Raw genomic sequence first — 71,591 nt, 5'->3', positions numbered from 1 at the left:
ATTTCACCCAGGACCTCCATTACTGTTGGCAAATCTGGCTAGCTTCACAGGTCCAATATCACTTCTTCCATCGAAATTGATTAGTCCAGAGGTTAGGAAAGGCTGTATGACCAGGTCAAACTCTTCTCTGGTCTTGCCTTTCAGAATGATAAAAATTTAAATGATGTTTTCAGTAAAAATGACTGCTTTATTCTAAAAGATTGCATTAAAGATAACACTACAATGAAAGTTTCTTTTAACAGCATAAGAGGTTAGTCTCTAAGTGAATTTAGGAAGCTGCCTTCAGTGAGTTACTCTGTAGTCTTTAATTTGCATAGATTTGATTTTATAGTTTCATATGTTCTTTTCCCCATATATTTAGAATAATGAAGTGCCCAGAAGTGATTTACACACACCCATTCACACACATACACACACAATCAGGCAAATACATCTTAAAACATAGTATAGTCATCACCTACTGGACTTTTAAAAGCAAATTCGTATTTAAGAACAATTCTAATCATCTTAAAATTGACTTTACAACTACTACGATGAAGTGGAAGGGGGGAGATCAGGAAGAGGCTAAGGAGATGGGAGAAAAGGTGAACAATGTGTCTGGATGTTAACTGATTCCCTTGGCAGCCACATACCCTTTATTGGATATTGGACGACATAGTTTTTCCTGGTTTCCAGCTACTAGTCAATTTGTATTGATTTATCAAGGTATTTGCCAGATTTTTGTGAATCTCAAGATTTAGGCCACTCGTATGTCATGATTAGGACACAGCATACCCTCTCAAAAAGCAGCAAAAGTTAGGTTGTTTCAGAGGTTTGGTTGAGGATTTAAAATATTTATAGACCAGCCATTGCTGGCATAATGTGCCCTGTTTTTTAAGATTTTAAAAATATGACCACATTCCAAAGATATTCCATTCCTTTTCATAAACTGAAAATTGTGATTCATTCCCACTCCTTGTATGGAAAGTAAAGTTCTGGGCTCCGGTATTATTTATCATGGTTAGTGGTTGCCATCAGTCAAGAAAAGTTAACAAAGACCTATGGGGTTTATCTATAGGCAGCTAAACAAACATATCTTGCTCTTCTGTTATCTTCTTGTTAACAAAGCATTATCAGGATGTTCTAAATATCAGCGTTTACTACTCTGGGCCCTTTATCTAGGGTGATATAGAGACAGTCCATCAATTAGTGTAAAGGGTTTTTAGATACCTGCCATCTATTCATTCATAGGAATGTTCTTTGTTTTTCAAGTTACAAACCCGTTTCAATTTTATTTCTTAAGTAGCATCACTGTATATCTGGATTTAGTTCATTTCTACACCAGAATATACTAAAACATATTCTGGACAAACAAAGCTCTGACTTTGGGTAAAACTGTTCTTTATTTTGTTGGGTTGTTTTCTTTGGGGGGTAGGGGTGGGGGTGGGAAACAGGGTTTAGCATTTCCTACCAAACCATATAAAATTAAGATATCATACAGAAACATTAAAATTCAGGGCTTCTGTGGTTTCAAGGAATTTCAAAGTAGCTGCTCCAATGCCTAATTAAATGCCCAAACAGAACACTGGTGCAACACTGCCTTCCAATTAAGCGCTTGTAAGTCAACAGTATTATCTGCCCACTTTGTGGGTAGAAACTAAGGCAAACACATTGGTTGGAGTCATAAAGCCAAATAAGCTTTAGAATCCACAGTTTCCACCACTGCTTCCTTCATTTCTTTACTTCCTTCTAGGACATCTCAGTAGTAGATACTGTAATACAAAGTATTAGGCCCTATGCAGTTTCAAATTACTCAAATAACTTCTAGCAGGCTTTTCCCCTATGGGAAAACAACCTTCAGATTTGTTTCACAACCACCACCCCATTTAGGAACTCTATAAGCTGATTGATTTGGATGTAGAATCATATGCTTAGAACTGGAAGCAGAGATGTCCTAGAGCCAGCTTGTACCAAGTTGATTGTTAAATTTTCAAAGTGAGATTTTATACCTCTGAGGTCAGCAAAAACTACAAATCAGGTCTCAATTTATTCTTTTGTTGATTATCTCTAGACATAAGAGGTATAGAAAATGTTAATAATGCAGATTAAACTTAAAAGCGTGTCCTGTGTATATTTTCCCCACCTTGGAAATCTGGTTGTTAAATATTTACCAGCACAACCTTAACGGAAAGGAACATATGGTATACATCCTGTCGTCTCTGAATGTCTAATATTTCAGGGCTAAAAGTGGCCCAGACTAAAAAGTATCCAAGTCTACAGAGTATTACAGGGCCACCCAAATACTTCCAGAGATGGAATAGCCATTTAATAATAATAATGATGATGATAGCTATTATTTAGCACCTACTATGTGCCAGGCACTGTGCTTAGTACACTTTACAAATATAATCTCAGCACCAGCCCTGAAGTCAGGAGGACCTGAGTTCAAATCCAGCCTCAGACCAAACACTTGACACTTACTAGCTGTGTTACCCTGGGCAAGTCACTTAACCCTAATTGCCTAAAAAATAAAAAAAAATTAAATTTAAATTTAAAATTTAAAATAAAATAAAATACAAATATGATCTCATTTGATCTTCCCAACAACCTTGGGAGGTAGATACTATTATTATCCCCATTTTACAGATGAAGGAAACTGAGGTTAAGTGACTTGCCCGGGGTCACAAAGCTAATAAGCATCTGAGGCTTGTTTTCAACTCAGGTCTTTTTGACTCTCACCCCTGCATTGTATCCACTGTGCCACCTAACTTCCCCATTTAGCACACTAAGTGCCTAAAGGGGAGAGAGAAAAAAGCACTGGATATGTAATCAAGCAGGACCTGAACTGGCATTTCAAGAGCTCTGCTTTTCACTATCTGTTTGGGTATAGGTGAGTCACTTTATCTCTCTGGGCCTCAATTTACCCTTTTGTAAAGTCTTGGACTAGGTGATTTCTAAGGTTCCTTCCAGGTCTAAATTTTTGATCCTATGTCAGAATCTTTCCTCATTTCTTCCTTTACTGGATTCTTCTTCCTTTTCACCACAACCCATTCAGCTCCTTTCACCTCTCAGTTCTCCTTATTCCAAATGAGACGCTAATATCCTTCCAAGCAGAATATGCTTTTTAAATTCCCCAGATTCTGAAGGCGCAAAGGCTCCCCTCTCCCGCCTTCTAAAATGACCAACAATCATAACCAGAGACTTTTCCTTTTCCTAGATTCCCTAAACCCTCTATAGAGGATAAGGACCTTAATAGGAACTTGCCTCCTTCTCTTCTTACTTTTTGTAGAACTTGCCATCAAATATCCTTGCATCCGCTGAAGAAGAATCTCCCTGGGTGCTTTGGAAAAAGTATCAGTCAGGAAAGAGGCCTAGGGGTTAGACCTTGGGTGTAGAGAAGTAGTATAGTCTAGACTTGCTTCCTGTTCCTGACAGTCTGACCACCTACAATAATTACTTTGAAAAAATGAGAACACTGCAACTTATTCCTTCCCCTTCCCTGGACAATTCCAATGTGTGCCCCTAACTTAGGTAATATCAGTCTCCCTTTAAAAAAAAAAAACCAACATATTTGTAAGAATAACCACAAAACATTTGAAAGTGAATGCTGCAGAATTACAAAGAACAACTTGGCCCCAAAGAAAAGATTTGAGATGTTCCCCACCCTCATCCCGCCCCACATTCTCCTTTGCAAAGGTAGGAAGTCTATGAATATGGAACATTGCACGTATTTAAATTTTTTTTAATGTATCAATTGGTTTTGTTGATTTTTCTCTTCCTTTTCTTCTTTAACAAATATTCTTTGTTATATGGGGTGGCCTAGGGGGTAGATACTGGGAGAAATTTAGATAAGACAAAAAGATGTTAATAAAAGCTCATTAAATGTTTTTGTTAAATCCACATTTATCCATTCCTTCCACTGTATTTTGACACCTGCCAACTCCCATTGCCTCCCTCCATTTATTTTTCTCTCCATTGCCTGTGCTTTTTGAAAACCATGAGGGACACAACTTCTGGGGCCACAGTGCATGAATCTCTAGAACCGGGCTTCTGACAGGTTCACCCTAGCAGTACCACAAAGTGAGAAAAGCCTAGGAATTAGAGTCAGAAGATCCACACTCAAATCCCCACTCTTGACATCAGTAGTGTGACCATGGAAAACTCACCCCTTCTGAGACTGGTTTTACTTACCTGTAAAATATAGACAACAACATTTGCACCATCTACCTCAGAGTCGTTGTGGGAAAAATAAAGTTTTGTACAACAAAATGGCTGTGTTCTATGTAAATATTAATTGCTATTATTTTTTTTTACCCTTGGACACCTTCCATCTCCCTCCTTTTATCAAGGGAAAAACTGCCTGTAATTTAGTAGGTACCAAAATGATGAAAACAATATTTAATCATTCTTCTCCTCCTCCTCTCTCCTTCCTTCTTTTCCCCTCCTTCTTTTCCTATTACCCTAGTCTTATCCCAGGTTGCATAGAACCTAGGAAAAAGCTGGGTAGCTAAAAAGTTGTAAGCAAAGCACTAACTAATTTCTTCAAGAAGGATTTCTCTTTTCTCATCCTAAGAACATTATATTATGCTCCTGGGTTGTAGGGGTCTATATCCCCCTCGGGCTGTGCCCCACACTGGGATCACCCAACGGGATGCCTTAAATCACGAAGGCCAGTGCTGCTGCTGGTTTCCCTGAGTATGTGGTGCTCCAATTTAGACAGAAGCTGCTTACTCAGCAGTTGAACAAAGAGCCCTCCGACTGTCTCATTGGGACCAGGAATGGGGGAAATTGGAATCTGCAAGTGACAAACCGGTCCTTAGTGGCCTCCGGTGCTCCCTAAGGGCGCCGTCACTACCCAGTGCTGACAGATGATCCGGGGGCTTAGATTGCTCTTCTCCTGGAGCCGGGTGCCCATTATCAGGGAGGGAATGTTTTAGCCTGAGAGCTCTCTCTAGGCCATATTACACCTGCTGACCTGAAAACGTATTCTGTTAGTGCAGCCACCCCCTCCTCTATCCCTTTCCAGCTTCTCATTTTCTCTCCTCACCCCCCACCCCCAACCCCATCTGAAAAGACTTCTCCCTTAGGAAAAAAAAGTGGCAGCTTCCCAGACTGGACTGGCTTAGTAGGTGCCTTTGGGAGAAGATCTGAACAAGATTACCTTTACAAGTACCCTTCTTTAAAGACTTGGGAATTTATCATTAGGCAGTCTGACTAGCCTAACTCTAGGCAGGATGGTTTTCCAAGCAAGGTGCTCCAGTCAACAGCAAGGACCTGTGCGCAGCTTTGTGCCCATGCCTAACTGAACTTAGTATAGACGGGCTTGTAGGTAGGAAAGTGGGAGTCAAGTCTAGCTTCAGTGCGTTTCAGTGGTGAGACAAGCAAATCATATCACTTCTTTGGGCAAAATCAGGGTAATAACCCTTGCAATAATTCTTAGGTTAAGTATGGGAAAAGTGCTTTAAAAACCTAAAAGATAAATGTGAGTTATTAGAATTAACTGCCTCTTCTCACCACTTTATCAGTCTGAAATTCAAAGATCAGCATACCTGGAAGGGGAATGTTGTAGGATAATAGATTTAGAACTGAAAGTGACTTCAGAGACCACTTGATCAATCAATCAAAAAGCATTTATTAAGTATAGACTACATGCCAGGCTTTTTGCTTTTGTTTTTCAATCATTTCAGTGATCCGTTTTGGGGTTTTCTTGGCAAAGATACTGGAGTGATTTGCCATTTCTTTCTCCAGCTTATTTTACAGGTGAGGAAATTGAGTCAAACAGGGTTAAGTGACTTGCCCAGGGTCACACAGTGAGTAAGTGTCTGAGGACAGATTTGAAATCAGGCCTTTCTGCCTCCAGGCCTGGCATTCTATCCACTGTGCTGCCTGGCTTTCTGCTGGGTGCAGGGAATACAAGTACAAAGAATGAAACTCCCTCCTTGCCATAAGCCTGCATTCTAATGGGGAGACAAGTACATATAAAATATATATATATATACACATACAATATAAACATAAGATGATATAATATATCATGTTATATATAATATAAAGTATACAACTATATACCAGGCAGATTGAGAGGGAGAGAATGAATGGTTCAGGGGATCAGGAAAGGCTTGATAGAAGTAGAAGGTGGTGCCTGAGCTGAATACTATAGGAATAGAAGAACTTTATGAGGGGAGATAAAGAAGTGCAATCCAAAAAAAAAAAAGAAGTGCAATCCAAGCATGGGAGCTGACCATTACAAAAGATATAGAGACAGGGGCTAGAGTGCCCTGTGTGGGGAACAGAGAGACCAGTTTGTTTGCACTGCAGAATTCAAGAGGGAGAAGTAATGACCAATCAATCCGGACAGATAGGTTAGGGAAAGCTAAGCAGTGGACTTAATATTTTATCCTAGAGTTAAACTTAGTCCAGCCCTCTCATCTTACAGATAAAGAAACTGAGGCCTGGAGAAGTTGTGACTTGATCAAGGTCATATAAGTAGTAAGAAACAGACAAAGGAGACTTAACTGTACACTTTTTTTTTTTTTGGTGAGGCAATTGGGGTTAAGTGACTTGCCCAGAGTCACACAGTTGGTAAGTGTTATATGTCTGAGGTCAGATTTGAACTCAGGTCCTCCTTACTCCAGGGCCTGTACTCTATCCATTGTGACGCCTAGCTGCCCCCTGTACACTTTTTTCAGGCAAAGCAAAGGAATGGAGTTGTGAAGAGGCATCTAGACCTCTTGGGTTGCTCTTGTGGTCTTGACTGCTCCCTAGTCTCTTTTACTATCCAAGATTTAGTTCTTTTCATGATATTGCTCCCAACCAGGAGCAATCCAGAAGTTCCCAGGAAAGGCCTGGTCACTCAGCAACCAAAACAGATGGAGCATTTTCTCCATCATAAAAAAAAAACCCAAGTCAAGTAGGGTCAAGTCCATTCCATCAGCTTGACCTTTTCTTTTGATGGAGTTGGAGAAACAAGTCAAGTAGGGTCAAGTCCATTCCATCAACTTGACCTTTTCTTTTGATGGAGTTGGAGACTGGGATAATCAGTTTTCTCAAGGGATTTATAAATATGGGGAATAGTCTCTATACAAGGTTTGATACTGGACCTAGTTCACTTTGAAGCTATGATGATAATTGATGATTTATGGTGAATATAGACAATCACAGATTGTGTAAAAGTAGACTCTAGAGTGGTTCCTGGTTCAACTTGGGCGGGGGGAAAGGGGAAGGTTGGAGGAAGGAATTAAATTAACTTGCAAAAACTTTGCCTCTTTGATGACTTTTTATGGACCCCTGAGTCTGAAGGCACTGTGATTCTAAGCTCTTGCTGCCTGGATAACATGATGCAGTTGAGAAGAGAGGAGTAAGAAAGGGGGGAGCATTGCACTCTTTACATCTTGGACCTGTATGAGCCAGTAACCTGGTGGGAGCAGATCTTGGAGAGAGAGCTGGAGGCACAGGATGGGGGTAGAAGGGTAGGGCAGAAGGCTGAGAAAAGAAATAGGATACTGAAGAAGGAAGAAATCCAGGGATGTTGGGACAAAGGTGGAGAAAATTTTCTTTCTAAGGGCAAGATGAGTCTGTCAAAATGCCCCCATTAGCAGAGATGTGACTGGTGCTGAGTCCTCCACAATCCACATCAGTAGAACTCTCTCCCTTTGCTGCCATGGTCTCTCCTTTTCCAAAGCAATCAGTTGCACCTATGATCAAGTCATCAAAGAACCCAAAAGCCCAGTGGAAGATGGGGATGAATATACCACTTATCCCAAAGATGGGATAAAATGGGGAAACGGTCTCACTTGATGAGAAACTCTCAGGTGATGGGTGTACATGGACAATGCTCTGTAGTAGAGTTATTACTAAATCAGTACAGGACAATGATCCTCCTGCTACAAGTATGAACCAGATTTTGTGTTAAGGGGGAAAAAAAGACAAGAAAGAAAGAAAAGAAAAAGAAAAGAAAAGAAAGAAAAGATAAAAAAGAAAAGAAAGAAGAAAGAAAGAAAAAGAAGAATAAAAGTTTAATAAACGTGTGCTGTGTTGTGGATGACTTTGTGACGACCTTTGTTGCAAATGGCCTATGCATGCGGAATAATGGTCTCCTTGCAGAGAGGGAAATAGCTTAGTGCTATCATCGTTGCCTCGGTAACCATCAGAGTCCCCATCTAGCAAGAGAGAAATGAGTTATGAAAAGGCTTGAGTGAAGAAGGGATTAACACATGATCCTAGGGACAGTATGTCAATCAAAATCAACTGAGAAATTACACTGCTCTATTTGAGAATTTCTCCGGAAACCAAACGGTGGTGGGGTTTGGGTGGTCCCCCCCCCCTTTTTTTAATTTGAGAGGGAAAGAAAAAATAAAGTCACATCATGATTATTCTCTTCCACTATCATTGTGAAGAACATTGTGGGGTGGAAAGAATCACATTAGAGGCATTTATTTAAGAAAACACACACCCTGCACAGTCTCTCCTTTCCAGTTGCTTGGTCCCTTGGTCTTTGGGGGACCTCTTCCCCCTTCTCTCTTTCTTTCTGCCACTAGCATCTATACTGACCCCTAGACTCGGAAGGTACCAGACTCTAGAGCAGGGAGGAGGTGAGGGTTCATTTCAGCAGGAAGCACAGCTCACCTTGAGAATTAGAAACTCCATACTGGCTGCTCTTGGGATGGAGGCAAATGAGAAAATGGGTCCAAACAGTTAAAAGAAAGACATGAGATGGGCTGGGGAAAAAACAAAACAGGCTTTTTTTCCCCCCTGTTCTTCAGGACCATGCAATTTCCTGGCTTGATCCTGTCCTTAAACCGACTTGGAGAAAGTAAACCCAATAATGCATCCATATTTATTCACACACCCTCGATACATACTGGAAGTGATACCAAGTCACATACACAAGTCACTCAGGAAGACTCAAACAAGAAGGAACAAACCAGCTTGGGATGAGTTGTTATACATATGCCTACTCTTGAACTCAAACTTTTTTTTTAAATGTCCTAATGCATTCAGTTTCATTAATCGATTTCAACCTTTTCCCTATATTTAACTAACACTCCAGTTCTGAAAAGGCTACATCTCTTTGGGTAAGGGTTGCTTTTGCATTCCTTGGGAGTTTCTACTAGACAAAGCCGGGAAGATTGTCACTTTGCTTTAATAAATGAATTAATGAATGAATGGATGGATGAATAGATAGATGAATGAATGAAATGAAGGATAAGTGACCCTGAGGAGTGAGAGCTAAGGAGTTTGTGAGAAGTTTGGAAGCTGTGCTCTATGACTACCTAGAAGGAGATAATCTCACTTAAATAAGAAATTAGGGCATTTACCTCAGATTACCCTCTCCATCAAGTGGGTCGAAAGACTATTGGTTCATAAAATGTGAGATAAAGGATTTCTAGTTTCGAAGTTTTTGATGGTGAAGGAATCTTTTTGGATGTATTCCAAGAGTCTGCTGGGCCTTGGCACCTGGACTCGGGGAATACAGAGTGTGTAGGGGAAAGGGTCGTCAATGAATCATCCTTAAATCCCGTTCCCTACCCCCTAAAGTATACAGACGGCTCCCCAAGGCACATCTGCACATGGATCTAGGAAACTGGCTACACTTTAAGTTTTTCAGGAACTTTTTATTCTGGAGGATCTTGAACCTTAAAATTAACCCCACCCCCTGCTCCTGTGTAACCAGTGTGTGTGTGTTTGTGGAGGGGGGGCGGGTTGGAGTCTCTCCGGGTCTGGGGCTCTGGCTTTGGAGTGGTTTTCATCGTTCCCCAGCCGGACTTCATTCATCCTCTGCTTGCTCCTCCACCTCTTCATCCCCCTTCCCAGTCCCCCAGTCCCACACAGGTTTAAAATCCTAAGCGTCCCGAATGGTTTAACCAAATCGCCTTGACCTCAGTGCTATTTGATATTTGCCTCCTTGACACTCATTTAGGAGCTCACAGCAGTAAAGCAGACATTGGCCAAGTCCAGCCTGAAACCGAAGCCCTATGAAAGGGGGGAGATCAGGAGAACCTGATAGCTGGAAACTCGCTTTCTCCAAAGGCTTTCTGGACATTTTAGCCCGGCTCACGAGTCCTTGGAGCGCCAGGGCGCCGCCAGTTAGGGTGTAAACGTTAAATGTTAGCTATTTGTTCCAGTGATTGGCATGAAAATCGAGTCTTTCTCGTCTCTCTCTCTCCCTTCATTCTCCCAACCCCCTCCTTCCCTTTTCCCTCTTTCTTAGTTTTACAGATTCCCACAAATATTCCTTCAGATGGAACATTTTCTAACACTTTCTTTTCTATCTGAAATCATCAAACACCTGATTTAGAAAGAAATTATAATAATAACAGAGTCAATGAACCCAGGGACAAAAACTTTTCCTTGTTTTGCTCAGTCTCTAGCCAAAAGTGATCTACGTCTCTCTCTCTGTCTCCGTCCTCGTCCCTATCTCTCTCTCTGTCTCTGTCTCTCTGTCTTTCTGCCTGTGTCTTCCTCTCAATAATGACCGAAAAGAATGAGAAATGTCTGCGGCGTTTTCAAGTTTCAGGGAAGTGGTGTTACCTATTAACAAGAAACAAACAGATTCACAGATAGAGAAGTCAGCTGGTTTAAAAAGTTCCAGCTTCCGCTTAGGAGACCCTGATGGACAAATATGCGTCACTCAGAATAGTTGTAATTACCAGACATTCTCCACCGCTACCGGAGGAGGAGGAGGAGGGGGAAGAGAAGGAGGAGGAGGAGGACTAGGAGGAGGAGGATGAGAAGGACTAGTAGAAAAGAGGAGGAGAATGAGGAGGACGAGGAAGTGGAAGAGGAGGACGAGGAAGTGGAAGAGGAGGACGAGGAAGTGGAAGAGGAGGACGAGGATGAGGAGGACGAGGAGAGAGGAGGACGAGGAGGAGAAAAGAGGAGGAGAAGGAGAAGGAGGAGGAGGAGCAGAAGAAGGAGAAGGAGAAGGAGGAGGAGGAGAAAAGAGGAGGAGAAGGAAGAGGAGGAGGAGGAGGAGGAGGAGGAGGAGGAGAAGAAGAAGAAGAAGAAGAAGAAGAAGAAGAAGAAATTGTAATATTAGTGTCTACAACTGTTTCCCCAACTTACTTTTTCATGATCTCTCCCCCCCCACCCCTATTCCTACAATAAATGGAAATACTGTCTTTCATTGTGGTCCATAATAATAACCATCTTTCTCAAAATTTCTCATTTATCTTATTTGCTCTGTCACTACAGATGCCTGCTTCCAATGTAACCTTTTCAAACTCTGATTAGTGAAGCTTCACTCTTCGATATCCCTCCTTGCCTCTGCCTCTCCATCCCATCTCCCTCTCTCCCCCACCCGTCTTTTCTCCTCTTTCTTTTCCCTCCCTCCTCCATCCCTCTCTGTTTCTAACAGATTTTTGGAGCAGGACAGATAAGATATAAAATTCTCTGTCGGGAATCCTGTAATATTAAAGATCAAAAATGGCATCAATGGAAGACCAAATGCATGAAGAAACAAAAGGGGGAGTCTGGGAGATGCTCATCAGCTAATTACAGCTGCAAATATTATGCAAATTTATCTTGGCACCGAAATGGAGAAAGCGAGTTTAAGTATGGAGATAATGCCGGAAAATTGAATGTTCATCTGGGCATGGGAAACGGCCCAATAAGCTCCACTGGTCTGTTTCATCTAGGGAAGCACCGTTTTTATATTCCTATCAGATCATCTGTACTTCACTGGTTGGGGGGCTGGGAAATTAATATTACTTATAATTGATACTTGAAATTCCTAGAGCAGTGTGACATAAAGAGAGGGAAGCTGGTGGAAGGAAGAAAGGAGAGAGAGAGAGGGGGAGAGAGAGAGAGAGAGAGAGAGAGAGAGAGAGAGAGAGAGAGAGAGAGAGAGAGAGAGAGAGAGAGAGAAAGAGAGAGAGTGCAAGGAAAAGAAAGGTTGAGAAAAGAATGAAATCATGTGAATGAAACCACGACCCTTGAGACCATGAATTGAATGCCAAAAGTAAGATGAAATGGTCAGGAAATTTATCCAGATTATTTGTTCCACCCCCTCCCCTTCTCCAATCACCTGAAACATTCATAACCTTTTTATTGAGCACCTACTATGAGCTAAACCTAATATGGCATGTGTTCATAACTGAGGCAAAAGTCTTTAATTTTCTATTGTAATTATTTGCTTTATTGTTTGTACTTTCTGGATTGGCCTGAAATTGGGTTCTCAAGATGGAAAGGGATAGCTCCTGACCCACTCTCTGAAGATCACATGATGAGGAAAGAGATACAGATCTGGAGAGAGGAATGACAGTATAGCCTGAAATTTTGTTACCTGTGAGGTAGAAATGGCCCAGTAGCCTATCTTTCCCCCTCCAGCTGGGACCCTCTTTGTTCATATCACAACTACCACCACATCATCACTCCAGTGTCCTCCAAGAGATTGTTAAAAGGTGGGAAGTCTCCTCTAAAATAAGTCTCATACCCCTGAAGACCTGTTCAAATGTGTAGACTACAGTAGAGAGGCATTAGATAGGCACCCAGAGCAGAAAAGGGAGAAGAAAACATCAAATCCTTTTCAAAGTCCAAATTCTATTGCAATCTGAAAAAAGAAGGGGGGGGGAGAATTTCTGATGATTTTGATGAGACCCAGCCTATTAACAGGAAATTATGAACTGACGTCAGCATGAACAAGTGGGAGGGAGGGAGAGAGAGGAAGGGAAAGAGGAGGAAGGGGGGTAAGAGAAAGGGAGAAAGGGAGGAGGGAAGGGAAGAGAGAGAGAGAGAGAGAGAGAGAGAGAGAGAGAGAGAGGAGAGAGAGAGAGAGAGAGAGAGAGAGAGAGAGATTTACATTGATCATTTAGTACAAAGCACAATGTAACCGATCAACACAGACCAAAGATTTGCAGATTTCTGAATGATTTAGATTGGGAGCAGCTCTATGTGATGTCTACTGCTTTTAGAATGGCAAAATTTTCTCAGAAAATAAATAATTCAAGAAGATTTTGTGTGTGATAGTTCTGAACCTGTAACTTAATTGGTGTAGGTAACTCCAGGTGGGGAGATTCCCTCTACCAATGCTGTTCTGAGACTTATAGTTTTAGAGAATTGTCTACAGGCACTGAGAGGTTAAATGATGGGTTGGGGTAAGAGACAGAATTTGAACCCAGCTCTTCCTCCCTGTGATGAAGGCTTGCTATGGTGGCCTCTCACTACTGAAAACGGTTACGTGCAGCTCATCAAGCACCCAAGCCAGGTTCTCCCACTTTCCCCAACTGCCATACCTACCTCTCAGTCAAATACTGAAATCACTGCGCAGGGGACAAGGTGAAGTTCAAGAGGGAGATGGCCTGGGACTCTAGAAAGGGGGACCTATTCTTGGAGAAAAGGGACCATATTAAAACCATGCATGTTCAAACAAAGGCACCAATACAATTTCTCTAACATAGTAAATGATAAATGTCGCTTGGGACAGAGGAGGGGAGGGGAGGGAGGGATGAATGGGGGAGAGCGAGAGAGAGAGAGCGAGCGAGAGAGAGAGCGAGAGAGAGAGAGCGAGCGAGAGAGAGAGAGAGGAGAGAGACAGAGAGAGACAGAGAGACAGAGAGAGAAGAGAGAGAGAGAGAGAGCGAGAGCGAGAGAGAGAGAGAGAGAGAGAGAGAGAGAGAGAGAGAGAGAGAGAGAGAGACAGAGACAGAGAGAGAGAGAGAATAGCACCAAGAACATCGAATTGATTTCTTTCCAGTTTGTTTGGAGAGAGAGTGCGACTGGAGAGGAGGATCCATAGGAGGGGAAAGATGAGGAGAGACGGAGGAGGCTGAAGAGAAAATTAACATTATTGGTATCTTTTTATATAAAGATGCAAATGGCATTTTATCTTAACTTGGCTCTGTGCTTTATTCAGTGTTTATGATTAATTATCTCCTTTTTCATAAAAATAAATCATGTTAAAAATTAGGATCTCGGAGCTTTGGAGAAAATAAGCACCGGTTTCAGGTCGATCCTGTTAATTTCAGCCTGAAATTGACACACTAATTAAAGAGCAGCGTGGCAAAGCACGAGCAGGCAAGATTATACCCCCCTCTTTTTTTTTATTATCAGATCTACCTTATATTTTCCCAATTAAAAACTGCAAAAAGCAGTTTCATTGCCCCGGGATAAAAAATAAGGGCCCCCTTTTCACAACGTCGGCCATCACTTTCTACCATCAGATTCATTGTGATGTATTAGATGCAATAAATTATCCCATGTAACAAAACATTGGGAGCTGAAAGGCAGATAATCTGGAAAGCAGAGATAAGGATTCATTATTCCAAATCATTATGAATCCAACGTTGCCTCTGACTTCTTTCTTAATCAGCTCCTCTGATCCTGGATATGTGAGCAGCGCAGATAAGGAGGGAGTCGTTTATAATTCTCCACCTCGTCTAATATTTTAAAATAAAGTCAGAGGCAAGAAAACGCCATAAAACACTGGTGAGCAGGCAAGCGCCGAATGAAAAATCACTTCCATGTTATTATATCCACAGTAAGATTTAATTAAAATTCTCCCCGTTCACGTGCTTTATTTTCATATAAGTTTTTTTCCCATCATGTAATAATTGATAGGAATTTGCAAACGGGGCTATTTGTTTAGGTCGCCGGGGTGGAATAGGTCCGACTGTATTTTTCATTTCGAGTAGTTGATATTTGAAACCTTCATTCGAGATGCTCATCCGCTCACCACTACCCCTCTTCATCTTTGTAGCTTTGTCAGTGATACATAGTTGAAATCACTGACCTAAAAGTTGAATTTAATAGAAATGTTCTGCTTTTTTTAAAAGGGGGGGGGAAGGGTAGTGACGGAATAGTTTCCCCCAAATACGCACCTTCTCCTCGCTCAACAAAATAACGCTCACTGAATCTGACCTGAAGATTAGAACTCTTACAGGAGTACAATTAAATGTGCTCGCCTGCTCACTGGAGCCCTCTTTTCCCCCCCCCTGAAAAAAATACCTAGGGAAATTTCAGTCAGCTTTTGGGTGAAATAGAAACACAGAAGTTGTGAACAACCGTGAATAAATATACGCTCTTCCAACCCTGCTATAGTCATAGGTCGATTAGATTAAAATTCTGGAAGCGATCACTCCCAGCTATATGTTCTCTTTTTGCCTCTCGGCAACACATGAATTTTATATCCATGCAGAAATAAAAGAGACCAAGATACGATTTAACTATCATTCTTCTACAAACCTATCCCTCTCTTTTTTTTAAACCACAAACAGAGATGGGGTTCTTTTATTGAAACTCGGTCTATCTGATTTCGGAGGATTGTGGGTTCTGAAATTTTGCTGAATGTATTAAAGAATATAAGCAACCAACCATGAGGATGTTCAGAAAATACACTCCTATGCAGACACAACCCCAATAGGAAGGGCCCTCCAACGCCTCATCCCATTTAAGACCACATTAGTTACCACTTATTCAACAGCCCGATCCCCAGTCCTAACATCAGCTATCCCCGAGGTTAATAGACGAGACCACATCCATTCAATGATGTGGAAAAGCCAAAGTGTCCACCACAAGCAGTAATTATGAGAAGTGAGAGAATAATTCGTTTGAGAATGTGTGTAGTGTGTATATGTATGGTCAGCATCCTTTTTTGACGGTTGTTCCTAAAACCTTACAAGTGGCTGTCTTTACACAGGGAAGGCAAAGAGGGCTTTAGTCATCTGGATATAAGGTTCTTTCACGAAAGTTTGAAATGTATGTGAAGGTCGAACTCAAATAACGGAGCGTTGCGTATTCTTTCCTCCCACCCCAATTGCTTTCCCACTCTATTTTTGTTTCTGTCTCTTTCTGTCAACAAACGCCTGCCATACGCAGGCACGCAACTTGACCCAAACTTCGAATCAGAGTGTGACAGAAAGCTTTTAACATTGACAGAATGGCTTGTGGCTTCGTTAAAGTCACATTTAAGACGTTGGGTGCGTTCGACTGCGCGTGCACTGACGAGGAATAACCCTTCTATATTTCTACATTTCCCCTAGGAAAGTGACACTGACTGACTTCATTGTTTCTCCTTATCACTCATCTCATTTTGCTTATTCCTTACAAATTCTCCCCTTTCACTCCATCCCATCTTGGCTTCTCTGGACTGCCAAATAAATCTAGAGATCCGAATGATCTGGGACTATTTCTACTCTTTTATTTGCCTCAAAGTAGCAGTTTTCTAAGCCCTAAAGGCCAGTGTGGTTGCAAGGAATATAACTGACACATTGAGTTGCAGTAAAATCTTTGATCTGGCTTGCCCTTTTAAAAATTTAAATAACTAGGTTTTATTTATTTATGGGAGAGTTTTCTTTATAAAAAAAAAGTCCAGAGTCTCTATGGTAGGTTAGTTTCCTTCCTACCTTCATCGGCTTTGTTTGCTAAAGAAAAAATTGAGGTGACGGAAGGAAGGAGGAAGGAGGAAAGATCAGATTTCTCCATCGCTTTACCAAGAAGTCACACTAAACTCGAAGATAGCCAGACTCCCCAGAGTCAGCAGAAAAGGAAGGGAGAAAGTCAGTCAGAGAAAGTCTCGCCAGAATCCACTAGAGGGTCGCCAGCAAGAACTCTGCATAGGAAGTAGGGATGGCGGGTAGGAAGGGAGAGAGAAAAGTGAATAAAGAAATGGAAATGTTCCTTCTTTCAATGTGACACGTATGAAATAGCATTGCTTCCTGGAAGGAGAATGAGTTTAATGTTTGATATCGATAGGCAGAAGAAGAGAGAGAGAAAAGGTTGAGGGGGAGAAATAGAGAAGACAGAGGAGCAAATAACCTGGCATTTATGCATCGGGATAAGAGATTAGAGGAGGTGGGGTCTATGAGCCTCTCTAGTTAATCCAGTGGCCTATGTCTCCAGAGCCAAGGCGGCTGTCGAACTAGCAAGATCTAGGTTGCACTGACCCAGCTCCGAAGCCCTGGCCGCAAGGAAGGCGAACCTGCTCTCCTCTCAGGGGAGGCTTGGAGACCACTGTTATTTTCTTGGCCCTTGAGAGAGAAAGGTAGCTAAACTGCAGTGTCCAGTCCGAGGTAGCAGAGAAGCAATTACAGCAGTGTTAGGTCAGCAGGTTGAGGGTGAACTGAATGACCTTTAAACCCCCGTCCTTCCAAAAAACCTCTCTCAACTTAACTTCTTCAGAAACTAGGCTCTAACTCTAAATGAACTTCTCTTGGTAGAATCAACTCCAGAGTGAGGTCTAAGATGGGCTAGGTAAAGAGACCCACAGAAAGAAAGTGTGAGTTTCTGCGAGTGGTCGAGGGAATGGAGTGCGACCTCTAGGTCCCTTTCAAAGATGAGAACAATTGATCTGAACCTACATCCAAACTCCAAACGTAGAAAGGGATGATAGGCAAATGTTTGAGCCAGGGCTGAGTTCAGGATTTAATCTTTGAGGACTGAAAAAAGAATGGCTTAAAATGTTGGGAAAGGGGAGAGTGTAGGGTAGGTAGGACTGAGGAGGGAAAATCAAATCTACCTAGAAGGCTTTGACTTAGACAGTTTTAGATAGCTTTATATATCATATAGGAATAAAACTCGGGGTTACAGGCTTATGAAACCTTTAAGTTAATACCTGAATACACGGTCTGTTCCCTCTATGAGAGCCTTTGGACTTGTTCATAAACACACCAAGCAATTGCTCTCTCACTGTCCTACTTCCCCCTGCTCCCACTCATCAATACTCTTTCTTCTTCAAATCACAATGACCTTACCATAAACAACCCTGATCTTTCCAGTCTGAATGGACTGGATGGTGGAGCACTTTATCCTCATTTTACTCCGCAAGTTGTTAGAAATATTCTTGAAGGCATTTCACTTCCTGACAAGAAATGCATTTTCTTATCCCCGCCTCCAGATGATTGTGAAAGTAGCCCGTTACTATTTTTGTTGTATAAATATTGTGGGGGGGGGGAATCCCTACCTGCCAAAACAACGGGACTCTGGCCTTTTCACCCGAGTATTTGTAAAGTTCGATTTACTTTTGTAGAAATTAATTCATGAGATGCTTACTAGAATTATTTTTGAGCTTTTCTAGGTCTGGGGAAAGAAGGAAGAGGAAAACTTTAAAAGATGGGAAAGGGCGTAGGGAAACCTTTTCTTTTTTTTTCTTTTTTCCTCTATAGACATTTGTATCTTCAGAGTGCATCCTTTGAGAGCAACTTTTCCTTAGCTATCCTGTAGCGGTAGCGCTTGTCCACGGTTTCTGATACCAATGTTTTCCATATTCAAAGAAGCTTCTAATGTATGTGTCTCCAAAGATTTGATTCCAGCCTTGAAATGTGCCAGGAGCTTGACAACCAACACACAGAACTGAATATCATCAGCCTCTCACAACTTTTTCCTCCTCCAGCTTTAGCAGAATAAAAAATGAATCAAATATACTCATACTTTTGAATACTCAGCATAAATCACAAACAAAAGTATAATTAAAAAAAGAGGAAAAGCCCCATGGAGGGATATGTGTGTGTAAAAGAGAGAGAGAGAGAGAGAGAGAGAGAGAGAGAGAGAGAGAGAGAGAGAGAGAGAGAGAGAGAGAGAGAAATAGTTTGGCGGTCCTGGAATTGACACAGTGGGGAACAGCTGGATGACTTCAACTTGGTACTCACTTCTCTCTGACATGGGTGAAAATGCATTTATAATAATAACCTCGTTAACAAAAATGACACAATAAGTCTAGTTCTAATTCCAATCCTACTATAAAAATTACAAACTCTTTAGGCATGTGGTGTGGATTAGGTCACATTACAGTACTGTCTTTCGTTCCCCGGTCGCTGTCAGTTTCACACTCCTCTCACGTCCTGTGGTTTGCGTGAGGAGGGGTGTAATTAAATGACTCTCTCTCTCTCTCTCTCTCTCTCTCTCTCTCTCTCTCTCTCTCTCTCTCTCTCTCCTTTTTCAACCCGGAAGAACTCTGATCTCTTCAGTGAGGAGGAGGAGGAGGAGGAGGAGGAGAAAGAGGAGGAGAGTAGGTTGCTAGGAAGGATGCAGATCACCGAGGTTTTACTTTTCACTGGGAGCTCTTGTGAGATGCCGTGAGGTGCAGCGGCAGTAGAGGAGGAAGAGGCGGCAGCGGCGGCAGCAGCGGCAGCAGCAACAGCAGAGAAATCTGTCATTTCTACCTTCAGGTCTCCAGCAAATCAAGAAAAAAACAATAAGCAGCTGACCAGTCTGAGCAAGCTGTCCAGGTCAGTGAATACCGCAATCTCCCTTTCTCTAACATAGCGTTCTCTTCCCCTTCTCCACGTGGAGAGAATTAGAAAGGGATTCTGAATTCAAAGGGCAGCTGTCGTTGGAGGAAACTCTACCCTACTCCTAATTCTTATTGTTCTTTTTAAACACTCTGGATCTTTGACTTTCTACTGTGACTCTGTGTGTGTGTGTGTGTGTGTGTGTGTGTGTGTGTGTGTGTGTGTGTGTGTGTGTGTAGGTGGAAAGAAGACATGCTTAAACTCCTGAGCTAGATCCGGGGATTCATTGCTACTTTGGGACCCGAATTTTCCTCCTATGTACTTACCTTCGGAGTAGAAGGAAATAGCTGGGGAGAATAGGGAGGCGGGGGGAGAAGAGAAGGGAAATCATAACCTGCTCGTCTCGGAGTATCGCAGCTTTCTTACTACTAAGACGAGTTGAAAGAGCTCCTAAAATTTTGCTTGTTGTAAAACCACGAAACAGCTATCGGTGCATCTATTTTTCAGTGCTTGTATTTGCTTCGGTGCTCTGTGTTACTCGTGTATGGGGTAAGTTTAGGCGCATTTTCTTGGTATATAATTCAAGAAATAGATATGTAGCAAGAAGAAAAAGTTTGACCCGCAGATGTGTCGGCATCTGTGTTCTAACATGTCAAAGGGCATTAGGAAGGCTTTGAGGCACAAGCCACTAAATACAAACCCAAGGCAAAACAATCACAAGTGAGCAAAAGGCAGCTTTGGAAAGAGTGTGTAGAAAGGTTAGAGCATTAGGGGAAGAAGGGCTCAAGGGTTCTAGCTTCTTTCTCCTGAGACAGAAGGTGGCTTGAACTGACCCTGAGGAAAGTGAAGTGAGGCCAGGGCAGTTTCTCTAGAGGAGTGTAGGTGATTTTAAGAAATTTAATCTAATTCCAGTTTATGGGAGGGTGACATTATTTTCTACATACTCATACACAAAACTCCTACACCCAAAAGTAATTACTTTTGAAAACAGGATGACAGCTGAACTAGATAAAACTCTGCTACCAAAATATATGATTAGTTTTCCCTCAACTTGGCACAGAAATAGGATCCCTCCTAATCCACCCCTTTCCAAACACACACGCGCGCGCGCGCACATACACACACACACACACACACACACACACACACACACACACACACACACCAGGGAGCCTGGTTTGTTGGCTCCAGGTTATAAACATTTAACAGGACAATTACCTATCACCACCCCCTGGCTCTGTCAACTTACTGATGGACAGCAGTTAGCCTGAGGGTAGAAGTTTGGGTCACTTTATAGATGAAGTAGGTTGGGGGGTGGGGAGTGAAGAGGGGCATAACTAAACGTGGGTGTGACCTAGCACTGCTCCTGGGTTCAATTTCAAGGTATATTCATTGGCACCTTGTGTTATATATGTGTCTCTGATGAACTAGGGAGGGATTGAATGGTTGAGGACTCATATTGGGTGTGGTTCTTAGTGTCAGAAGTTGTGAATAGGACTGTGGAGGTGAGTATGTCTACGAAGTCCAGTTAGTGTAACTTGAATCAAGCCTGAGCAGAGACAAATGGAGGTAAATTGAATGAAGACTTAGGCATTAGATTTTATGTGTTAATGTCTGTGTGTAGGACTGTATTTTGTTGAGCCTAAAGGGTTCTGGGAGAGGTCTCATATTCACTGAGGGATTCTGGAAAGCCTGTGACAGATGCACTGGCCATCCTTCCTAGCTCTCCCTTCCACCTACAAGCCTTTTCTTCTTTTCCTAATCTTAGCGAAGCCAGTTATTAACTCTGACAACCAAGATGGATCCTTGTTAAGGCCATCCAAGCTATGTATCTTCCTGAAGCATGAGATATTGAGGATATAGGGAACAGTAAAGGGAAGCAAAGAAATAGGGGAGATTAGGTGAAAACTATTAAGCTCCTCAGGTGCTCTTTGATGGAAAAGCTGAAGAGAAAATAATACAAAACAAGAATCCAGCCCAGGTCAGGACTTTGACCTTTGAGATGTAGAGACCCATAGGCCAGTAGGTTTGATAAGTGGGAAGGGTACAGCCAAGACCCAGGAGATTGCAAAATGGCAGAGACCTAAGCTCTACTCCAGACAGAGTATTCTACCCCGCCATCAAATTTGCATACCTATCGGTTAATGCAATATTATTCTATGAATGACTATTTCACAAAGCACACATTATTGAAACAATTTTCTTTAACAAATAGTTTGAATACTCTTAAGGTCAACCGTTGCCTGAGAGCAAAGGTAATTTCAGTTCTTTTTCTTCCCTGTGGATGATTTCTGTGTTGCCCACATAGTCTGGCTTGCTCGCTCTGTCTGGTCTCCTGCCAGGAGCTTCTGTGATGAAGATGATGGACTAGACGTGGTCTGAGTTTGGTGGGATTTTTGGAGAGCCATGTGAAAAGAAGGAAATTGGGCTTCACTTGGGTGATGGGCTGAAGTCCTGGCTGGCGTTCCGGAGAGGAGCCAACGGTTTTTAAAAACAAATTGCTGAGATGGGGATATCCATTATTCTGAGGTGGTAGCGGAAGGCCACCTTCTCAGAACCTTCAGCCCTTGGCTGTGAGACCTGTCCACACAGCTCAATGGTGTCAGGCAGCAATAGGAGAAAGGGAAAAAAAAAAGAGACCTTTGGTGTTTGCATCCTCTTAGCTTAGCCACCCATACCACCTAGACAGATGGGTTTATACTCTGCTACATTGGGCACACGCGTGCATATACACACAAACCCACGCAGAGCATTCCGGGAAGGGGTATCTACTCATGGTGAAAGTTTTAAAAAAATGTTTTTAAAAAATCTCAAACTGAAATCTCCTTTGTATTGGAACGATATTTGACTCTTCATCGTCCTGATAACATTTTTCTCCTTAATTATCCCAAAGAAATAAGATTTCAGCTTCTCCGTCCCCCCTCCCCACCCTATCCCATCCCACCAGCTACCTTAGAGATGTGCAGGTCATATGGCAGCTTAATTCGGCTCACCTTATTCTAGAGCAGGACTGGAGGTGGGGGTAGAATGGAAGAGAGAGAAGACAGGTCGTCGTTGTGATGGGGAGCACGGTAGAAGAGTTCTCTGACTTTACAGCCAGGAGACTGCTGGGGGCTTGGGGGAGGGAGAATATAGGGAGATATGAAAGAAGCAGGGGTCACAGAGGAGTTGAGCCCACAATTCCTTCCATTTCCCTGATATCGCCAAATATGCAGGCCTGTTAATGCAGACAGGAAGGGAACAATGGAGAATGAGTTGAAACAGTGATGTAGGTGTTATTTTTTTTAACAGTAATTAATAAAGCCCCCAGATCAGTCCCTTCTCGGTCAACCGATTGTTCTGGAGGTCAGTTTTGGTACCGAAGCTCTCACTAGGAAGAGGACAATGAAGAAGCTGGGGTGATATACCTTCCCGGGCTTTCGCTTTTTCCACACCAATCTCTGGTGGCTGCAAGTGTTGCTGCTGCAGTTAACCAAAGGAGAATGACCCCCTACCCACTGATCTAGGGCTTGCTCTGGACGAAATCCAACTCTGCTTCTCACTACAGCCGCTTTCTCACCTCCTCTTACTTCTCCCTGGCTACCTCCACTAAGGCAGAAGGTTAGGGGGTTAATTTTTTCTAGATGGTTATGCGGGAATGTTCGGCTCTCTCCTGCTAACCTTCACAAGGGGAAATTCTCCCTCGGTCCAGTCCCAATGCCCTCTTCTGGTTCGTTTCTTTTCTCTCCCTTCAAATGTGCATTATTAAACCTCAACCAGAAACCCTTCCCCCTCCTCTTTCAATCCCTTTCTGCTTCACCCCGACTTCATATTTATCTCCTTAACATTATGGGCTTTCTTGATTGAGGAGGGAGGAGGGAAGGCTAGAGAGAATGATAGCCCTAGGAGCTAGCTGGGGCGCGAGGGAGGGAGGAGGTAGGTGCTGGTGGGTGGTGAGGAGGGTAATCTCGAAGCGCATCTTCTGAGTTTCCCCGCCTCTTGCCGCCCCTCCTTACGCTGGTGGGTTTCCTTCCGAGTTTCAAACGGTGATAGATGAATAAGCAAAAAAGAAGAGTAAATAAAACCACACACCACCCCAAACCAATAGCTAATTTCAGAGCGAGGAAGGGTACGGGAACAGTTTTGGGGAAGCAGAAACCAGTGTACTTGGTAAATTCTTTCCCCTCCTGGTCTCAGTTCCTGAAGATTCAATTTGGCTCACGCGCACACACACACAGACACACACTCAGACACACGAGATCATTTTCCAGCGAACTTTTAGTCATGTCCCCGACATCCTCGGGTAGAAATATAACAAAACCAACTAGCTCTATTTCACCTCTCCAAACCAGTGTTACCCACTCATATGCAGCGAGCTGTGTCCCCTTGATTTAAGTCCGCCAGTAGGGTGCCTGCTCCTTAATCGGGAAAGGGAAAAGGGGAAAAGACGTCTCAAAAATTTGGACTCTCTCCATTGTCCCCTCCGAGTTTAACTGGGCGGCCACTCCTCCTACAGGCTCGTATTGGTTTAGTATGCGCGCGCCCGACCCTACAGAAGCCCCCGCCGCCCGTGCCCTGGGCCGTGTCCCCTGTATAACCCTCCTGCTCGACAGGCTGGAGGCTGTTTATACAGCTTTACCTGTGCTATTCTCGTACCCTGTAAAAAATCCCAGCCGGGCAACCGTAACCTAATCCGCTCATTGAGGATGGGGGTAGGGAGTTAAGGCTTGGAACCGAGAGAGTAGGGGTGTGTGTGTGCCAGAAAGGGGTTTCTCTTCTCAACCCCTTGGGACTGAACGAAATTCAGACCAGGTGCGGGTGACCGTCCTAGTAACACTGACCTATCCAGGACGGCAGTATCATCTCTTCCCCCGTCACCTAGAGTAATTGTAAATCACTTCGGCTACAAGGTCACAAACCCCGTTTGCAAGCAGGATAGAATGGTTCCCTGAACTACAGTATCCCATCGCATTCCATACTGGGACCGATTTTTCCCTTCTTCCCTCAAGTTTGAATCTGTTTAATCTTCCTTTCCCCCCTTCCTCCAAATATCAGAGAATCCAAATCCCCCAAAATTGTTCCATCTCCTTACCTCCCGGACTCCCAGTGAAAAAAGATGAGGCAAAAGGGTCTGAAATCGGTGGAAAAGGCCTTCGGCTAACCCAGGAATTGTTGAAAGTCTATATAAGTCAAAGAATACGTTTTTCCAACGCCCCTATCCCTCTTTCCATCTGCTAACTCAGTTTGCTCAACCAACTCTCCCGCAACCCTGGTAGAAGCTGAGGCCATATAGCCTTCCTTAAAATCGAATTAAACGCTCTTTTCCAGTTATTGTCTCTAGCTAATTGCTCCAACAATGGCCTCTATTAAAACTCTAGATGCTCAATTAGAAGCCAAAGTGGCTAGACTTAAGCCTACGTCAGGAGCAGAAAAAGGGGCCAAAGGAATACAGGGCAGAGAATAAGAACCGAACCTGGCAAAATCGGGTCAGCCGACGGTACCAGAGACTGGCTAATTCCGTTTCCTTCCAAGACAAACGACCACAGCGTACAATTCACTCCATTTTTATTGATGGGTAAAAGCAAATGATGATTGATTTAAACCCAAAAAGGGACTTCCCCTATTTCCTCCGCTCCTCTCCTCAGACTCATTTTTGCCTTCTCCTTTATCGCCCCCCCAATTTCTAGCTTTTGATTTTACTCCACTCTTAAGCTCTCTTTGGGGATTGCTCCCAACCTTGTTTTATTTTCCTTTTAAAAGAACGCCCGCCAGGCGCTGATGGTGAGGTTGCCAGTGGAGAGATAGGAGTGACACAAAAACCAAATTGCACAGCTTAGTTTCTTTCGCTCACTTGCATTTTTGCTGTTTTGAAAAAAATCTAACTACTTCTCGTGCTTTCTCCCCTTCCAGAATTCTTAGGTAAACACCTTTAAATGATCGCCCTAGGCATTCTGAGGTTGCTTTAACTCCCCTTTCTCTAGATTAGTACTTTTTCGACTGGGAGACGATTCCCCGATTCCCCTTGCCCGACCCTTGCCTTAACCCTTTTCCCATATATTCTGCACCTAGTCAAAATTCAGTCAACATATTCGGCCCACTCGGGCTGGGCATCTCCGGCAGCCGTTATCTCCTCTTTCCCGGTCCAGCCTCCTGAATAAAAAGATGCTTCCCCTTCCCTCGCCCCCTCAGGTCGGTTTCTTTGCAAAGCCCTGACATCCCTCCGGCTCGTTCCCCGTCCCCCTTATTTTGGGTCAGGAGTTGGGGAGGGAGAATAATGGAAAGGAGGGGGGGAGATATTTCTCTTCAACTCCACCCAAAAAGAATGTTAGTCTTCATTATAATTACTCAACTCCTTTCCTCGTGAGGACACGCTCGGCCCTTTCAAATGTACTTAAGGAGGGAGGGGTACACCTAATTTCTCCTGGTTGTCAGATGTCCAGATCCTCATACTGTCCTTCTTGCAAAGACAACGTGAAGCTCCCTCCCTCTGGAACCCTGCGTTTCCGATGTGCGCTTAGGCAAAGCGTCCAATGAATCTCACTCCCACGGCAAAGCCCCCTTACCCTAGCAGAGAGGCCTGGTTCCCAAAAGCCGAGGCAAAGCGGCAACAGCAGTAGCATCCTCCTTCCCCGGTGCTGAGACATGCAGGCTGCTGCTAAGGGAGAGAGGCGAGACTAGCCTGAGACAGCCTGGGTGGCAGAGAGGAGGGGGGGCGGGTTGGAGGTAGGGGTGGCTGGCCTGAGAGGGGGCAGAGAACACAACGCTGCGAAGTATCAAGCTTTTGTAGGTGGGTGGGGGCGCGCGTATATCTGGAAGTTTTAGAAATTGAAGCTGGTAGGAAAAAAATAATAAAAAGAAAAGCCGGGACTACCCTTCGTCCTCTGGATCCCACCCCCAACCCCTTGCCCCTCCGTCGTTCACCCCCTCCCTTAAGGAAGCCAGGGCTTGCCGTAGCAGCTGAAGCGTGCCAGGCCGGCGCCTGGCGTGGCCCAGACCCCCTCAACCCAGCTCCCAGCCTCAGGCCACGCTCTGCAGTCCTCTCTTTGGCCCCTGTTCATTACCTCCCTTCCCCCCTTCCCTCTTCCAACCCCCACCTCCTCGACCCGTCCCAGACCTCGGCCTTCCTCCTCTTTATCCACCCAGCTTCTCCCCTTCCCACCCTGCCCCTTGCTCCTGGCTCTGGGGCTGGGCCTGTGACGTCAAACCCAGTGTGGCGTCGGCTAGACTGGCCGGCGCGGGCCATCAAAAGAGCAACGTCCTCTTCCCCAATTACCCACTGTCAGTCCGGGAACAGGGGGCGGACAGGCTGGGAATTCGATGTAAATACCCCCCTACAGGCTGGCTCCATTACTGAGTGCATCTACCTCCCACCTCCCCCACTCCTCCAGCCGCCCCGACCAATTTGTAGCCCATCTACCTGGATGTAAAGCGGAGACTTAGGGCCACATTTTGTGGGTTCGGTATCCATCTGAATACGACCAGATATCGAGCATGCCATTAAAGCACGACGAATGGACAAAGTCAGTTCCCTCAGCATTCATTGTCTCCATTTTCCCCTCATCAAGTTTGGGGGGGGAGCGTGGAGAAACTTCCGGATACTCTGGTTTCTCTTGTTAGCCAGGTTATCCCCCACCCTCACCTGAATTAAAATTTATGTTATGTCCCGTATTACGATTAAACATTTTAAAAATCCGTGAGTCAGCACTATTCTTCCCAGAAGCAATCTCCTGGGTAGTGTTGGTTTGAGGTGCTACGGATTCTCTCTAAAGGGGGCAAATTTTCCATGCCTGCGTTTTTTGTTTTTGTTTTGTTTTGTGTTTTTTTTTTGTGGGGGGGAGTGGTTTTGTGCTAGGATGAGATTCTAGCACCCCCCCGAATCCCCCACCCCCACCCCACCTCCTGTGAATTTATGCCCAGGAACTGTTTTTGAAACTTCTTTTTTTTCCCTCTACATTTCTAATTTGAAATACTAACGGAATGGATGTGGGTCTATATTCCTCCCCTTGTTTATGGAATGATTTCCGGTGTATGTTAGACATATACTAAATAATTAAACGCTTTGGAGAACGCAGTGAGCAGGAGATGCTGGCAACTTGACTGGCCCTAGAGAGAAAGATAGTCAAAGAGTGGGAGGAAAATCGATGTTCTTTTACTGGGCCAATGTTATAAAATAGAGGCAGTAACTGGACTCAGGAGAAACCTGGAGGATTTTTAGCTTTGCTAATTAATTTTAAAGACATTCTTTTTCTGTGTCCGGTTTAAACTGAATCCCAGTTTTAAACAGGAATTTGATCGCAGAATTACAGATTCAAGGCAAAGAAACACCAAATCTCTAGATCTGTCCGACCCATTTTTCAACTTCCTTTTCCAGGAAACCAGAGGAGGGTTTTAAACATAATATAGAACTTCTCAAAAGCTGAATATTGGTGTTTCCCTGTCCCAGCTAGACCTTTCTGCAGCCTAGCAGAAAGCCATCTTTTCTGAATTTACTTTACCTTCATCCATTTCCATTTATATGTAGTGTGTGGTATCATTTTTATCTCGCACTCAATTTTTAAATGTATATTTAGAGTTTATATTTTTCCACCAAAATCTTTGTCGGAGGTAAGAAGACTAGGAAACTTTTTTTTTACTTCTTTTATACTACTTCCCCCCCCCCCCTTCGCTTTTAAACTTAAGCATCACTTTACCCAATTTGAGCTCAGGGCTGGTGCTTTAGCACCACTAGGGGATGCAGTGGCTCAATGGACTGAGTAGTGGCAAAGGTGGTTCGAACTCTCCCTTCCAGCCAATCACTGGAATCTATCGCTAGTCTCCTCAGCTTGCATTTTCTCTATTGGCCCGGGACTCTCTTTCTCCCTTACACTCCGCCCCTGCCCTCCGCTCTTCTCTTCACCCCACCCCCCAGCTCCTAATCCTGTCCCACCAGTGCTCTCTGTAGCTCTTAGACCGGTAGCTAAGACCTTCAAAGTTTGCTGAGCTGTGTTACTGACCCGTCCTCACTCCACTGACAGTCTTACAGCTGGAAGATTAAGTTGCGGAGTATTATTTATTTGGAAGAGGTCTCTCTCTTTCCTCTTCCTAGTTTTGGTTAGATATGCTGGCATTAGGAGCCGGTTAGGAACAGATAAACACTCTTGCAAAAAAGTGGGAAAAGTTCTGTAACTAGTGTCAGGAACCACATTCCCTCTGCTGTTTTGCGCGCGCGCGCATGCACACGCGCACACATACACGCGCGCGCGCGCGCACACACGCACACACACACGTATTAACTCTGTTGAATAAATGAAATGCTTCTCCCCTGCGCACCGTTTGCGTCCAGGCATATTGTTAGGCAAGGCAAACTAAAATATTTATTATAAATACTATAGGTTCGGAGCTGTTACATCTGTAACAGCTGGACCGGTGCTAATTTGAGGGGCTGCTTACTGAAAATGGAAAGATATCTTTTGTAACATGGAGATTAAGAAAATAGAAGTAGAAACGTACATTTCTTAACTGGACGATATCTGGATATTTTAGGAGATGGCAAACCTAAACAGACTTTGAAATTTTTAGTTTACTCATCAATTTTATGTGCACATATATTCACAGAAATGAATCACCCCAAATTTCTTAACTATATCTCACCCTTTCCCGAATAAGTTAACTTTACGAATGGGATAGTCAGGTTTCACTGGTACTAATAAAACTAACAACCCAATTTTGAATTAGCAGGATCCGATGCCACACATTTAAAGGGCCAGAGCACCAATTTTTTTTACTCTCCGACTCTCACTCCTAAAACCTTAACGTAGTTTAAAAACTCTTTCCCGAGTACTTTCAGTTTGTGGACTCTATTAAAGCTATACTCTCCGGTCACCGGAGAGGGAAGGGGGGAATTTTGGAGAAGGGTAGTGCGGGGGTGGTGGGGGGAGGGGATGGTGGCAAAGTAAAGGAGTAGGTTTGGGTTGCAGTTTCCTTGTATTCAGTATCCTGTCCCTCCTTATCCAATGACAGGCTCCTCCCCTCCAGCGCTGATGACACTAGAACCTCCTTAAGTTGCGTCGCGCCACAGCTGTCTGAGAACACTGAGCTGCCTGGCGCCGTCCTGATACTTTCAGAAAGAATGCATTCCCTGTAAAAAAAAAAAGAGAGAGAGAGAGAGAGAGAGAGAGAGAGAGAGAGAGAAAGAGAGAAAGAAAGAAAGGAGAGAGGAGACAGGAGAGAGCGAGAGAGAGAGAGCGAGAGAGAGAGAGAGCGAGAGCGAGAGAGAGAGAGAGAGAGAGAGAGAGAGAGAGAGAGAGAGAGAGAGAGAGAGAGAGTCTGATCAAGCAGTTTCTGCTTCTCTCTCGGGTCACACACTTTCTGCTCCCCACTGCCGAGGTTGGTACTGTATCTGCATTTCTTTTCTTTTCTTTTCTTTTCTTTTCAAAGTTTCTGTTTTTCTACATGTGGATCTCATCTCTACTCTCCTCTCTTCTTCATTCTTCCTCTGTTGGAAGGTTTCTTAAGGAGTGGATTTTTACAGGCTTGAAAATTTACAGTGCTGGGTTAGAGTTGCACAGACCAGGGGCTCTTGGGATACAGCCTAAGGTGGATTTTTGTCCCCTTGAGCCTTAAAAAAAAGTACTTCTTTTTTCCTGAGGCAGGAGTCCATAGGACTTGGGGGTGGGGCGTGTGTTAAAAGAAAAGAAAAACCAGTGTTGGTATAGTTTGCTGCTAATGTCTTGGACGTTGTGCGTGTGTCTGTGCCGAGTTCTGCAGGCTATAGATGCCTCTGTTGTATGCATATGCTCCTGTGTGTGCATGCTTGTGATCTATCTGTATGGGAGGTGGTGCCAGTTCATAAAACTCAGGTGCTAAAGTACTTAAGTGCTCATCCAATTTCCACCCCTCCTTTCCATTACAGGTGACCCGAGGAGAGACTCACCTTGCAAGAGCTGAGGAAAATCCTTGGGGAATCTCATTTCTAAAAATTTAAATTACCACCATAAAAAAAATCCTTCCCTTTCCCCCCATTTATTTGGAATTAATTATTTCTCGCTTTCTCCTTTCTTTGAAACAATTCTAAAAGACAAAAACCAATTTCCTTCCTCTTCTTTCCCATTCTCCCTATTCCATACTACTTCCTCGCTGAAACACAAGAAAAAAACCCCACCACCGACAACAGCAACTGAAAAACAAAAAACAAACCCAAAAACCCATCCCCTAAGCAAAAACTGAACACCTCCAGAATTTTGAGCTGTCTTTCCGGAGAAGACCGCGCGCGAGAGCGTGATCGAGGATATGGAGGTGACTACGGACCAATCCCGCTGGGTCAGTCACCATCACCCGGCAGTTCTGAATGGCCAGCATCCAGACACTCACCACCCGGGGCTCAGTCACTCTTACATGGACCCTTCACAGTACCCTCTGCCAGAGGAAGTGGATGTACTTTTTAACATCGACGGACAAGGCAACCACGTCCCACCTTACTACGGAAACTCTGTTAGGGCCACCGTACAGAGATATCCTCCGACCCATCATGGTGAGTAGATTTGATTTCCTTCTTATCTCTTTTCTTTACTTAAAGGCCCAGTTTTCTAGACACCTCAGCGTATTCTGCCTACCTCTTCTAAGGCTCGGTGAAGAGTCAGTTTCACGTGAAGGAGGCATGGGAACGCTGGAGGAGTTGGGGAGAAGTATAAGTAAACTTGATTTCCTTTTCTCATTCTGGTTTGGAGATGGCAGTGGTTTCTGTCCGGGCAGAAATGGAAAAGGCCATCTATTTTTTTTTCAACTGTTCATCTGAGTGATATGAATAACAGAAAAAAAGGCTAATCATTCCTTTGATCCAAAGGTGTAGCCTCTCTGCAAGGAACACACAGTCCAGGTCTAGCCAGCCCTCTACCTGGCCAAAGTTGCCTTTTTTCAGGCTACGTTCCAGGTTTTCGGAGCTTGGAGGCTCAGAGTAGAGAAAGAGGCAGAGATTTAGGGGGACCACCTAGTATGCCTCAGCTAAGCTGTGACACCCCCAACTGTGAATGCCTCTGTAGCCGAAGATCCCAGACAGCTTGTATTTTCAAGCATGTGGGTGAGAATTGAAAGAAAGGGAACTACCTAAGAAAACTTTTATATTTTGGAAACTCTTTCTTAGTTGGGGCGACTGGTTCATCCAAGCGTCTCTGCATTTGCAACTTTAGGCAAACTTTCAGCAATCCAAGACATTTATTTATATGTACGACTCCTCTGGCCTTTGCCTAAAAGGCAATATGTTCAGGTCCCTGCAGTTTTCTTGGTTCCTTGGCATTAGGAAAATGTAATTCAGACTTGTAGACTGGAAAGCAATCAGGACATTTCATAGAAAGACTGGCTATTAATTTTAAGGTTTCAAGCCTTCTTAGATTCCCGGCTCCACAGAATTTTCCTGTCCAGCTTTGCTTTAGAATTTCTGGAGATCGCTTTCACTCTCAATCTTTCTCTGAAGATATACCTTCCTAGTTCCCTCTTTAAGGCCTACTATTATTATTCCCTGAAGTCCCTTTAAGGATTAAGAATTTAATTTCCATTTTTCTTAATTAAGGGGAAGATTGGAGTTGTTATACATTGTTTTTTCTTCCTTTGAGAAGTTTGGGAGAGGGGTGAAATTAAAAAATAAAAACAATCTGGACATAACACTTTCCAAACAAAAACTCTAAGATTTTAAAACATAAAATGATTCCTGTAAAAGAGAAGCAAAAAGTGAGGCAGAAAAAAATATAGGGTTCCTATTCCAAGAATGATTCCCCCCCCCATTCCCTCTATACATTGTTGACAGAGTTCCTCAGTACCAGACTTCAGGGGTCTGCTGTTACTAGATTTTAAACCAATTGTTTCTGCCGATGGGGCGCTCTTTGCCCTTACTCAGTGCATATCAGCAGTTAAGTGGAAATACAATCGATGCAGACTTAATGTTATTTACTATACTACTTCCTGGATAATAGTGAATCTTGACCCTTTATGTTCAAAGAACTCCCTTTCCACATCCCCTCCCCTTCCTCTCTCAGATTTTAGTTTCAGTATTGTTTTTAATGCTTAATAGAATAGTAAACATTAATGTGAATGTTGGATTAAAGGATTAATAGGTGTGTGGATCTGTAGATACAATTCTAATGTGCACTTTTAGTGTGAGTTCAGCTCTATCTAGCTCAGGTTTATGTGTATTAAAAGTGAGATATATGTGTTACCCCAAAGTCATCCTAGGTGATAAATACCTAATACATATTCCAAGTTACAAATCAATTTTTTGTTTTGAGAGCCTATCTGGGGCTCATTTTATTTTCATCCATGACCTGTCTTGGAAAGGGAAGCAAAGCAGAGAGAGGCTCCTGTCCCCAGCTTATAGCCTTGGACATTTTCTCTGACAGAGCATTCGAAAGCTTTTGGCAAAAGCCATCCAAGTCCTTTTGGAAGTAGTCAGGCTGCCATCAGCAAGTGTTGCATTGAGTTAGCCCGGAAATAACCCTCAAATTTCCCCTATCCTTTTTCCAAAACCAATTTTTTCCTTTCCTGTTTCTTCAGTTCTCAGCCAGGGGCTTCTATATGGGGCAGAGAGGCATGATCGTGATGTTAAATGTACGGGAAATACTTCCATTTTAAAATGAAAGGAAGGAAGGAAGGAAGGAAGGAAGGAAGAAAGGAAGGAAGGAAGGAAGGAAGGAAAGAGAAGAGAGGGAAAGAGTTGGAGGGAAACTCAGGTCACTATATGACTTGGTTTTCAGCATTCAACCCTCATCAACCATGGGGATCAAAGTGGTAAAGGAGGGGTATTAAGGAATCTAAGGCTGGTGGAGAAGTCTAATGAAGAGAAACAAATCAGATTTTAGGAAGAAGATAGGACGGGATGTGATTTAGGAAGTGTGCTGGGAGAGGTTAAGTCAAGTATGGGATCCTGCCCACCCTGCAAACTATAGGCCCAAATATTGACTAATTAAGACCGGGGAGCAGTGGAAAGGATCTCTTTCACCTTCTCAAAAAAAGACCCTTGGAGTTAGGATCCGTTCCCCAGGTTCCACTCAAAGAGTGGGAGGAAATCCCACCTTGCTTTCACACTTGTTAGCATAGATTGTGCGGCTCTTCTTTGTAGAGAGGTCGAGGAAGCTCCAGAGAACCCCTGATGTGTTTGAGGCACTCACTGTATTGCAGCAGTGTGATTTCAATCCCACTTCTCTTTTTGCCCCTTTCTTTCTTCATCTGTCTCCCCCCCCCCCCCCTGCAGGGAGTCAAGTTTGCCGCCCTCCTCTTCTTCACGGATCCCTGCCCTGGCTGGACAGTGGCAAAGCCCTGGGAAGTCACCACAGTGCTTCGCCCTGGAACCTCAGTCCCTTTTCCAAGACCTCCATCCACCACGGCTCCCCAGGACCCCTCTCGGTCTACCCGCCGGCCTCATCTTCTTCACTCTCCGGTGGTCACTCTAGCCCGCACCTCTTCACCTTCCCACCCACCCCTCCTAAGGATGTTTCCCCGGACCCATCCCTTTCCACACCAGGCTCAGCCGGCTCAGCTCGGCAGGATGAGAAGGAGTGCATTAAATACCAGGTGTCCCTTCCCGACACCATGAAGCTGGAGTCATCTCACTCCCGGGGCAGCATGGCTACACTTGGGGGAGCCTCCTCGTCTGCCCATCATCCCATCACCACTTATCCTCCCTACGTCCCGGAATATAGCTCTGGACTCTTCCCCCCCGGTAGCCTGCTGGGAGGATCGCCCACAGGGTTCGGATGTAAGTCGAGGCCAAAAGCAAGATCCAGCACAGGTAGGATCTGTCTTCTGTCCCTGTCGGACTCTTTTCTCTCCTCCACCCTGAGACCTAATCTTCCCTCTTTCCCGAGGTGGTTAGAGGACTCACTACCTTGCATGGGTAGTGAGGGTTTGTTTTTTTGTTTTTTTTCCTCCCCCAAGTATTACAGCTTTGATTCTCCCCATTCTTCCAAATCAGGGACTAGTTTTGAGACATGTCCGATCTTATCCTTCTGGTCTTTAGAATTTAAGGAAAAAACAGATTCAGTGTAAGGCTCTTGCAATGAACTAGTGGATGCAGAAAGAAGAAAACTAAAACCGAAGTTATACCTCTGTCCTTCAAAAGCTAGAATTTTTGCATGCTGAAAATGACTTTTAATCACTTTACAAGACAAAATGGAAGTCCAAGGGAAAAATCTTTAATTCTAATATGAAAATTAAACCTCCGGAATGTAAAACAGGAATTACCCTGTAACCCCTAGTACTATCTGTTCAGAATTTGTTTTCCCCTTCCATCCCAGTTTTAGAAAAAAGGATAGGTTGAGGCAATGGCAGGAGAACCTTAGCTTTTGGGAGGGGGTGGAAGACATTAATGAAAATACTCAATAAAATCTTAAAATAGGAGAAAGAACTTTGCCTGGCAAGGCTCCATGTGAGAGAAAAAAGTGGGATAATCAGGGTAGTTGAATTTGAAATCAAAAGCCATATCTTATTATTAATCTTTTACTCTCTTCCTGTGCCTTCTCTCTCCTTGTCTTCTCAACCTAGTAAGAGGGAAATTGGATTGGATTTGACACGCAAGCCATAGAGAAGAGAAAAGAATATGGAAGGGTTTTTCAGGTGTGACCCTCTCACACATTTTCTCATTCTCTTATACAAATCAAGTCTAATCCGGAAATAGAGCATATTTATTTTATTGGTGCAGCCATCTGATTGAACAAAAGCCAAAATTAGAAAACGTAAAAATAGATAATTGACCTGGAATTTTTACCTCAAAGTAATAAAACAAAAGCCTCACCAATTTTGTCTCCCATCAGAGCAATTGGAGTCAGAGAGAAAGGAACTCTGGAGAAAGGGTTTTTCAAATTCTATTTATTTGTTGATGGATTTTGTGAAGCATGTGGATTCTGCTGTTTAAGGCAGGGTTCTTCTTCAGAACAGCCCAAATGTCTTGACTGTGCAACCTGAGTGGGTTGTAGAAAGAAAAAGTGAAATCCCACTGCCTACTGTGGGTGAGAAGAGCAGCCTCAAACCAGAGTTTCCAAGGCCCCTGGTGGTTTTTTTCCCCCCTACCGCGGAGGTAGGGTCTTGGGAGCCCAGGAACCATGAGATCAGTTTTCAGGGCTTTTTCCAGGGTGACATTTACTCCGACTGTCTGAGCAGGACTGTCTCTATTTAGTTGATATGTTTTAGCTAATCCAATTATTTTCAGACTGCTGCACGCGACAGTTGCATTGTTTATCCCGCGCCAGGAACTTTAATAGAGTCCGGATGCGGTTAGGCTGACAAAAAAACTCAGACCTGCATGTTCTGTACATGAAAGTAGATGAGAGGGAGAAAAAGGGAGGGAGGCTAGATGGAGGAGACAGACAAAAAAAGCAAGAGAAAGAAGAAAAGAGAGAGGAGAGAGACACACAGAAAGAGAGAGAGAGAGAGACAGACAGACAGAGAGGCAGAGAGACAGAGAGCTCTAGAGAGACAGACAGAGGACACGAACCCAGCCGGTCCTAGAGTGACCTGTTGTGCTTTGAAAAAGGGCCCTTTTGAGATCAGGTTGTTGGAGGGGGGTTTATTTGAGGGAATCTTAGCTTGAGATACTAAAAATCCTGAAGGAGAGGAGCTGAGTTTGGGGGCTGATTTTTAACGCCAGCAACTTCCTGTATTTTTGGGAGATGGTATGAAGTCCCCACTCTAGGGGGAAGAAAGATAGGTAATTGTAGATAGTCGAAGCCCCAGCCTGCCTTGCTGGTGCTGGTGGTTGGAGGAAGGGCTTGGGGAGACACACATATTTCCCCAAAGCACTCTTTTCCTTCTTGGCCTCTTCTCCCTCGTTTTATTCCCCACCCCCACCCCGTTTTTGTACATGCCTCTCTAAGGACTATCTGATTATCTAGAAAAGAAGGCTGTGGTTAACATAAACCAAAACTAGGAACACCTACTTTTTTTGTATCCTGGTTCAATTTCAGCCTGATTTTTTTACTCCTTGCTCTCTCCCCTATTCTCCCATTTCTGTAGTCACAAAAACCCAAAGTAGGTCCTCTGGACATCTAGGTTATGGGACAGTGTTGGAGAGAAAGGTTGTTTCAAAGGACCCTGTGGTGGGAAGACCCTCTTAGGCAGGTGGGGAATTTGAAGGGAGGGGATTCACTTAGTTTTAGTATCGTTGTTAAAAAAAAATCTCCACAAAGTCAATGCAGTTACTAAAGTAGGGGCAAAGAAAAAGAGGGGCTGCAGTATTTTGGAAGAACGGTTGAAGTTGTGGTTAGGATGGCTAGGGCTTTTTTTTTTTTTTATACGCCTGGGTGTTTGTACCGAAATACACCTTTGGAGGAAAAAAGACTAAACTATTTTGTATGGGTCATTTCTAGTCTCCCCCTCCCTGGGCTCAACGATCTGCTGTTCCCTCAGTCTACAGCCCTAACCCCAACCCCACCCCCAGCCCCATTCCCAATCCTCTATTATTTTGGTTCGATGGCCTCTGGGTCCCTCCAAGCAACCAAACCAAAAATCAACTGGTGTTTGAAACTGGCTGTTGAATGTCAAGAGGCCTTGCAGCATTGTGGTTCTGACACCTAAAGGGAGGTGTCATTGTAAGCTGTTCACCCAAAGCACAGGAAAAAAAAAAAACAGAGAAAGAGAAAAAAAAGAAAGAGAAGGCCCAAGAGAGTCTCATCATCTATTTAAAAAAAAAGTTGGTAACTTGCAAGAAGCCACAGACTTGAAATAAGCAACAGCAACCAGAAAAACCCCAACAAACCCCATGCCCCTAATGAATTGAGAATGAATTGCCCACTAGTGCCTAGACCCAGGCTTAATGTGGTGCTACTGGAAGAGGTAATCAGCTGCTCCCCTAATTTAACACTCAGCAGTTCCCCCTGAAAAGGATGCTGTCATCCTTCCTCTCCCCCCAAAATAAAATAAATCAGACAAAACATGTCAGAGATTCCTTTAAAGTACCCATTCTGCTTGAATATTCAGAGATCACTGCCTCCTGTTAGGGCTGAGCTGGGGGAGGGCTCAAACTTGGAGACCTGAGGAGGTGATAGGTCAGGCTTAGCTTTTTGCTTCCAGTTACAGCACCAGAAATTAAATGGGCCCTTTCAAAAGTCATGTCCTTGACCACCACCAGAGTGAGCTGAGCTGTGGAGAGGTTGTCTTCAGAGGCAGATACTTGTATTGGGCCACATCTGTGCCTAGAGATTTTATGGTACAGGGGAGAACCTAAGAAAAAGCCCGAGGAGTTTTGATTATGTCCTGGGCTCAGAAAGGTCCCTTGCCTCCCTGAGGGCTGTTGAGGCAGCTCCAAGAGTCACTAAACCCCTCCTCTTTTCATCCTTTCTTTTTTCTTTTTTTAGTACACACCCACTTTCTCAGTCCCTTTAGATTTAAGACCCAAAATAAAATGCCTATGAATACAACTCAATGCATCCTTTAAAAATCTTAGAATCTAACACCCTAAGGGCAAGAAACAACCCCCCCCCCCAAAGACTTTGGGAGTGTAGAATTTTATCTCTAGAAATAAATTTAGAGATAAAGTCCTCAACAAATTCAGCTACTTCCCACAATCCAATCCCTCTTAAACCAGATGAAACAAAACTGCGCAAAGACAAGCAAACAATAAAACAGTTAACAATAAAATCCTTTTAGACTGATTGAAAATGGACAAGTGGTTTCTAGTTTTCTAGATGTTTGTCCCCTCCTCCATCAATTTGGAATTGGAATTGAAAGTGAATGAAATAGAAATATCCACAGGTACACTCTCCGTTTGCCCCAAGTTTGGACAATTCTGTTTCAAAAAAAGAAGATGCCAAATCATCCTTTCTCCCCTTTCAGGGATCTAGTTTTCGTAAATTTCCCTCTAGCTCTTTTCATATTTTCTTGGTGATTTTTCCCCCTCCTATTTATTTATTTCTTTCTTGAAACAAAACCTTTTGATCAGGAGTGGGGAACCTGCAGCCTTAACGCTACTTGTGGTCTATCTAGGTCCTCAAGCATGGCCCTTTGACTGAATCCAAACTTCGAAGAACAAATCCTCTTAATAAAAGGATTTGTTCTGTAAAACTTGGACTCAGTCAAAAAGCCACACCCAAGGACCTAGAAGGCCACAGTTTTGCCATCCCTGCTTTTGACCCTCAGAGGTTCTCTGGACTTCCCTTACTCTCAAATAATTCAAGTTTAATTCAGGTACCCAAAGGGAACAAAAACCCAAGGCAAGGGTAGGAATAGGGTCAGAGAGGTCAACAAGAAGGGGTAAGAGAAACTGGCTGCAAAATCCACCAAAGTCACCCATGTTGCAACTTAGCTGGAAAGAAATTAGTCCACAGACTCTCCTATTACATACGTCTCCATGTTCTTGTGTCTCTCTTAGGCTCTCTTTTGGTCAACAATGAATACATGGCTTTGCCTGACTTAGTTTTCCACAAACAACATAGAAGTCTTTGCCCATTTAGCCTAAAATTAACCGGTTGCCCCTATGGCCCTTCTTCCCCTTCAGCAATTTACTCTAACAACAGTTCTCTTGGTTTTCATTTTCTTCCTTTTGGATTTCTGTCTCAGCACTGCTTTTCCCCCTTGACTTTTCTTTTTTTTCTTCATCAACCCCATTTTGAAATTCCTCTGTCCCCATTAATCAGAGTTCGCCCTTTTCCTATCAAGCTTTGAATTAAAGTTTAGTTATTTCTGAATCCAACTAAGTGACCAGTGCAAACTTTAATACTGGAATGTCTATAGATAAATAACATTACTAGGGCTGGGGTAGTCTCTTCATTTACTGCCACCTATCCAATGGAGTTTACAGTTTAATTGGAATATGAATCCACAGGCCTATTTAGCTTCTCTCAACCACTCCTTTGATTGATCAGTAGATGAATCTATTGTCCGTTCATCTATGCATCTATCTTTATATTTTTCCTATCTAATATGTGCTATCTAATTAATATGTGTAAAAATATATGCTGATCTGAAAACAAGAAATGAAAATAGGTCACCCCATTTTCTCTTCCTTTTATTTTGAGATGTTGTAGTTGAACTTTTATATTTTCCTTGGATTTAGAATTTTCTCAGAGAAACAGTTCAAGTTGAAATCTGCTTTTCTTTTTGTTGAGACTCAGTCTTTCCCATCAGGTTCCCTAATATCCTCACCCTGCCCCCCCAAAAAGAGCAAAGTTCTGTTACTATTTAGCCATATGCAATTTTTGTTTGAGAAGTGTTTATATGTGTGAGTGAAACAGTAGTTATACAAGGAAGGAACAGGTAATCAATATTTTCAGCAAGAGTTTGGGGAAATTCCCTCCCAAAAAGGGAGAAAAAACCCTTTCCTTTTTCCAATTTTCCCTTCACAGCCCACATCCTAGTTTACTCAGCCTTCATGTGTGTTTTCCATAAGTGACTTATGTGTGATCTTGTTTCCAGAAGGCAGGGAGTGTGTAAACTGTGGGGCGACCTCAACCCCATTGTGGAGGAGAGATGGTACTGGTCACTACCTGTGTAACGCCTGTGGACTCTACCACAAAATGAATGGACAGAACCGACCCCTCATTAAGCCCAAGCGAAGGCTGGTAAGTTCTGGAGAAGCATTGATCCAATCACTAACCTTTTTGTGTTTTTAATTTCCTCCCTTCAGGAAGGGGGAGTTTTTTTTTCTTCTTCTTCAGGAAATTGGCAGGACAGCCTGAAATCATGTTAGATTGCTCAGGAGAGGGGTCCCTTCTCCTTTACTTTTCTTTCTCAGTTTCTGAATCAGACTTATTAAGAATGTGTCTGCCAGGTTACTAAATCTTGGGTCTGTGACTTATTAGGACGATTGCTTTTTACAGGACGAGAATGGGTACTTTAAAATATATGAGAAGCTCAGTATAATACTTTATCCTATAGTGAAGACTTCCTTATGAGGTGAACTTCTTCCAAAGGTTTAGTTACTGAAGGAAAAGCAGGTAGTTCCAAGGCAAGAATCTTAAAAACAATATTTAATCATAGCCATAATATAATATGAATTCAAAGTCTATTTGTCTGTTAGTTGGATTATAAATAATCAACCAGCCATCAAGTCCAAATGGTCTTTTCCTTCCTCTTTGGAATTAGGAATTGAGGATTCCTCACTACAGAAATTCCTCTGGGAGAAATGTTATTACTTTTCCCCTAACTTTCATAACTAGGAAAAATAAAGAAATTTAGATCATTAATATTTTGGTTCATTTTCTGTTTGACGTGCCATTAACTTGTGTGTGTGTGTTTTTTTTAACTTCTTGCTCATTAGGAGTACTGCAGAAAAAATAGACCTGTGCCAATATCCTTAACACCTCTAATTAATAATATTAGTTTTCATTTCTATAACATTTTCAAGTTTATAAAATACTTTCCCTAAGGAGACAAAGAATCATGTAGATAAAGTAATTTGTCCGTAGTCACCATTTGTTGGAACTGGGACACATAACCCAGAAAACATCTAAGAGAGGTTTCTTTGTAGTCTTGACTTCAGATGTATCGACAAGATTGAATAGATAGTGTAGGAAAGATAAAGTATTCTTAACAAATGATAAATTTCAACCACAGAAAAGTAGCTAGACAAGGGATCATTTTGTGTGTGTGTGTGAGTGTGTGTGTATGTGTGTGTGTGTGTGTGATGGTGATGACATTCAATGATTGCTGAAGACTCAGAAAAGGAGGAGGAGGAATTTCCCTTTGTAGATCAATAGATGAATTAGTATCCCCCAAAATCTAAGGAAAAAAATGACCTCTGTAGTGTTTTTTTAAAGAAGTAGTTGCACTTCCCATCAACCAACATCTTTCACATCCTCTCTAGAAAAAGGAAAAACTTTCTAGGGATGGAAGTGCTCATAAGGCTTTGATTTTTTTTTTGGCAAGGCATAGATCTCCATACTTTTTTCTCTTCTCTGTCAATCTTCCCTTCAACTCTCTCAACCCCCCACATACAGCTTTGGGGTTTTTTTCCCCCCTTTCTCTTATGTGCAAAACTAACTTCCTAGGAAAAAGCTGCCGGATATCTGAGCACTGGAGATAACTCATAAACAACAGCTCTGCTTCCCCAACCCAAACATTAAGATGTTTGAACGGATCAGAACTAGAAGGATTTGAAAAAAACAGCTGGAGGTGTTAGCGTAAAATGAGGGTGATTACACCACAAAAGAATGTTCTGAATCACCCAAAACCTGGCCCTGGTTGAAAAAAAAACCCTCTTGTCCTAAAATGTTTTAATACCCTTGAAGTGCAGAAAGTGAGAAAAAAAAGGGAGAAAACAAGGGATGTGTGTGTGTGTATGCATGTGCATGTACATGTGCATGTGTGTAACAGTATGTGTGTGTGTATGTGTGTTCACATACACACATACCAGGGCTACCTACAAATTGAATGTTTTCTTTCTGACTTATGTCTATACAAACTGCAGGTTGGGAAGACTTTTTTTTTTTTAATCACTTTGTCTTGACTCAGCTTCCCTAAGAAAGCACAGGAACTCTGAGTAATAATTGATTTTCATTTTAAAGTTCAGTTGCTATTACATTTTCATCTGTCATTGCTTTCTTAATCATCCTTTCTGGAGAAATTTCTACTTTTAGTTCCTTAGAAATGACATACACTTGAAACCTATTCAGACTTTGCTTATCCTTGAGTGACATTTTAACTGCTAGACCTACAGAACCACTGTTTTCTTCTCTTTTCCCTTCCATATATACCTTTCCCCCACCTCTTTAGTGGCCTTAGCTTGCTGTTCTGCCCCCACCCCACCCCACCCAGATCATTTAAGATTTGGAGAAATATACCCAAGCTTACAATAGAGCACTTCTGAAAGATACGTATCGACTCTTAAATAAACTAATACAAGACACATAAATAATCCCTTAAGGAAGAATCATAGTTTTTTTTTCTTTTCCTTAATGCCACCAGAGTTTTCAGAATTTCTCACAACCAGAAAGTAGCTGAACTACTTGTAATATTAATGCATTTTACCTCCTGTTAATAGGGTGAAGAGTATGACTTTTTAAAAGAGATTCTACAAAAATGTAAAGCCTGCAAGACAGAAGGCATTTTTGCAGTCTGTTTGTATTCATGCCATTATCCATATTAGCCTTGGTTTGGGCTTGAAGTTTATTTTGTTTCGTGTTTGTTTTTTGAGCTGGCATTGTGTACTTGTAAAATATAATATTTATATTCATATAATAATATATCATAAATAAACTTTTGGGGTTTTTTGAGCTGGCACTGTATATTAGTAAAATACAATATTCACATTCATGTAATAATATAATAAACTATTTTGGTTTTTTAGCTAGTCTAATATATTTGTAAAATATAATATTTACATCCATATAATAATGATATAATAACCAAACTCTTGCTTTTTTTGAGGTAGCATTATATATTTGTAAAATATAATATTTATATCCATATAATAACATGTAATTACCAAACTCTTTCGGTGTGGGAAAGTCAGAGACCATAAATGTGCTAATAACTTCTGAGAATTATTTTAAAAATAATCAAGGGAAGTTCATAATAATTATGAAAAATAATACTTTCAATTTGTTTAGTAACTTTCTTTTTAAGAGTGTATATATGGGAAGCAGCTAGGTGGCGCAGTGGATAGAGCACTGGCCCTGGATTCAGGAGGACCTGAGTTCAAATCCGGCCTCAGACACACAACACTTACTAGCTGTGTGACCCTGGGCAAGTCACTTAACCCCATTGCCTAGCCAAAAAAAAAAAAAGAGTGTATATATGAAATGATTTCTTGGGGATTTCATTATTAACACTTGGTCCCTTATGAGGTGACAGTTTTAAAAGACTCCAAGGTATGTAGAACTAAGAGTCAGTGCTCTTGGGATATGAACAGTCCACACAACTTGGCTAGCAATGCATCCTCAAAGTTTCTCAAAGATGATATTTTTTGAGACTCTTAATTTCTAGATCAGTGTTGTCTGGGGAGCAAACTCACATTTCTAAAAGTTATGTGACTGTTATTTAGGCATTAAGGAATCAGGTGTTCACGTACAGAGCAATTTAGTGACTTTGAAAGGAAGAGCGACATTATTGTTAAGTCAAAATTGCTACTGATTTATCCTTTTTTTTTTTGGCAATTTCATATGTGCAGTCTAACTTTTCTGTTGATGTAATATTGAACAGAGACAATCTAGCTTCACTTTCTGGTTGTTAGAGTGTACTTGATTTTCCTGGAACACAATCCACTTGATTAACCCCTATGGTCTATGTCTTTCCCCTGCCTTTTTTTTTTTTGTGGGGGCTGGTGGGGGAGGAACCTTAGGGAACACGGAGACGTTGAGTCTAGTAGATTTTTTCAAGTGTATAGCTTAGTACCTCCCCTCACCCACAACTTCTTTTAAAGGTGCAGAAAATGATGAACATTTTAAAGAAATGAAATTCCTTTGCCAAAGACAGAAAATGGCCCCTTTCCAGTACTACTAAGGAGTTAGAAATGAAAGATAAAATAGTTAAATAGTTTTAGAAACTTAAAAAATAGTTGAAATAAGAATCCTTCTGTTGTTGTTCGGTCATTTTTTTCAGCCATGTCCGACACGTCATGACCCCATTTGGGGTTTTCTTGGCAAAGATACTAGTGGTTTGCTGTTTCCTTCTCCAGCTCATTTTACTGATGAGGAAACTGAGGCAAACAGGGTTAAGTGACTTGGCCCCTGGGTCACACAGCTAGTAAGTGTCTAAGGCCAGATTTGAACTCAGGAAGAAGAGTCTTCCTGACTCTAGGCCTGCCACTCTATCCTTTTAAAGGGAAATAAATGTAATGACGTAATCAGGGAATCCAGGGAAAGGAATAAGCATTTATTAAGTTCCTAGTATGTGCCAGACATTGTGGTACATGTATTACAAATATCTCATTTGATTTAAATAGATCTCATGGGCATTGCCTGTGATACTGCACTTACTGCTTTTTATGGGATGGCTCAATTGGTTTACTAAATGTATTGGCATGCCTAGGTATTTGGGTTCGGGGGTAGGGCTGGGGAGGAAGGAGAAAAGGGAAGAAATATGGGAAGAGAGAGAGAGGAAGAGGAAAGAAAATCAGGTTGTTTGGCTGAAGAAGACCTAACGTTCTTACTGAGTAACAAGTTTCCTGGTTCTTAGTTAGTGTCATTGGCCTGAAATCGGTAGAAGGGTGAGAGGGCTGGTTGTCATTCATGGGGAGCAGGGAGTATAGTTTGAAAGCCTAATGAGATACCAGTGGGCTCAAAAGATTATGAAGTCTTATCGACAAGTGACTGAAGGATGCCTGACTCAGGGTTTCCTGAGTTAGAGAAAACAGGCTACCTTCATTCAGATACATCGATGCCCTCCCACAGACTACTTGCTTCTCATTTGTTGTTGTTTTTTCACTGTCCTTTTGGTTACCTGGGCTTTTTACATTCCTGTTGCTTTATTTCACATAACTCAAGCTGGATAGAGTTGTGGCCTTAGGTTTCCCTCACTGTCATTGTGCCCATTTGCTTAGTAGCGTTTGTTTATATTGATTTGAACTGGAAACTTTGATGTAGGAAGCAGCTGCATAGGCCAGGACCCAAGAAGTGAGGAGACGGGAAACTTCATTCTGTGGCCTGTAGGCCCCTGAAAAGTAACTTTCTAGTGCGTTCTGGGGGGTGTCCAGAGGACAGTGGCTATCCTCCAAGTGTCAAGGATGGCTTTTTATATTCCCTGTAAGGCTACCCCTCCCCCCCAGACCCCACCCACTTACCTCAGACCAACTATGAGCTTAAAGTCAAAAATCGTCAGATCCGTGTCCTCTAATGTGTATAAATTAGCTCTGCTTAGGTTTATCTAAGCCGATTTTGGGGATCTTCATCACTTTCATGTGGGCCACTTGCTAGTTTTGATTTCAATGACGATTTCTTCTTCTTTTTTTAAGTCTTAACATATTTTACCCTCTTCCCTCTCCTTCCTCTACCTACTCTCTCCACCCCCAGTCTGCAGCCAGAAGAGCAGGTACGTCCTGTGCAAACTGTCAGACCACTACTACTACCTTGTGGAGGAGAAATGCCAATGGAGATCCCGTGTGTAATGCCTGTGGGCTCTACTATAAACTGCACAATGTAAGTGTAAATGTAGCCTCAAAGAACCTAGTGGGCAGCAGTGACTGTATGTGCTAAGCTTTCCTGCTGTCTTTCTGACTTACCTGTTAATGGAACTGACTTTATTTGGGTAAGGGTATTGGCCCCATATTATTTCTGTTTAGTTATAATTAATGTTTAGAGACAGGAAGTCACCAGGTAATGATTTTTGAGGACGCCACAGCAACTCATGAATACCATCTGTGAGGGGCTGGAGGGGCCATGAACTACAACAGTGGGGGCTCCCATGTGAATGAAATCATAGATATTTCAAATATTAAAAGATATAATGAATGTACCAGGACCCACTTTGGAGCATTCCTGTTTTTAGTATCAAAAAAAAAAGGATCTTGCATCAAGGTCCGAACTATAAACAATATAGTTTAGCCATATAAATGCCAAGTTAGGAGAGGTTTAGACACACAGAACAACATTATCCACTTAACCTGCTTTGGAAAACACAACATTCAATGTCGCAATGTGATATGCTAAGTGTGCCTGGTCTGGTTTTTCAAGAAAAAAAATATTCTCCTTGGAAAACAGAAAAGAAGCCAGCAGTTATATTTTTGATGTTTCCTTGTTTTTCCTTTTTTTTCCCCCCGAAGCCAAAGGGGAAAAAGAAAAATAGAATTATAATGCATAGACTTCGATTCCTAAAACCAAGAGGAAAGATTCCATGACTGAGGAGTGAAGGCGGCAGGCAGTAGGTCAGAGGTAGTGGTGGGGAGGTGTTGGTAAAAGAAGTGGCTAACGCTGTGCTTTGAATTTTAAATGGGCTTCTTCTATGAGACGTGAAATGAAATGTCTCAGAAATTTCATCTGAAGTCTTTGTCCTAACTAGCTTGCACATGCATAGAAACCCTGAGGAAAGCAGCAATATGAAAATACCTATTCCCAGCAAAACAAAGACTCAGGTGCTTTCTCCTATGTCTTATTGACAGGATAATAATTAGTAATATTAATAATAAAAATAATATTCATAATAATCATAATTCCCACTTTTTTTTCCTACCTGGGGTTGGCTGTTTTTATCTTCAATCATTTGGTAAGGGCTCCTCTTATATTTGCCATTGTTTCCCCCCCTCTTCTTTTTTAAAATCTCTGTCATTTTTTCTCAGGCCTATGACCATCATGACCCTTAGTGCCACGTATGCACGGACCACCAAAGTAAACCTATTAATAAAGAGGCTTTGAGGGGCAGCTAGGCTATGCAGTGGATAGAGCTCTGGCCTTGGAGGCAGGAAGACCTGAGTTCAAATCAGATCTCAGACATATAACTCTGTGTGACTCTGGGCCAGTCACTTAACCCCAATTGCCTCACCCCCCCCCCCCAAAAGAGGCTTTGGTCTAAAGAGCCACCATTTTACCCCTCCCTCATCTCTCCCTGTCAAGGTTCTTGGCCATTCTGATCTTGGCTAAGTCTGGTGGGAAGGAAAGAAAGCATAAGGTTTTGTTTTGTTTTGTTTTGTTTTGTTTTTTTGCCCAAAGGCTCTTCTGGCAACATTTCTACCTCAACCAAGAATACCTGGGATTTGGAGAGGAAGCTCTTTCTTGTTAGCTTTTTCAGCAGAATTTCTTGGGTCCCGTTGGCATTGCTCAGGGATGACTAATGCACCCCAGCCTTAATGGGCCTTCCTTCCGCTAACTGGGTACACTAGAAATATTCTCCCTTTGGGAAGGAATTTCATGAATTTTCAGGCTCCCTTTGTAAAGTCTGCCATTTTTGCTCTCTTCATATGGTTCCCATTTGTTATTGCACTCAAGTGTGAATGGCTGCTTGTTTTTAAGTAATCTAGAAGAAGCCCCATTTTGTACTTTCGGGGAATTCTGTTGCCCATTGGGTGGAGGGAAAGCTAAAGGTGTGTGATTAATTGCTGGGAGGTTCAGTGTATGTAGATTTATTGCTTTCTTTATCCTTGACACCACTGATAAGAGCTACCTCCTTCAGGGGTTGGCAGAGTTGTGGTATGCATTTACGTTGGGGATTTACTTGGAATAAAGAGAGGAAGGGGAAAAAGGAGAGGCAAAGGACTAGTAGTGGCTTTAAGAAGGAGGATAGGTCTGGGGCAGCTAGGTGGTGCAGTGGATAGAGCACCGGCCCTGAAGTCAGGGGGACCTGAGTTCGAATCTGGCCTCAGACCAAACACTTGACACTTACTAGCTGTGTGACCCTGGGCAAGTCACTTAACCCCAATTGCTTTAAAAAAAAGGCAAAAAAAAAAAGGAGGATAGTCCTCTCTGGGTGAGGTAGGTCTCCTTGTATATAGCTTTGGAGATGGTCTCTACCCTCCCAGTTCTCCAAGTTCTATGAGAAGTTGTTTTACAATTTGCCAGTGGACCAATCTCTGCCTAATATAAGCAAGGAGATGAAGACCAAGACATGCAGAATATTCTATGAGGAATGCTAGGCCCATTTCTTTGGTATTTGCCCAGAGCAGCATTTCCTAAACTGATTTGGCTGTGAGACACTTTTCGGCTTGAAATAAATGGATGGAACCCTTACATGCTGTTCTGCGGAATCTAGAGTGATAGAATGCCCCTAAGATAAAAAAGAACCTGGGAAGTTTTTGAGCAAAAGAGAGGAAATTAATTCCTTTCATATTGAAAAATTGTAAGCATAGTGTTTTGTTTACATATCTGATTTCATACTTAATATCGCAGGTGGGAAAGGATCAATAAAATCAAAATTTTATCTTGGGACTTCTGTTCACATTATATAGAATACCAGTTTCATGGAATTCATTTGGGGGAAATACTGCTTTGGGGACAGGGCCTTAGCGGTGGGAGCCCCATTTGATGGGTTGATAAAGTCATCCTGGGGCCTCTTGGCAACTGTGGGCACAGCAAGAGTGAGTTTTCAGGCTTTTTTTCCCCCTCCAAGAGTTATTTAGAGGACAAAAATTTGTGTTTCTGGGTATGTGTGTGCACACTTTCATTCTGCCATATATGAGTTGAGAGAAAAATCTGTCAAAAACAGTTATCAAATTTGAATTGACAGTCCTCCCCAAATCAGGTGGCCAGGGTGTTGGGTTTAAGAGGGGTACTTCTGTCTCAGACACACACATGGGAAGTAGGTTTTGTTTTGCTCTTGTTCCCTGTTTGACTCAGTGATGTCACTTGTCAGTTGCTGTGTGATCTGGCTCTCTACCGAGTTCTAGAAGGCTCTTGTCTGTAGTTAGTGGGAACAGGACAAATAGGAGACATGGGAAAACCGTCTGCTTCATTTTTTAAAAAAAGTTATTTAATTTTTTCAAAGGTAGCTTAGAAAAATGGGAAAGTTAGAAGTCATATTTGGGTTTCAGCTCTGGCTCTGCCACTAGGTAATATAACCTTGGACAAGTCACTAAACTCTTCAGATTTAATGGGAAGCTTCGTTTAGATGTTCGCTAAGGTATTTCCTCCCAAGTCTGATATTTCATATATGTAGATCTGTTTCTTTCCTTTATGGACCGAAGTGTTAAGAATTATGGGAAATTAGCTACACAATTTTCAACAGATTAAAGTAACTTTCTGGTAGAATGAATATAAGAATCATAGTGTCATAGATTTAGAACTAAAAGGGACCTCAAAGGCCATCTAGTCTAATCCCCTCATTTTATAGATGAGGAAACAGAGCCAAAGTGGTTGTGACTTGCCTGGGGTCACAAAGGTAATATATAGTAGTAGTAGTAATAGTAGTAGTAGTAGTAGTAGTAATAGTAGTAGTAATAGTAGTAGTAGTAGTAGTAGTAGTAGAAGTAATAGTAGTAGTGATGGTGGTGGTGGTAATAGTAGTAGTAGTAATAGCAATAGCAGCAGCAGCAGCAGTAGTAGTGGTGGTGGTGGTAGTGATAATAGTAGTAGTAATAGCAATAGCAGCAGGAGGAGGAGTGCTAATAGATCTTAAAATAGTGCTTTTTAGGTTTGAAAAAAAGTCTGACCATTTTCGACAGTTCTCAAGGAACTGCATTCTTAACAGAAGAATCTATTCTCAATGTTGAGAATTTAGCCACTGTGGAGTTTATGAGACCCAGAATAGCCTTCTCACTCATTCTCACAGTAAGAATCCATATTGAGATAATTGTTGGTATCTGAGTTTTATTTACTTAGTGATTGGAGAAAATAATCAGTTCTCATTTTCATGGTCTTGGTGTTTCTCCTGCTCATCTAGATATCTGTGCATTGATGCAATAAGTTTCTTGCTGGTTATATAAGTGTTCAGCTATCTGCATATGTACATCACTGGATCAAGGTGACTTTGTAGTTAGTTATCTGGGGATCTTGACATTGTACTTAGATTCTGGCCTATGTACTGGTACCTGTATATCAAGATGTCAGCACATGGAGACATCCCTTTGTAGATCTTACTTTATGGGTATAACTGTCCATCTAGATTCTTACCTAGCCAGAGATGGAGATAGATGATAGAAGGGGTAAGAGGGAGCTGCCATCTCTGTAGACTTCAAGGTTGACTGTGATACGAAAGCTGATGAAAGAAAGTGCTGAGATTTAATTTTGGGAGTGGTCTTTTAACTTATGCTGCTGCAATTCTCCTAGCCCTCCCAATGCAATGAGGAAACAAGTCTTATGTCCTCAACCTCGGAGATCATGCCAACTTCTGGGTTTTGGTAGGTAGATCCAGATTCCTGTCCGTCTCTCATATCTTAGCTCAGGGCTCCTCTTTGGAATTTTTGTCCTTGCTGCTACTAGCTGACATAGTACTAGCTCTAGGAACCTGTTTGGTATTTAGTTGCTCTCCTCCTCAGTGTCTATTTTTTAGTTTTATAAGCAGCTGGGTATGTCCTTAAGCTTTGGAAGATATCATCTCTTCCCACACAGGAAGTAGGATTGGAAAGGGCTGTTTCTGCCCCAAGGTACGTTAGGCAGATTGAACAGGTTCTTGGGATACCAGAGTTTCCAACAGCTTCAGGTTCAGACCCTAGCATTAACCCCTTACTCCTTTTCACCTCTTGTTTCTTGGAAATAATACAAAATAGGTAGAGCCACAGATGTTAAATGACTTGCCCAAGGTCAGGCCCTGAAAGTTAACAGACATATGCCTGACCATCATTTGTGTTCCTCTGACCTTGACCAGGTGTGGGAAACATTAGTCACATGATTATATTTCTCTCCTGGCACTACCCCCCTCCCCACCCCAGGAAAATCTCTTTTAAAGAGGAAATGAGATGATTATGGTCTCTGAGGCTAAAAGTGTAGCATGATCCTCAGAGCAGGGTAGTATGGGAGCAGTAACTGAGATTTACTTTGCTTTGCTCTGGACTTTCAACACCTGTCCAAGCTTGACCTTTCATTCCCTAGGCTGACATTATTTCAGTATCTGGCAAAGTGCCTTTTGAAGCTTTTATTATTTGCTGATAGATTGATTGATTGTTGACTGATTATTGGGATAGGCAATTCCTTTCTGAAAGGGCAGTGTTGCTGAAAACAACCTGTAATGAGGAAAATATACATTCCAAAGGAAGATTTTAGTGTAATCCTGAAAAGGTCAGGACCAAGCCAAAAATTACTTGAGTGGTTTGATACCAGCGTTTCCAAGGCAAATACTCTTTCTTGATCAGTACTTTCCTGGGCCAGCTCAGAGTGAATGAGATTGGATTTACCTTTTGAAGTCATAAATTATGTTTCTGTTTTGATCAGCATGGAAGCAAAATGACATCAGGTGAAATGTCTGAAAGAAGAATTAAGGGGGGGAAAAACTTCTGTAGAAATGAAGCCATCCTGATTAAGTCTCTCAAATGAGGGCTTTTGGAATGACAGAGTTCCCTGAAAAAATTTCTCTAAAATAATACTGACAGAACTGACCAATAAACTCTAGTTCATGTATAGTAACTTGTAACTCTTGCTCCCAGAAAATGAGAAACGAATCCTATACCCTGAAAGTTTCCATTAGAAAATTTTGGCTTCTAGGGGGAGGGTGAGTGGTGGGAAGGAAGGAGGGGAAGACCAAAAAGGAGAGAGATCTACAACATGACATACTCTGATGGTGGTGGTGGTGATGATGTATGAGAGCCTTTGGCCATTTTGAAGCCAGCATGAAAGCAAAAAAATATATATAATTAATCTTTGTTTAGATTAACAGACCCCTGACTATGAAGAAGGAAGGTATCCAGACCAGAAACCGAAAAATGTCTAGCAAGTCCAAAAAATGCAAAAAGGTTCACGACAGCCTGGAAGACTTCCCCAAGAGCAGCTCATTTAATCCGGCCGCCCTCTCCAGACATATGTCTTCTCTCAGTCATATTTCACCTTTTAGCCACTCTAGTCACATTCTGACTACTCCAACACCGATGCACCCACCATCCAGCCTCTCTTTCGGACCTCACCATCCTTCCAGCATGGTCACTGCCATGGGTTAGACTTCCCTGTTCAATGCTTAAAGGTCTCAAAGTGAGATTTCCCCTCCCTCCCCTTTATACTTGCATTTTTGCAGGAGCAGTATCATGAAGCCTAAAAATGATGGAAATATGTTATTTGAAGGCAGAAAGAAAAGCGATGTTTGCCACTTTTTAAAAGGAGCTCACTGTGGTGTCTATGTTCTCAACCACTGAATCTGGATCCCATTTGTGAATAAGCCATTCAGACTCATATTCCCTATTTAACAGGGTCTCTAGTGCTGTGAAAAAAAAATGCTGAACATTGCATATAACTTATATTGTAAGAAATACTGTACATTTGAGGAAGACTTTATTGCATCTGGGTAGCTCTAAGAAGGGCATGAAGGACACCAAGAAATTTAAAGAATATGGGGAGAAAAAAGTGCGGAAGTAAGAAGAAACTAGGTCTAATACCCACATGGACAAGCTTCCAGCTGTGTTTTCTTTCACTGGCCACAGTTGTTTGATACATTTGAAAAAAAAAAAGAAGGAAAAAAAAAGGCATAGGCAGATCATTCATTCAAGGCTGTAGGCCTCTGCATAGGAAGAAACACAAGCAATTCCAGGCAATCAGTGTTAACATTCCGATATTGCCACTGAGGGTTTTCAGACAGCCATCCTCCAGACCTATATGCATTGTGAACAAGTCCCTGTAATTGTTGTTTGTATGTATAATTCAAAGTACCAAAATAAGAAAAGATGTAGATTTATTTCATCATATTATAAGACTGAATTGTATAAATTTATTTACTGCTAGTGTTAAGAACTGCTCTTTTTGTTTTAATATTTTTTTCTCTATATATTTTTTGGTTGAATAAACTAGATTACATTCAGTTGACCTAAGGTGGTTGTGCTCTAGAGGGTTTATTTTCCATTTTGTTTTTTTGTTGGTATTTATTAAATAGCTTCCACGGGTACAGCGGCATCTGTCTTTTCACTCGCTCTTCTTGCGGCCTGTGCTAATGCAGGTAGCAGTGTATGAGCTACCAACATGCATGTGAGCCACTGAGGCCTTCACCTGGCCCAAGTCCTTCTGAGAGCAGCAGCCTGGCTGATTTATTAGGTCCCTTTGTGTTCTGTGCTAGTTGTCACTGCCTTAATACAATCTGTTGGGGGGAAAAAAAAGCTGCAACATTAAAAAAAACCCCCACAAGATAACATGTCATCAAAGTGATGGCCAAACTCTTATAGAATGTGGTAGTTGTAGCTTATTCAAATATATGAAGCTTTTTGAAAAAAGTCATGTAAGTTGTATCCATAATTCTAACCCTCCACATTCATGATCTATTCCTATGGGGAATTGTTTGGGTGTGTGTGGGGGTCTGAATTTGTCCCAGAAGAGTTTGTTTTGTGGTTGAGACAACTCTCATGGCTATCATATCCACCAAGTTTGAGTTCCCTTGACTTGTCTTTTTTTTTTTTAAATCCCTGTGGGACCTGGGTAGGCAAAGTTCTCACAGGAGAAAATGGGACCTTTCCCTGCCTGAAACCCACAGGATGAGACTCTGCTGCAGATGGATTCCTTGTGGTCATGTTCAAGATGTAAATGAACTGGGCTGGCTCTTGGGTTTCATTTCTGTTTTGCTTTTCTGCTGTTGAATGGAATAACACCGCAGTGAAGGATTTATTGGAATGTTTGCGAGACATGAAATAAGCATTTTGTAACGCTGTATATTTCCCTTTTACTCTGTTGACAGAATGTGTAACTGTGGTGCACATTGAAAAATCTATGTTAATCACCTCTCTGCTTTCTTAAATATTTTAAACTTAAAACTCAACGTTGAAATAAAGGAGTAGAGAATTGCTGAGATGCAAGAGATCTTACTGGCTCCTAATTAACCATCTACAATGTTGTTTTCAATTACTTTTGAAGCACCAAAGGAATAATCTCACCTTTTGCCATATTAAACTTGGTAAATTTTGTCATTGTCGTGATGTCTCAGGACTTGCCACCTCTTTTTCTTCATGAGTAGATTTAAGTAAATGCCCTTTCACCTTGAGAACAGAGAGTTCAAATTCTTTACATTCTTTGAAAAAAAAAACCCCAACACAGTAACACCCCAACAACTTTGAGTCTTAAATAACGTAGCTGGATTGACACATTTGACCATATTCCTTCCTCAGAGAAATGTCATTTCATCATTCTGTATATTGTGTTAACATACTAAGGTGTTTCTAGATGATGCAAAAGGTTTTTTTTTTTAATATATAAAGTTCATGCTGATGACAAGTCAGCTTATTCTTTAGAATATTATCTTACATTTTCAGTTTTTCTGTTTTCGATAAAGCACCTCAGAGAGCAATACTAGAGAGGGGTTTAATCTAGAAAAAAGCCAGACTAAGTGCTGTCGACCAATGTATTGCTACAATGTTTCTGAGTAAACTGTATCCCTAATGAATTTTCGGTCTGTCTTGTCTTATTTTTGAAATATCGGTTACATTAGTTCACATTCAAGGGAAATACCTGAGAAGCAAAAAGTGTAACTGGGGGTGGATTGTTTCTTATTTATTTTTTCTTTAAAAACCCAAACCATAGGTGCAAATACGTGGGTGAATTACTGTATAGTATTAAGATTTCTGAACTCTTCTAATAAAGAATTCATATATTCAGGATTTTAACTTTAGCTTGGATTTCTCGGATGACCCCTCAGACATATTGTTATAGCTGAATAAGAAATGGAGAAATCAATAGACCTTGGATCTTATTGGCATTTTGAATTTTTAAAAATGATTTTGAGCATTTTGATGAAGTTCACATTCCCTTTCAGAAAAGTAGCTAGCAGTTGAATAAACTTGATGAGGGGAAGTAGTAACTCCCAGAACCTAGATCCCCAAATCAGTCAACCTCTTGGAAAAATTCCCAAAGTTTTGGATTGGTTTCAGTTTAACTTGCTTCTTCTCATCATTAGCCTTCATTTTGGCCCGTCTTTCTTGAACCTGAAGCTGAGAACAAGGAGTGCTCTTTAGTATCTTGAAGTTTGACAGACCAGAAGGTTTGTGGTGAAACACCTGAATTCTGACATGCCAAGAACAAAACTGTGTTTCCCCCACATCACTGAAATTTCCTTAAAAAGGATTGCTTTTAAGATAACAGCATTTTACACTTATATCACTTCGAAGTTTGCAAAATGCTTTATATATATTATCTCATTTGATCCTTAAAACAGCCCCTTGAGGTAGGTGCTATTATCCCTATTTTATAGATGAGTCAACTGAGGTTAGAGAAGATAAGTGACTTACACCAGGGTCATGGAACTAGTAATTGTCTGAGAAGGGATTTGGACCCAGATCGTCCTTACTCCAAGTCTGTTTCTTTGACCACTACACTGTGCTACTTCCTTGAGACACAAAAAACGTTACCCTAAATCCCTCATCCTTCCCGTCTTCCACAAAAACAAACAAAAATAAACAACAAACCAAATTTAAATACTGGGTTTTGCTTTGTTTTGTTTTTGGTGAATCTTAGACTTTCTTATTTAATTATTTTCCCCAAATAATTCTCTCACAATTTCATTGCTAAGAAAGAATAATAAAAGGGTTAAAATATTAGGAGGCCCTGTGTGTGTGTGGTGGGGGATGCCTGGAGTCCTTTGTACTGGGGAGGCTGTGGCTGGTGAATTGCTTGAGCTTGGGGTTTCTGAGATCACGTCTGTCTGGCACCATATTGGTGTCAAGGGTTGTGGGGCGTGGGATGGCCTGAAGAGGGGCAAACTGTTACAAGTTGAAAGTGAAGAAGGTTAAAGCTTCACTGCTGATCGGCAGTGGCTTAGCCAGGGATTGGCTGGAGGAGATAAGATACTCCATCTTAAAAATAAAAAAAAAAGAGGAAAGACATTTGAACTACGGTGTAGTCTAAAGTAACCAGTTTATTTATAATTTCCTCTTTGAACATATTTTCTAAGAGTAAAAATTACCCTGAGATGGAAGTACATGATGAAACCAGTAGCCTGTTTCTGAGACCATATCAGTCCTACATTTCTGAGTTTGGTAGCATGATTAAATAAGAGTTTCTTTTTGAGTAGTGGTAGGTTTTTGCCTGCTTTCTTGGTGAGATCACAGAAAATCGCATGGATAAATCACTGAATTGGATTTGATTGTCTTCTTTACAAAGATGATAGCAAAGAGAAACCAAGAATACAGAAAATCTTAATTGATTATTATTAATAATAATGACTAAAATAGCTAGCGCTTTATGATGTACATTATTTCATAGATCCTTGAAACAACTCTGGTCACTAATTAGCACATGTATTATTATCCTCATGTTATAGATAAGGAAGCTGGGGCTCAGCCTTTGACTTACCCAGGGTCAAACAGCCTGGCAGATACAGGAGGGGAATTCAGGTCTTCAAACTTCAAGTTCTGGGGCACTTTCATGTGATACAGAACAAAGAACACTGACCTAGGAGCAAGGGCTCACAGACTGTAGTCCTGGTTCTAGGGCCTCTGGTAATTCACTCAGTACTTTTGGGATCTGTTGATAAAAGGATAGACTGGATGACCTCTTAAGGGGCTTTCCAAGTCTAAGAAGTGCATGATTCTATTGGATTTTTTTTTGTTGGGGGGGGAAGGGGGACAGTAGCGAGTCCAACCCTTGTCAGAGAAGGATTTTCCCCTGTCAGGATTTTGAGCAGGTCACTATCAAAAGCCTAGAGTGATGGTAGTTCACAGGCTCACAGCTGGGTCAGGGGTAAATTCCATGAACATCTGTCCTTAACATTATCTTGTGAAACACAAATTAACTTGTATTTTATGACTGTCATCCCAGAATGGGAGCTGGTGTCTCTGTTTTTAGATCCCATGTTCTTTCTGAAAAGTATCCAGGCTCCTTCTGAGATGAATGCACATCACTTGCTTGTCTTGCTGATTTTGGCACCATGGTTCATATTTCACTCATCCATTGTGTAGAGAAATACTGCCTGATTGTTTACAGGCTTTTCTAGGGATAGAGCCAGAGTCCACAATTTCTCTTTCTTTCTTTCTTTCTTTCTTTCTTTCTTTCTTTCTTTCTTTCTTTCTTTCTTTCTTTCTTTCTTTCTTTCTTTCTTTCTTTCTTTCTTTCTTTCTTTCTTTCTTTCTTTCTTTCTTTCTTTCTTTCTTCTTCTTTTTCTCCTTATTCCTCCTCCTCCTTCTTTCTTCTCCTCCCTCCTCCTCTTCCCTCCTTCTTCATCTTCCTCTTCCTCTTCCCCTCTTCTTTCTCTGGGAAGAAGGGAAAAAAAGAAAGTAGATTCCCACTCAGTGAGGTGCTCCCTCCCACAATGTTCTGTTCAGATTCAGAGTTCTGTAGTCTCTTCCTATCTCTCTCCAGATTTCCTCAACAGGGAACCCCTGGTACATTAGCCACATTGTCTCTGGTGCATTTTTAAAATCCCCTGTCATGTCTGTGTGCACAGTTTGGCAGACTGCACACTGGAGTGAGGATTTGGAGAGTGAGCGCAGGCCTCTCCTATTGGTCTTAAACTAAACAAAAGGCATGCATTATAATGTATTCTACTGTACTGTTCTCATTCTAGGTACCTGGGAGACAGAGGGAATATATCCCCGTGGGAGCAGTTTTGGACCTAGAATTAGGCACCTTAAAAACATAGTGGGTGGGAATATAAGGCATAGTTGGGGAATAATTTTCAAAATCAAGCTCCATTCATTGTAACGTGGTTGTATACTGGGATGGTCTGAGAGCGGGTGCTCTGTGAAAAGACATATACCAACATACTTGGGTAGTTGAATCAAAAAATCAGACAAACTAGATGTGAGCTTATGTGCACATGTAATATCCAGATAATAACTGCCTAATTTTTTGATTGAACTCCTCCTGTATTAGTGCATAGTTTGTTGGCCAATTTATTTAGAAAGTTATAATGGATGAGCTTGACTATATTTGTCTACTTACCATGATCTTGTTGGTGAGAGGATCTCTTGAAGTCCCTTGCAATTACTATAGTGCAGCTACTAAGATGTGATTTAGTGCAAAGAAGTAATGAAATAAGAAACCAATTGGCTCCCAACTAATTGGTGGGGTTAGGCCAATTACCCTTACCATTAATCAGTTAACAAATATTTATTAAGCATCTACTATGTGCCAGGCACTGTCCTAGGTCCTGGGGATATAAATTCCAGTGAAATTATCCCTATTCTCAAGTAGCTTACCTTCTAATGGGAATAGTAATGCTTCATGTGAGTATTCCTTACACTGATGAAGGTTCCAGTCATATTTGGAGCCAGAAAATCTGGGTTCAAATTCTGTCTCTTCACATTATTATTTGTGTGATCTTGAATAAGTCACCAAAATTCCCTGGGCATCAATTTCTTTATTTACAGAATGAAGGGGATGGCCTCTGAGGTGTCTTCCAACTCTAGTTCTATAATCCCATGATCCTATGATGGGCTGACCTCTAAATTCATGTCTAGCTCTAAATATATGGTCCAACCATCCTTTTATTTTGGGAACTCTGCCATACCTTTATATATGGTTTCTGGGAGATGAGGTCATGCATCACTTAGTGTCAAACTTTCTGGTGGTGAATAGATGAAAAAACTTTTATTAAGTACTTGTTACATGCTGGACACTGTGTGAAGCCCTGGTGATATAAATATAATCAAGCAAAAACAGTCCCTGCCCTCAAGAAACTTACATTTGAACAGGAAAAGGCAACATTCATAGGGGAGTAGTAGCCAGGGAGAAGACTTTTGTACAGGGAAGTCACAGAGATAGTAATTATAGTCATAAGGTGATTGACTGGTGTGCCCACAAACAATGGGTTGATTACTGATCTCAGGGCTGGAGTTGGAAATCAATGGAGTAGATAGACAGTGGAGAGAAGGGTAAACTGGCATGAAAATGGCCAGGAAGTAGCATGGTGAATGTGAGGCTGGCCTGGAAATTTTGAATTCTCACTAATCAGAAGCCTAGGCTCTCAGGGTGGGAGCTTGGAGTTCTGAGTCACAGGTGTAGGCTGCAGTATAGGAACATGGCAGCTTGAACATGGCTCTTAGAGTCTATTCTTGAAGTTTCTTCAGCTGCGTAGCGTCTGTAAGAACTTCCATTTCCCTGTAATAACCTTTGAGAATCCAAGGTCACCTCTACCCTACAATGAAGAATCACAGCAGGATTTTAGCAAGAGAGCAACAACACTAACAATAAACTGAATTTGATGTGGAATATGTGGACAGCCTTAGGCGTGAGACCCACTCACTGTAACCTGGGCAGTTCCTTGCACTTCTCTGTCATGTCTTCCTTCCAGTCTTAAACATGAAGCCCTCTTTTTGCTCACTAAGGTGAGCATAAGCCCTTCATTAGTCCAGCATCTAAAAGTCACCTTTTCCCAATAAGTCCTAGGCATGCACTCATCACAGATTTTTATGAGGTTGGGTTTATGTATGAAGATTTGCAGCAGCCCCACATCACAGAAGATACGCTAGAAGTGACCAAACCAAGGAGAAGGTTTCCAAGGATCCCAATGAATTAGTGGGATCACCCCCTGAAGATGGAATGGCTCACAACAAATGGTCCCCTAATACTAAGAACATTGTTTGGGACAATGGATGCATCAGAGAAGGACAGGGAAGCCTGTGTTTATTCTATCCATCCCTCAGGGTCCAACTAGAGGATTATGGAATAAAAGAGGCTAAACCACTGGTCTGGAGGGTTTTCTTTATGTTGTCCACAGAAAATAATAAGAAAAATCCCACATCACATTTAATTCTTATGTTTATACCTAATAAGATAATCTTTGTAACTTGAACATGTATAGGTCTCTTCTTCAGAAGAGACACAGAAAACATCAATTAGTAATGATTGCCTTCAATCTGACAACATCTCTGTGGGGGTAAGTTGGGAGCAGGAGTTGTTATCTCTATTTTACAGGAGGGGAACGTAAGATACAGATAGGACAAATCTATGATCACACAGAGAGTGGGGGACAGTGTAGGACTATAGCCCAGATCTGCACATTAGCTGTGCACTTCCATATAGAGACGAAACATTCCTTGTTATTAGCAATAATAGCTGTCCATTACATAAGATGTATATTCATATGCAATTCACTGTACTAGATACTAGAGGAGCAACAGCAATAAATAAGGCATGGTCTCTGCCTTCAAGAAGCTTCTACTTTGTTGTTGTTGTTTTTTAGACAATTTTAATTGTCTGGCTCTTCATGTCCCCATTTGGGGTTTTCTTGGCAAAGATATTGGAACGGTTTGCTATTTCCTTTTCCAGATGAGAAAACTGAGGCAATCAGGGTTAAGTGACTTGCCCTGAGTCACACAGCTAGTAGGTGTTGGAGGCCAGATTTGAACAGAGGTCTTCCTGATTCCAGGCCCAATACTCTATCCACTGAACCACCTAGCTTCTACTACTGATTCATTATCATTTGGTCATGCTTTGAGTTTTGTTTTCAATAAAGTAGAAGGAGTATAGTGAAAAGAATGCCAGATTTGGAATCAAAGAATATGAATTCAAATGTCAGCATCTCTACTTCCTAGTTGTATGACCATGAACAAATTGCTTAAGTTCTGTGGGCCTCACCTCAATGATAAAATAAGGGAATTGACCCGGATGACCTCTAGGCCCCATATCAGTCTAGATCTGTGCTCCTGCAAAGAGGAAGGTCATGCAGGAAGTAAAAGAGCTAAGATTTAAACTCATGGCTCCCACCTCGAAGTCTACTTGCCTCTCAAAAAAAAAGAAAAAAACAAAAACAGAAAGGAGGTTACTTTCAAGTTAGTCTTCCGGTGAGCGTTTTAAACTACAGCCATAGCTAAAATGAAGTTTGCGGATTAAGTATCTTTGGTTTCCATTACTGTAGATAGAAGGAGATAGTGGACTGAATGTCTCCCCTCGTAGCCAGCTGGCTGGCTAAAGGTGAAAGGAGAGGAGGAAGGAAAGGCAGATACATCAATCAGCTTCTCCTATCACCATGTACTAATGTTTAGGCTGATCACTTGGGTTTTCTCTCCGTTACACCTTAGGAAATTGAAACACAGAGAAGTTGACTTGCCCCAGGACACACAGAACACCCCAAAGAACTGAGAACATACTTCTGGTGTCTTAATATTTTGCTGCTGTGCGTAAGCATAGGAAAAAAGTCATATCGAGGTATTGTTTGTGTGAAATGATTTCTAATTGGCCAGAGGCTCTTTGCAAACAATTTCCATTAATGTCAATGCAATGCAATGCAGTACAATACAATACAATGTAATACAATACAACAAATGATTATTAAATGCCTACCGTATGCAGAAGACTATACTTGATGCTGGGGAAGATACAAAATTTAGGTTCAATACAGTGCCTGATGTTAAGGAGCTTACAGTATAGGAGATGAATATGAAGCCAGCACAGAAAGTTATAAGGACATGCTATTTCATGGTAATTGTAGTTTGAATTTTTATTTTTTCAAGCAACAAGTATTTTTTTTCTCACTTCCACCTCCCCCCCCACACCAGGAAAAAGAAAAACAAAACCGTTGTAACAAATATGCTTAGTCAAACAAAACAAATTTGCACATTAGCCACATCCAAAAATTGTATGTCTCTTTCTGCATCACCACTCTGTGTCAGGAGTGGGTAGTAGGCTTTGTCATCTATCCTCTTGAATCATGCTTAGCTATCGTGTTGATCAGAGTTCTTAAGTCTTTGAAAATATCTATTGTTCAAATTGTTCTCCTGGTGTTACTCACTTCACTCTGCATGTAAGTCTTCCAGGTGTTTCTGGAACTGTCCCTTTTATCATTTCTTATAGCATGATAGTATTCCATTCCATTCCATATCTTATACTTTTCCCCTAGTTGATGGGCACCCTCTTAGTTTCCAATTCTTTGCCAAAATAAAAAAGGTTCTATAAAAATTTTGCACATACCTCTTTCTTTGATCTCTTTGGCTTATGAGCCTAGCAGCGGTGTCGCTGGGCCCACAGGTATGCACAGTTAGTACCTGGTAATAGCGTTTTGAGAGGCAGTCTGAGGTAGTGGCTGGACAGCTGACCTTAGAGATTGTATGACGCTTGGGCAGGGTTCAGTTCCCCAGGCAACTCTACAATTATAAGTTGCAGAGCAATTGGTGATCTGCCTTGAGAGGAGTTTCCTCACAGGGAATTTTCTATACTAATGAACTCACAGGTTCAGGCCCCCAAAGAAGTACATTAGAACAGTACTCCAATTAAGACTTCATAGAGCATTTTGTTTTGTAATGTTCTAATTGGAGGAATCAGAGAAGGCTATGAGGTAGCATGTATCTTAAACAGGCTTAAAGGAAGGCAGGAATTCAACAAAGCTAGGACAGGAAGGATATTCCAGGCATAGGGAAGAGTATAAACAAAACTTGGAGGTACAAGGAAAGGGAATAAGCATTTATATTATACCTACTATATACCAGGCACTATGCTAAGCACTTCACAAACCCAGCAAAGCAGGTGCTGTTATTGTCTCCATTTTACAGTTGAGGAAACTGAGGCAAACAAAAGTTAAGTGACTTACCCAGGGTCACAGAGCTAGTAAATGTCTGAGGCTAGATTTGGACTAAGATCTTCCTGCCTTGAGGCTCAGTGCTCTAAGTACTGTGCCACCTTTCATTTTGGGGTGGGGCAGGGTGGTTCATTCCAGGTGTCTGTCCAGTAGTCCAGTCTATACGGAGTTCACAGAGGAAAGTTATATGAGGTGAACTTGGAAAGGTAGAGTGACACCAGGTTGTGGTGGGACATGAATACCAGACAGAAGAGTTTGAATTTTACTCACTAAGTAGAAGACATCCACTGGAGGTCTTTCAGTAGAGGAGTGACATGGCCAGATCTACACTTACAAACAATTTGTCTTGGCAATGGAATGATGGATGATTTGGAGGAGGGAGAAAACGGAGAAAGGAAGATTATTGTGACAATCTACGGAGGTTGTAGGGGTGGAAAGAGCAGGAAGTACTTGAGTTCAAATCCAGTCTCAGATACTTACTAGCTGTGAGAACCTAGGCAAGTCACTTAACCCTGTTTGCCTCAGTTTCCTCATCTGTCAAATGATTTGGAGAAGGAAATGGCAAACTTCTCCAGTATTTCTGCCGAGAAAACCCTACATGGGGTCATGAAAAATTGGACACAACTGAAAACAACTCAACAACAACAACAACCATAACAAAGGTAGTAATGAGGGCCTGGACTAGAGAGATGTTAGTGGGAATAGAGGAGAAAACAAATGTAAAAGATGTTTCAATGGGATTTAGTAACTGACAGGGTATGAAAGGTGAGGGAGAGGAAAAGACGGCACAGATTTCCTAGGACATTGCCATGTACCCAGTGGGCACTCACTTAACTGTGTGATGATGATAAGACAAGAAGACAGTCTCACCTGAATACTTAATGCTTAACACTGTACTGCCTGAACACTTAAGATGAATCCCCGCTGATGATAACTGTAATTTGGTGAGGAAGAAGGCGAGACTGAAACACAGAAATAGATACAGTTTGTTAGATTGCTCTGAGTTTCCCCATTTTTTCGGGATTACTTTTCTACATGTTTTTCGGACTAGCCAGAAAGGTCAAACTCCATCAAATACATTTAAGATGCTAGACAGTGACCGTTGAAAAAGACATATGTGCAGCCCTGAAAAAAAATATGAAACCAGTTAAGAACTCAGAGGTCATTCTGTTCAGGGCAAGATTCTTGTGCGCTGCGCTGACAATTTACCCTCTGGGTGTTTTCAAGGCTTAATGGATCAAGTTAGTCCGCATGAAATATGGCGTGCCTAAGACACAGGCCATATCCACCCTCCAGCTCAACCTTCTTGCCCCATCATTAACATTGCTTAAGTTTTAGAAACTTGTTGGATATTTATATACAACACTAGAAGGGGCCTGACCCCTGCCCAATACATCTGCAATCTACAATGAAGCTTGTTTTTCAGAAATCAAGGACTTCTGTTGGAATCTGCAGAAGAATTGTCAGGGAGTCTTGAGGACCGAAACCCCTAACTGTCCTGCATTATCTCCATGCAGTCCTTCTCTTTGGCCTTTGAGGTGACAATAACTTGTGTAATGCATTCCACTTTACAAAGTGTTTTATACGCATCATCTCATTTGATTATCACAACCAGAACCATAACTAACAGGGGGGCAACTGTGATTTTGTCTCAGGGCTCACCACCCCTTTACCTCAGAGTCCTTTTCCACATGGATATCTAGGGTATCCCTTTCCTAAAGTTTGTATTCCGCTACCTGTCACTCTTACCTCTTTCTGAGGCTGGGGGAAGGGAGACTTGAGGGATGGGTGGGGTCAGGGTCACTGGTTGGACTTTTTAGGGGATAAGCTAACCCTTTCCCTGATGCATTGAACATCTGAAAGACAGTTCTCTCTTCACTGGCCTGGTGACTCAGGCCAAACTTTTTTGATGGGTGGGGAGACAGCCAGGATCAGCAAATATTCTGGGACATTGTCCAGGAGTGACAGCTGAATTCTGAGGTCTTTGTACATCCTGGGTGAGCTTTCTCGGGCTCATCCTGCTCCCTCTCTCTCCCAGATCTCTCTCCATGGGGGCAGAGCTTAGCCCAGGGCAGTGCCCCAGGTTCTCTTCTTCCTCTGGAGCCTTCATCTTTATGCCTGAGTCTCCCTCCAGATTTGCTACCCCTCCTCCCACTACCACTGGAACTTACCTCAGGCACCAGAATTCCTAGTAAGAATTCTGTCGACAGCAACTTTATGAGACAAGCAGTAGAATTATTATTATCTTCCAGAGCAATTACACAGTGTAGTGGAGAAAGCATTGGATTAGGGATTTGAAGGCTTGGTTTTGAATGTGTCTGGTTCTTATAACTTGTGTGACTGTGAGCAAGTCACTTAACTTTGTTGCATCTCAGTTTCTGCATCTGTCGAATGATGGAGTTGGACTAGATGACCCTTAAGGTCTCTTCTGACCCTAAAACTTATTTTATAGACAATAAAATAAGAGACTTGTCCAAGGTCACACAGCTATTAAAGTGACAGATCAGGGACTCAAACCCAGGTCTTCTTCCTCTGGATGCCTATTAAAAGACAATGCCTCCTTTCTACTTCCCTTCACGTCCCCATTTCCCTCATTATAGCCTTCCGCATGATAGCCTTAGTCCTTCTTTCTCTCACCCTGGTGGATCCTGAGCACGAATTTATTTTTTTTAAATTAGAACCAGCTAGATGAAAAATAATGAGGCCGGATTTTGCACCAGAGGTTGTTGTTATTCAGACATTCAGACATTCAGTCATGTTGGATTCTTCGCTACCCCTTGGACTGCTGCACACTGGGCCCTTCTATTGTCCACTGTCTCCCAAAGTCTGTCCAGGTTCACGTTTGTTGTTTCCATGACACTATCTATTCATCTCATCCTCTGCCAACTCCTTCTCCTTTTGCCTTCAGTCTTTCCCAACATCAGCGTCTTTTCTACTGGGTCCCATCTTCTCATTGTGCGACCAAAGTATTTAAGCTTCAGCTTCAGTATTTTACCTTCCAGTGAACAGTCTGTGAATAGGCATCAGAAGACCTGTGTTCAAATTCTAGCTTTTGTTTACTACATGTATGACTTTCAGCTTTGGTTTTCTTATTTGTCAGATCAGGGAGTTGGACCAGATGACCTTCTAAGATCTCTCCTAGCTTTAAATCTACAATCTTACATTTGTCCTATGTCCTGGTCAATCAGGGTCCTGATATCTGCCAGGGCTGATATGGTAAATGAATTTGAGCTGCAGTGTTAATTGTTAGTAATAGCTTAATATTAGCCTTTTCAGATAATATTTGCATTTCAGCAGAGGCGTTGAAGAATTCCTTGACTCAGAGGAGTGAGCAACAGGACAGTTTTAGGCACTGGGGAAAGGCCAAATTGAAGATAATTTCCCAGTATATGGGAGCTTTCATGATCTTTCAGATTACATTTACTTTTTTTTTTTAGTTTAAAATTTCCTTTATTTCTTTAATGAGCAAGACTTTATTTTCTTTCCCACTTCCCAATTGAAACAACAACAACAACAAAAGAAAAGAAAAGGCTTTGGTAACAATTTTGTATAGATAAGCAAAAAAATTCCCACGTTGGTCATATCCAAAAATGAATGTTATTCTATCTCATTCTCCATCACTTCTTTTTGTTTATTTATTTTTTTTAGCTAGGCAATGGGGTTAAGTGGCTTACCCAGGGTCACACAACTAGTAAATGTTATGTGTCTGAGGCAGGATTTGAACTCAGGTCCTCCTGAATCCAGGGCCGGTGCTCTATGCACTGCACCACCTAGCTGCCCCTCCATCACTTCTGAATTAGGGTATGGATAGCATACTTCGTCACTGGTCTTTGGGAATCTTGGCTGATCAGAATTCTTGTCTTTCAATATTGTTATTGTACAAATTGGTCTCTTGGTTCTGTTTGTTTCACTCTGTATCAGTTGATACATCATTTGTTTTGTAAGATTATCTTTGGTCACAAAAGGAATAGTGAAAGAAAGGATATTATATTCTGGTTTAAACAAAACAAAACTTTTGTGTTTGCAATAGTACTGGAAAGCTCTTTGAACATGGTCCCTTGACTGTTTTGAGTTCTGTTGCCTTCCTGCTAATGCCTAGAGAATTGTCACTTGCCCAGTATCCTACAACAGAATTGAGGCTTGAGGCTCTGAACTGAATGTCTCTTGGGAAAATATTGCTGGAGAGAGGTAGGTTGTGTTTGAGGTTCCTTGCTTGCTGGTCCCGGGTTATCTTGAGGAATCCACGGTGAACCCTAGCAAGAAAGCTTCAGTTTTAGACTCTCACTTTGAAGCTGGGAGTGATAGGATTAGAAATCAACTAATGATACAATTAGGTGGGTGGTCATTCTTGTCCCAATCACTTGCTTGTCAACCCCCTGAATAGGGTATTTGTTGCTCAGGCACCACTTGGAGACTTGCCTTCCTTAATTATGTCTAGGCTGGTAAAACTCCACTGGACTAATCACAGAACACTGTCTAATAAAGGAACCCACTTTCACAATGGAGAAATTAACCAGTGCTGAGAAGTAGAGGTGAGAGGAACTTCTATAAAATGTAATTATTGTAATAATCATAATATTAATAGTGGCACTTTGTATTCAGCCTCGTGCCTTTCATCCTACATCTGAGGGTGATGGGCAAATGCTAATTAACGTGGCTCTCGCTTGGTCTCAGCTTGGAGAAAATCATAAGTGCTGGGAGTAGAAACCTTCAAAATGGAAGCACTTCCTTTTTTTGCAGTAGTGCTCCAGGCTTGTTCCTAATGAAGATGGGAATGATTTATCCAAGGGGTGAATCTTTTTTGCAGCCCTTCCAAGGAGTAAGTGCCCAACCCTGGAATTCCTGACTTTCAGGAATCCTAGTCTCCTCCATGACTGACTTCCTCTGATACCTGGGCTCAGTCTTGTCCCCTCCACCTTCACAGAAGGCATGAAAATAACTAGAATTCCTTCCCTTTTGAAGGGTTGGCAGAATAAATGAGAAAATTGTTTCTTTGGGGAAGAATGATCAGAAATAACAGTAACAATCACTGGTATGCATATAGCTCTCTATAATCATGCTGCCCTCACAACAGTCTTACCATTAATTCCATTTTATAGATGAAGAAATTGAAGCGTTGAAAGCATAAGTGACTTTCTCACAGGCTATTAAGAGGTAGATGTGGACTTTGAAGCAGGTCCTCAAATTAAAAATGTTAAAATAAAAAGTGCATTTCTTAATACTAGCAATAAATAATTTGCGCAAAAATTCAGTGCTCTTTCCACCATACTACAGCAATTTGCTATATTCTAATCACCTACTATGTGCCAGGCACTTTTAAGATAGAAAGGCTAACTTAAGTAGATGTATCCATACTTTTGACCCACCAATATGTTGGGAGGTCATCAAAGTAGAGCTGGGATTTCACCTGTGAAGTACGATGGAACTAGTGGTTGAAATAGGCAGTTGATCAATTACTCACCATCACTGATAATGCTGCAAGTAGCGTGGACTGGAAGATGGGAATCAAAGTAAGTATGATGTGGAATAGGGGAGGCAATTGTTCAGAGGTAGTGTGCCAAGACCACAATTACTCATTTTCTGTTAGCAAGGATGTGTGTGTGTGTGTGTGTGTGTGTGTGTGTGTGTGTGTATGTGTGTGTGCTGTTTTATGTGAGGGTTAGAGGAGAAGGTTGTCTGTTCCCTATGGGTAAATATGCCTCCCTCAGAAGCTACTGTGGCATGGAGGCAATTTTCCCCAAGAAACCGTGGGAGATCTTCCTGAAATATGGATCCTTGACAGTGGAGAAAATGTCAGGTTTGAGAAAACTAGCAAAAACTTGGGAGAGGAAAGGAAAGTAGAGTACTCAGGTGGCAGGAGAACTCCTCCCACCACACAAGTGTTTACAGGTGCTTCCTTTCTGGTTAGGGTTTAGGGTTAGAGTCAGACTCAGAATCAGAGGTAGAGTTGGCATTTCCTCTTTGATCTTGGCTAAGGTGGTGCAATGGACTGAGTACCAGGCCTGGAGTCAGGAAGACTCCTTTTCCTGAGTTCAAGTCTGGCCTCAGTCACTATGGGAGACTGGGCAAGTCACTTAGCTCTGTTTGCCTCAGTTTCCTCATCTGTAAAATGAGCTGGAAAAGTAAATGGCAAAGCACTCCAGTATCTTTGCTAAGAAAAACCCAAATAGGGTAGGGAAGAGTCTTGTCCAACTGAAAAACAACTGAGCAACAACAAAGGTTTCACACTTGAGCTTTGATGTCCCACTAACTGAACAGATAATTTAATGTTAGATGCTGTCATCATCCCCATCATGATTTTATTCTTTTGAATGTTAATTTTCCCAACTTCTATCCCCCTTTACCATGCACATACCTTAAGGCATTAGCCAGGGTAGCTAGTTGAGGTCAAGAATGGATAGGTGCCCAGAGGAATTCTAGGAGAGAAGAAAGGGACATTTTGATAGAGGAGGGCATCAAATGCAAACTTCTTATCCTTTATAATAATGATGATGATAACAATAATAGCCTACTTAGATGACATCTTAAAGTTTACAAAGCACTTTCATTTTTCTGAGACCTGGCCCTAGTCATTCCACTCAAAATCATGTTTCATGATTATTTGAACTCTGACGCTTATTACCTATGTGACCTTGGGCAAATTATTTTTGGACCCCAGTGTTCTCACCTGTACGATGAGGAGGCTGACCTATGACCTTTCTGGTCCCTTCCTACTCTAAATGTATGATAGAAGCGCAGATGAAAGAAAACTGTCAGCCCACCTCTCCAAATCCCCTCCTTTCTTTCCCAACATTTTCATCTGAATCCACTTTCTTCTCATATATTTCTTAATCACTCCAGCTTTATGTCCATTTCATTTTCCCACCTATCCTGATACCATCCTCAGGAACAGAAATGAAAATCATCTGTTTTGAATGCATTACTTTTGACCTACTATCAACACAAAGAACTTTTTTGTATCCAAATGCTGGTTGAGTTCCCACAATATGCTGGGATTTGAACCTAGCCCCTCTGATGCCAAATTCAACATTCTATTTGCACCATACTGCCTCTTAGGGAATGTCTGGGATAAGCTGATAGTGTCAGGAGTGAAAGGGGAATAAAGGGTGAGTAGATTTAGGAAGGCATAGACCAAACTAGGGATCTTTCATCTTAAATTCTACCCTTCCCAGGGCTGGCATTGTGAACTAATTACTTACTGGTAGTGAAGCCCAAGGCAAAGGCGGGTGTTTTGATTCATTCCTGGGAATTACCATAGATACTCTTGAGCCCCCTTAACAATTACAAGTTGCATCAAATGGGTAGATCCGTAACCAAGTTCTACAGATGATACTCATCTGGGGAGAGTGGAACTTAATTCACAAGAAACCAAAACTAAATAGAAATCAAAACAACTACTTCTAAGAGAAGAAGGTTGCTGGTTTTTAAATAGTGGCCGGGAGTGGAGCAGAATAGCTGCTAGCTGTATAGTAATATCCGCCGTTGTCACAAAGTAGGAATGTGGAACCACCTACCCACTAATAACTGGCTACAAAATTAAACCTAAACTTCGTTAGCCTCAACCTCCTTTTTCCCAAGGAGCAGCAAAGGATAGTGGGAGGGATGCCCAGATCTTTTTGACTGACAGGGTTAGAAAGAAATGGCCTAAGACCTTCAGTGAGAAGGGAAACATAAATAACTCATATGATGAGAGGCAGCTGTGTCATAGTGGATAGAGAGGAGGCTGTAGGGACCCTGAAGATTTGGGTTCAAATCTTGTCTGTGACACATATTGGTGTTGGACTTTACCTCCCTTAGCCTTAGTTTCTTCATTTGTAAAATGAGGATTATAATAATACCTACCTCATGAAGTTGGAAGGATCAAGTGGGACAATGTACTAAAAATGCTCTACCAACGTTAAAACATTATATTGATACCAATAATTTTTAGTTCCATAGGAAGAATGCACACACAGTACCCTATATGTCCAGAGTAAGTAGACTGGGGGAGTTAAAGTGTCTGGAGTACAAGTGTTGGTATCCAAATTGCGGCTTGGGCAGTCAGATGAGCAACTTAAGGGGAAGGGAATAAGTATTTATTAGGTGCCTGTTCTGTGCCAGGCATTGTGCTAAGTGTTTCACAGATATTATCTCATTATATTTCATTTGACAGTGGAGTGTTGAAGCATCAATTTAGGGATGGGTTATAACGTATTAACGATATTAGTTGAGACAATGTTATGCAGCTTATGTGTACAGTTACGCTTTCCACATTTCAACCTTCCCCATCGAGGTTTCAATATATCTCAGCTTGGCATAAGAAATTAAGTGGGAATTTTCTAGGAGTTTTGTAGAAGCTACACATGATGCACAAAGGCTAGCAGATGGCACAGAGCCTGTGGTAAATACCCAAATTTTACAATAAGGTACGGTAAATACCCCATGAAAGAAAAAGAAAAAAAAATCAGACTCCTCTGGTACAAAGGGAGGGCCAAAAGATTTTATATGGATTTTCCAGATCTTGGGGGCACCATGCCCTAACCCCCTCGATGTGGAAAGGATAACAGTATATTGGCAATGTAAACTGTCTATGGTTGGCTGGACCTTCCGTTCCTCACTGCGTAGATGAATCCTGGGGCTTAGGGAGGTCACAGTAAGGAGGCATAGTACTGCCCCATGCTGATGAATATCTGGATCCAGTCCCTCCTTGGTCCTCCAAAAGTAGCACCAAATCAAAAATAGGTTGAGGCTGGGGACAGAAACGGGGATTAGTTGTTCGCATGGTATTTGTGTATGTCTGAGGGAAAAGTCTAAAAGAAATATGTGTGCCTAAAAGGAGTGTGTGGCTGAGTGAGTGTGCTTGTACACTTCAGGGTTATTTTTTATTGTATTACAAAGACAAATGTAAGGGACTTTTGCACTGTTCATTGTTATTACCTGTGTCTCATTTCCTCCATTGGTTAAGATAATAGAACTGATTGGATAAAAAGAAGACTGTCTCTTTCAGAGCTGTCTACCTAGTCCTTACGAAGAGAGTTAGCTTTGCTGCTGTAAAACATGTTAAATGTTCAACAAATTTAATTTTCTGAGTCAGTGCAGGCAGGAACATACAGTATTTCTGAAGGTCACTGCAAAATTTGCCTTGCCCTTACACTTGTTGACTAGCTCCAGTTTATCCTGTATATATCCTGTTTGTACATACTTATATACTGTGTATTATTTATTATGATTGTATATAATGTCTATATTATATATGTATATACCATATACTATATATATGACCATGAATGCATATATATACAAAATATACATACATATATACAAAATACATGTACTAAATGTATATGTGATATACTCTATATATCCTGTTTGTACAGACTTATTTGTATGCTGTCTCCCCCATTAGACAATGAGCTCCTTGAAAGCAGGGAATATTTTGTAGCTTTTAAAAAAATTTTGTTAATTTATTTTGATTTATGAACAATCACTTCCACATGCTTTTGAGCTGAAGATTTTTCTCCCCCTTCCTCCCTCCCCCTTCCCTAGACAGCACACAATCTGATATAGGCTTTACATTTACATTCCCATTAAACATATTTTCACATT

General features: G+C 41.8%; 1 protein-coding gene and 1 long non-coding RNA gene across 6 annotated transcripts; one reads left to right on the top strand and one right to left on the bottom strand.

Moving 5' to 3' along the window:
- The first annotated feature begins 18,991 nt into the window (after positions 1 to 18,991).
- Positions 18,992 to 53,942, top strand: GATA3 (GATA binding protein 3). Of its 4 annotated transcripts, none has more exons than XM_078154876.1 (6): positions 18,992 to 19,139; positions 30,013 to 30,630; positions 33,340 to 33,876; positions 39,492 to 39,637; positions 45,026 to 45,151; positions 51,241 to 53,942. In XM_078154876.1, the coding sequence occupies exons 2-6, from the start codon at positions 30,390 to 30,392 to the stop codon at positions 51,523 to 51,525; spliced, it is 1,335 nt and encodes a 444-aa protein (XP_078011002.1). In that variant the 5' UTR covers positions 18,992 to 19,139; positions 30,013 to 30,389; the 3' UTR covers positions 51,526 to 53,942. The 4 variants fall into 4 exon arrangements, with proteins under 4 accessions (XP_078011002.1, XP_020820765.1, XP_020820764.1 ...); XM_020965105.2 differs by lacking the exon at positions 18,992 to 19,139 and adding an exon at positions 29,176 to 29,486 and having other exon boundaries at positions 39,495 to 39,637; XM_020965104.2 differs by lacking the exon at positions 18,992 to 19,139 and adding an exon at positions 29,176 to 29,486.
- LOC144455371 (uncharacterized) lies at positions 21,399 to 25,947 on the bottom strand. 2 transcript variants are annotated; one of them, XR_013484101.1, is made up of 3 exons: positions 25,685 to 25,947; positions 22,136 to 22,359; positions 21,399 to 21,734 (listed from the first exon to the last, which is right to left on the bottom strand). It is a non-coding gene; the product is annotated as an uncharacterized LOC144455371 (long non-coding RNA). The 2 variants fall into 2 exon arrangements; XR_013484094.1 differs by having other exon boundaries at positions 21,399 to 21,722; positions 25,685 to 25,945.
- Positions 53,943 to 71,591: the final 17,649 nt, after the last annotated feature.

The sequence above is a fragment of the Phascolarctos cinereus genome, unplaced genomic scaffold, assembly GCF_003287225.1.
Source record: "Phascolarctos cinereus isolate Bilbo 61053 unplaced genomic scaffold, phaCin_HiC Scaffold_1;HRSCAF=81, whole genome shotgun sequence".
Classification (NCBI taxonomy): domain Eukaryota; kingdom Metazoa; phylum Chordata; class Mammalia; order Diprotodontia; family Phascolarctidae; genus Phascolarctos; species Phascolarctos cinereus.
Note: the sequence above shows the minus strand (reverse complement) of the source record. Positions and strands in the feature narration are given on the sequence as shown.

What these genes read in the sequence shown, in the direction of transcription:
- GATA3 (XM_078154876.1), top strand. Translation starts at nt 30,390, where the DNA reads ATGGAGGTGACTACGGACCAATCCCGCTGGGTCAGTCACCATCACCCG. An exon ending in ATATCCTCCGACCCATCATG is followed by an intron (nt 30,631 to 33,339) that starts GTGAGTAGATTT and finishes CCCCCCCTGCAG; the next exon opens with GGAGTCAAGTTTGCCGCCCT. An exon ending in TCTACTATAAACTGCACAAT is followed by an intron (nt 45,152 to 51,240) that starts GTAAGTGTAAAT and finishes ATCTTTGTTTAG; the next exon opens with ATTAACAGACCCCTGACTAT.